At 44.1% G+C, this 71,936-nt stretch overlaps 3 protein-coding genes and 1 long non-coding RNA gene across 9 annotated transcripts in view; 2 read left to right on the forward strand and 2 right to left on the reverse strand.

The window, feature by feature from the left end:
• LOC149972849 (uncharacterized) overlaps positions 1–160 on the reverse strand; it is a 4,727-nt gene extending 4,567 nt beyond the window's left edge. The window contains exon 1 of the long non-coding RNA XR_016490718.1: positions 102–160. This is a non-coding gene — a long non-coding RNA (uncharacterized LOC149972849). The remainder of the gene's footprint in view (positions 1–101) is intronic.
• A 4,576-nt stretch (positions 161–4,736) lies between these two features.
• Positions 4,737–32,781, reverse strand: LOC149972850 (polyprenol dehydrogenase-like). 3 transcript variants are annotated; one of them, XM_090215912.1, is made up of 5 exons: positions 32,067–32,753; positions 11,083–11,149; positions 9,830–9,896; positions 9,501–9,632; positions 4,737–8,955 (listed from the first exon to the last, which is right to left on the reverse strand). In XM_090215912.1, the coding sequence occupies exons 4-5, from the start codon at positions 9,579–9,581 to the stop codon at positions 8,764–8,766; spliced, it is 273 nt and encodes a 90-aa protein (XP_090072038.1). In that variant the 5' UTR covers positions 9,582–9,632; positions 9,830–9,896; positions 11,083–11,149; positions 32,067–32,753; the 3' UTR covers positions 4,737–8,763. The 3 variants fall into 3 exon arrangements, 2 of the variants coding, with proteins under 2 accessions (XP_090072038.1, XP_090072037.1); XM_090215911.1 differs by having other exon boundaries at positions 8,614–8,955; positions 9,501–9,688; XR_016490610.1 differs by lacking the exon at positions 9,501–9,632 and having other exon boundaries at positions 32,067–32,781.
• A 2,746-nt stretch (positions 32,782–35,527) lies between these two features.
• LOC110501723 (uncharacterized) lies at positions 35,528–60,148 on the forward strand. 2 transcript variants are annotated; one of them, XM_021579470.3, is made up of 10 exons: positions 35,528–35,853; positions 44,920–45,318; positions 45,423–45,476; positions 47,678–47,710; positions 48,024–48,056; positions 51,154–51,237; positions 52,596–52,613; positions 57,479–57,595; positions 57,695–57,755; positions 57,888–60,148. In XM_021579470.3, the coding sequence occupies exons 1-10, from the start codon at positions 35,793–35,795 to the stop codon at positions 57,907–57,909; spliced, it is 882 nt and encodes a 293-aa protein (XP_021435145.2). In that variant the 5' UTR covers positions 35,528–35,792; the 3' UTR covers positions 57,910–60,148. The 2 variants fall into 2 exon arrangements, with proteins under 2 accessions (XP_021435145.2, XP_021435144.2); XM_021579469.3 differs by having other exon boundaries at positions 57,695–57,748.
• A 10,359-nt stretch (positions 60,149–70,507) lies between these two features.
• arsh (arylsulfatase H) overlaps positions 70,508–71,936 on the forward strand; it is a 4,286-nt gene continuing 2,857 nt past the window's right edge. Inside the window, exons 1-3 of one of the 3 annotated variants that reach the window (XM_021579471.3) lie at positions 70,508–70,623; positions 71,567–71,713; positions 71,818–71,936. The exon at positions 71,818–71,936 is cut by the window's right edge and continues 3 nt beyond it. In XM_021579471.3, coding sequence (XP_021435146.2) covers positions 70,619–70,623; positions 71,567–71,713; positions 71,818–71,936 — 271 coding nt within the window. In that variant the 5' untranslated portion in view covers positions 70,508–70,618. Of the gene's footprint in view, positions 71,377–71,566; positions 71,714–71,817 lie in introns of all 3 variants that reach the window. The other 2 variants (XM_036959093.2, XM_090216443.1) reach the window with 2 other exon arrangements.

The following is a 71,936-nucleotide window of genomic DNA, read 5'->3' on the forward strand; positions in this document are numbered from 1 at the left end:
AGCCAGAGTCATAGTAAACCCACTTATTTCCAGCCTGATACACACACACACACACACACACACACACACACACACACACACACACACACAGTCCTACCCACCTTTCCTTCTGTCAAGCCTCTGTTCAACCGTTCCTTCCCCAGGGTCGGTTCGTCTGTCTGTCTGCTGGATCTGACTCATTATGGCACTACAGGGGGCTGGACACACACTGCTCTCACATCCATCAAGGTGGCAGCCTGTTACCAGCAGGCTGGAAAGAGCTGAGGCCCGTGGCATAAACAGCCTGTTTTTAATCTGGACTCCTATTTGTGTGTTTTTTGTATGTGCCTGCGTACGTGTGTATGAGTGTGTGTGTGTGTATCTGTGTCAGACAGCAGCAGAAACACTGATCCATAGTGACAGCAGAGGGACAGTAGAGCCAGATATAACGCAGGACTATCATTATGACACAGATTCTGTCTGTTTAAACCATCTATAGCTTTATAGAATGACACTCATCTGCATGCATGCCTGTGTTTGATACATGTATCTGTCTTTAGTGACAGGATGCAGTCTAGAGAGAAATATGCCTGTTGGATGAGAAAGAGATGATTCACTCAGTATTACAGCACATATAGCAGACGTGTATAGTGACTTGCCAGGAAGAGCACGGAGTAATGGAGGCTTCTGTTTCTTTTAACTGTAGACTTACAACACTTGAAAGTGGGAAATAACAGTAGCAATCTGTAACCCAATCTGTTCATTGGCAGCCATATTGGACTGGCAGCCATCTTGGAAAGGCGCTAAAGTAAAGAAACTAGCTAATATCAATGGCAATCAGAGATTCAGCACCACGGACAACGGCTATCAGAGATTCAGCACCACGGACAGCGGCAATCAGAGATTCGGATCCATGGACAGCGGCAATCAGAGATTCAGCTCCATGCACAACGGTAATCAGAATCCTGTGATCTGACCTTTCAGAACCACAGGCCAGCGACCATCAGGTGCAGTCATCCCTGAATCCCTGATATAGGCTGATATAGGCTACAGGAAAACCTAGTAAGCAGCTCGGAACCTGAAGGGCAAGACTCCCCACAAACTCTGTTTGCATAGACTGTTCACAAACAAACCATTTCCGAGATAGAAACATTTGATGAATCTGGTGTGGGTGTGTATGTTGGCCTTAGCAGTGGAACATGCTGCATGAATGTGTGTGTGCCAGTGTGCGTGTCAGTGTCAGTGTCAGTGTGTGCACACGTGCATGTGTGTTAATGGAGGACTCTCATATATGACCCTCATCCCCCCCACTCCTCTACAGACCTATTACATATCTCTGACTCCACACCTCTGTCTCTCTTCCCCCCTCTCAGGAGGAGTGCCTCTCCTTTAGATCTGAAATGGAGAGTCTTGACATTGTTGTGGATGAAACAAAGGAGGCATGGGAGGTGTGTGTTGGTATTGGTGTGTGTATTTGTGCCTGTGTAGGGAGGATGGTTTTGCTCACTGATGTGCTTTAGAGGCTGTGCAGGTATTTCCCTCTGCCAGCAGTCTGAATATAGATTGCTAGATGTATAAGTCTTAACTCTGTAGACGTGAAGAGGTGGGGAGGGATCAAGTCAGACTTTCTTCTGGTCTTAACTGTGATCTCACAGAGATGGAGATTCTTAGCCTTATCTGTCATGTCAGCTCCTCCTCAGCCATTTCTCTTGTGCTTTTCTCATGGTAGCACTCTTATACAGGTGTGTGTGTTTGTGTGTGTGTGTACTCATCATTGATAGAGATTATTAAAAGCTCAGATCAGAAGGAGTCTGATTTTAAAGACGTGCTAAAGCCCAGTTGACACCTGGCACACATGAGTACACACACAGGATAGAGAGAATGTCGGGATGAATACTTGAAAGATAGTATGTAAGGAATTTAGGGAGGAGAAGGTGGAGGAGAGGATGTAGGTATGACACAGCAGGAATGAGTGGGCAGAAGGAAACCATATGTCGTGGGAGCTGTTGTCTGTGTGTGTGTGTGAGCCTTATAAATAAGACAAATGATCTGTCTTCAAATAACAAGGAATAGCGATATCATTCCTACACACACACACACACACACACGCTGTGTGACCTGAAATTACCATACAAACCTGAAATTACCATCTGAAATGTAAGCTGTGATTGTTAGTATTTCTAGGAGAGGATCCGGCTTCTGCTGGGACATAAATACATTAAGATGAATCAGCGAATGAAATGATCAGTTACTGAATGAATCATTCTAGATGTGACTTCCTGCTGTGTTGCTGTTCCTCCACACTCATATGCTTTCTTCTTTTGTTACTCTCCTCTTCCGTTTTATTCTGCCCTTGTGGAACATATTTGTTGTTGTCTAATTGGAACATTTGGAGGAGGCAGCTCAAATAGGAGAGAGATGACTCATAGCAGGAGGGAACAGGATTGTGTGTATGTGTGTGTGCATGCTCATGTCACTGATGTCCTCTACGACTTTCAGCTTCTTCCCTCCTCTGGTGCCGACACACACACCAGCAGTCTAGTGATTCTGAATTAGGCATTTGGTATTGTTGATGGCAGAGGTGAGATGGTCGTTAATTACAGAGGGGAAAGGTAATGACTGTGTGTCTGAGGGCAGGGTAATGGCTGCTGCCAATACTCTGGTATGAGAACCACACAGGACTCAGGAGACTAACTATGATGAATAGCGAACTAACATCTCTCAATATGCTAACGCCAGTGAGAGTTCTCACTGTGCAAGTGTGTGTGTACAGTGCCTTCGGAAAGTATTCAGACCCCTTGACTTTTTCCACATTTTGTTACCTTACAATCTTATTCTAAAATTGATTAAATAAAAATAAATCCTCATCAATCTACACACAATACCCCATGATGGCAAAGTGAAAACAGGTTTGTATTAATTTTTGCAAATGGATGAAACATAAAAAACAAAAATATCTTATTTATTCAGACTCTTTGCTATGAGACTCGAAATTGAGCTCAGGTGCATCCTGTTTACATTGATCATCCTTGATTTGTTTCTACAACTTGATTAGAGTCCACCTGTGGTAAATTCAATTGATTGGACATGATTTGGAAAGGCACACACTTGTCTACGTAAGGTCCCACAGTTGACAGTGTATGTCAGAGCAAAAACCAAGCCATGAGGTCGAAGGAATTGTTCGTATAGCTCCGAGACAGGATTGTGTCGAGGCACAGATCTGGGGCAGGGTACCAAGAACACATGGGTCTCCATCGTTCTTTGGAACAACTAAGACTCTTCTTAGAGCTGGCCGCAGGAGCAATCAAGGGAGAAGGGTCTTGGTCAGGGAGATGACCAAGAACCTGATGATTATTCTGACAGAGCAACACTCTACAAATCAGGCCTTCATGGTAGAGTGGCCAGACCGAAGCCACTCCTCAGTAAAAGGCACATGACAGACCACTTTGAGTTTGCCAAAAGGCACCTAAAGACTCTCAGACCATGAGAAACAAGATTCTCTGGTCTGATGAAACCAAGATTGAACTATTTTGGCCTGAATGCCAAGCGTCACATCTGGAGGAAACCTGGCACCATCCATACGGTGAAGCATGGTGGTGGCAGCATCATGTTGCGGGGATGTTTTTCAGTGGCAGGGACTGGGAGACTAGTCAGGATCGAGGCAAAGATGAATGGAGCAAAGTACAGAGAGATCCTTGATGAGAACCTGCTCCAGAGTGCTCAGGACCTCAGACTGGGGCAAAGGTTCACCTTCCAACAGGACACCAACCCAAAGCACACAGCCAAGACAACACAGGAGAGGTGTCGGGACAAGTCTCTGAATGTTCTTGAGTGGCCCAGCCAGAGCCCGGACTTGAACCTGATCTAACATCTGTTGAGAGACCTGAAAATAGCTGTGCAGCAACGCTCCCCATCCACCCTGACAGAGCTTGAGAGGATCTGCAGAGAAGAATGGGAGAAACTCCCCAAATACAGGTGTGCCAAGTTTGTAGCGTCATACTCAAGAAGACTCGATGCTGTAATCGCTTCCAAAGGTGCTTCAACAAAGTAGTAAGTAAAGGATCTGAATACTTATGTAAATGTGATATTTCAGTTTTTTATTTATTTATAAATTATTTATCAAATCTGTTTTTGCTTTGTCATTATGGGATATTGTGTGTAGATTGATGAGGGGGAAAAAACATTTAATAAATTTTAGAATAAGGCTGTAACGTAACAAAATGTGGAAATACTCTCATTAGGGTCCTAGGAGGGTGTGTGTGGTGCAGCTGAAGGATCCAGAGGTCAGACCCTGTCTGTCGCTGAAGCTTTACAGAAATGTAAAGATAATTTCCAATTGAGCCGAACTACAAATGTAGGATCTTAATTTGATCACTCTTTTGTGGAAATGCAAACTTGTTGTTTATTCAAGGTTTGAATGGCCATTAATTATAATCCACATAATCATTCACATTTCCTGGTGCTGCAGGATTCTTTTCCTGCTGTCGCAAACTGTCTCACATTAAGATCCTTCATCTGTATACAGCACCTACCATGAAGGCAGTCTCCACTAACGCGGGAACATTGACTTTAAATTTCAATCACGCTGTAACGTTGAACTTCCTCAATACGGATTGAATAGATGTCTCCCATGGTGAACATCAGACATTCTTACACACACACACACACACGCACTCACGCACGCACGCACACACGCACACACGCGCAGCCAGGTACACTCACACACACAGCAGTAAAGAGCAGGCTCAACAGTGGCGTGGCACAATGAAATGTTTATTGAGGTTTTGGGTGGTAGAAAAGGAGGAGAACATCACAACCACATAAAAATACTCTTCATATTGACAAACACTGACCTCCATATTCACACTAACCATAATCTCCATATGACACAGTCTTCATAGTGAACAGAAGTCTTTCTCCTGCAGGTATAAGGTCTTCATACTTCTCAAACAGCAGACCACTGTTTATCAAAGGCTTTTACAGAAATATGACAATAACAAGACAAGACAGTTCAGTTTTACTACAGCTAAATTACATGGAAATTCTGTCGAATTCTACATTTGAGGGAGTTCAGGCACAGCAAAGCAAGAGATACGTTTTCAACCAAAATATATTTTGCACATTTTAAATCAACATGATCAATATCTTGTCTATTCTCCTGTAGCCCCCTCTGTATGTCAACAGTCTGGAATTCAATCAAACACATCATGGTGATGTTCATACAAACTTCTGCAAACACACACTTCTTATTTTGACATCTGGAATCATCTACATGTACCTATGATGGGATTCTCACAGCTGGGAAGTTGTGTTTTCAGAAACCAGAACCATTCTGTGATTCATTTGACCATGGACTGTAGGACTACTGTGTTTGATTGAGTGGAGCCCTGTGTGTTTTCCCATCCGACTGGGACAGAACCATTTAATACAAACCCTAAGGGTGTATTATATGGGCTGTGTACAAAATGGCACCCTATTGCAAAGTACTCTGTTGTCCCAATGAGGTATGTGGACCCTATACAGCAGATAACCTTGGTTTAGTCCATACTAACCTGACCCTACCCAGAATAATCAACCCAAAGTGCATGCAGTGTGACAGCTACACACTCACACACCTCTCTGGAAGACATGAACCTTGTGTTCAGTAGGGGGATTCCGACCGAGCTAAATGCGCGTAAATGGAACCTTATTCTCTTGTTATGCACTTTTCTCTTCACATTATTCTGACCTTGAATTTAAGCATGAAATATCATGCTATTCACCCACTATTCCTTTGGGGTGGAGATCAAAGAAAGGAAAGTGGGGTGGAGGTGTGTCTACAGATACGCTGTATGCTTGACTTAATTCCCTCATAATTCCACCACCTTTACGAGTGATGAAACCACGATTAAGGTCAAGAAACAACTTTATTTTTTCCAATCTAAATAACGCCATTCTCCATGCACTGTATTTAAAAAAAAGTGAGGTAAATGAGTAAATATAAATGACAATTGTTTTAGATCTATTTTACCTTATGATTGCTGAAAACAAATGTGAAACCAGTACTACAGTATGGCAGCAAACTGAAGCATATCAACATATCACCTTTTCCACGGTGCAGTTTATGAAATGCTGTCCTTATAACTTACAAGGATGACATTTGGAGACCCAAACTATAGGCCTCTATGAACGTATAGCGCCAAACCTACCAAGTTGATTTATGATGTCTAGAGTTTGAATTATATGCTCAGACTTTTCACTGTATTTTTTTACGATTTGTTTCATGTTAAATATTAGCCACTATTGGTAGCCACCGTCAGTTATACCCATATACATGTATAACTTTTACTTGTTTTCGTTTCCTTACATTTTGCATCATCACGTTTGTTGCGGTTTTTCCTGAACAATATTTCATGAATTGAACAATTAAATATATGGCAACTTTCAGAATGAATCAACAAATGTATTTAGTGCGTAAAGGATCTCCAAATATTATTTTATTATTCATAAATACTTTCCTAACCCTAAATAATACAAGAGTATTTTTTAATTTACCAATTGGTGCTGAAAAGGAGACAAATGAATTTAGGCCTACATAGCTTTCTACTATTGATCCCTAATATACTGACCCATTCTCTCCATATATTCTAGTGAACACATTTAAAAGAATGTCTTTAGATAAATGTACTGAAAACCCTATGAAAACACCACGAGAAATTCTGTTGGCCAGCAATTGAGAGGTTTTTCAGCAGTTTAAATATATTTATTCAGCGTGTGCAAGGGAACCACGCCTGCAAAGCCTGTTACACACCTTCATAAGGTAAGTCTGAAAGGCGTGCGTAAGAAAGGAGTACACTTCCTATGTTGGAATCAGCCCCTAGGAGACTGGAAGGGTAAAGTAAAGGAAGGTTTCACACAGAGTCTGTAGTTATCCCCTGTCCTGATATACTAGTCTCTGTGGGAATGTGTGTGTCATATAAAGGAAGCTAGTTTGATATAAGCCTGTAAATCAGAGCACTGTTGGTAGATAAATCACAGTGGGTATGGTTTGGCCATGAGCAGGGGAAGACTGGCTGGTCCGTTTTTAGCACATTGGGCTAACTTTGGTTTTTTGGGCAAAATTATCATTATCTGGCTAATAATGGCGGCCTCAATTAATAAAATGGGCCATTTTGTTTGAAACTCCAGGGCCAATTTCTGGTCCCAGTCCGCGCCTGGCCATGACAGTGTGACTTGATTGTTTCGATAAGTCTGTGCTTGGTTGCACAGGTGGTTATGTGTGTGTGTGTGTGTGTGCGTCTGTTTGTCTTTGTCTTCACTTTGCATAATTTCCACTGGGAAATCTACCTCCCACATGCACTGGGAGCAAGGGAAAATGAGGTAGCAGCAGCGATAGATGAAACACCACAGAGGAAGAATCTCTCTCACTCTCTGTCTCTCTTTCCCGCTCTCACCGCCACATTCATCCGTATTGGTTTCAGTTGTACAGCCGTCTTATTGATGCATACCAGTGGCGGATTTAGGTATAGGTGACATGGGCAGCCGCCCTTGGCGGCATCTTGCCAAGGGCGGCACGGGGCACCCACACAAAAAATGTAATGGTGACATTTGCGCGATCGGTTTTCTATCGCTCATTTGCACGTCACGTTAATGATATCATGTCACCGTGTGGGACTGTGGGTCAATTATCCTTGTCAGAGTGGCCGCTCTGATTCTAGTTTGTGAGCTAGGCAGGCTACTACCTGGGAAGGGTTCCCACTCAGAGGTACGAGATGGGAAGGGGGCGGGGGTAGGTTGACCTCAGGTCTCCCCACTGGAAGTCAGAGGTAGGGGGAGTGAGGGAGGGCGTGCTGAAGGGGGGGGTTCGCCCAGTGAGCCATACAAGCTAGAACTTCCACTGATGCATACAAACTGTAAGAAACACACAAACAGTGCACACTGAAAGACACACACACACATACATACTGTGCCCAGAAACACACACAGCAACATGATGTATTGAGAGAGGTGATATGTATGTATTGATAAAACATCACTCACCTCTAACAGCAACAAAGCCGGACAAACACCATGAAACAGTGTGTGACTCACAGCCCAGCAGGTAGGACACAATCTAAAAGCATTCATTCTCTCAGATGGTGTTGGCTCCCTGGGGAAGTAACCCACAGCGTTGGGGAAAATTCCACAAAATACCTTTTGCTTGCTTTCACAAGAACTGAAAATATCAGTTTCGGGCTGTGATTTACTGATGTTATTGCCATGCCGGCTTGTTCCTTGGTCCTGGACCATCCAGTCAGGCAGGGATCAGGATATGTTTCATAGACACAGGATGCTACTGACAAAATCACTCACACACACTGATAACTGATACGAACACATACACACACTGATGACACTTGTTTATGATTAAATCAAGTTTTCCCATGGAGGGAAGGTTCTTTCTGTTCTGATCTGTGCACCAACCGGCATAAGGTTGCTATACATTTTCAAGAGGTCACTATGAACACTCATAGCAGCACTATAAACACTCATAACACAGTGTATGTGGGTTCACAGTGCCTGAGGGAGAAGGTTGGTTCATTTTCATCAGCCCATTCATCTGAAGAGTATGCAACAGGTCTTACCGCTTCACTAACCAATCACAGTCCAGCCTTGGTCATCAGTCTTTATTCAATCACAGTCTGGCGGTGAGGAGATTGTGAAAACAAAGATAATGGCAGGATGACAGATGAAGTGTTGGGTCTCATCCATACAGTGTTTGTGTCAGGGTCATGGACTAAGAGCTCAGGGGTTAGAGGTCAGGGGTCATGGTTGTTGCTGCTCCTGCAAGCTCACTAGTCTGCAGCTAAAGTCCCAGAGGCCGAGCTGGAGCCTGGGGTTGTAGGTGTTTGGTGTTGGCATCTCTGTGTGTCCGTTGCTCCAGTAGCCCCCTCTCTCCCCTTCCAGAGACGGAGACAGAGCAGTGTAGAGGACCATAGACGCTCCCTGGGACGGGCTCTGGGGACACAACAAACACTGTCAGAATGTTACACACACACCATCCCATCCTCCAGACATTAACAGTGTCTCCAAGCCAAGTAATGATGTAAAAAATGCAACACATTCTAAAATAACCCCACTAAAATAAACAACCACTGCTTAGAAAGCAAACCATCAAATGTTTTACAACTTCATTTTCAGATGAAACACGTGTGTGTGTGTGTGTGTGTGTGTGTGTGTGTGTGTGTGTGTGTGTGTGTGTGTGTGTGTGTGTGTGTGTCTGTGTTTGAGAGTCATGGGATAATGATTTATGCATTCAGAATTTTCCCTCTTAGGGTTGACAAGTTCTCTCTCTCCGCCTAGCTTTGCCTATATACTGACTTAGTCAAATGCCACAGGACACATTTTAAGATACTTATTCTGTAATTAGCATCTTGAATAAATCATTCAGATTTCTTCTGAAAACTTTGACAGTAGTGTCAGTGATGCTCAAGTTAGTTTGGGGAATTATCACTTATGTCCTCTCTTTTTTTTTTTAGATACTGGATTAGTACCGTGTGTACCCTAAAGAGCAGGCGTGTGATGGCTGTCTGTGCAAGACGACCGGGGGGGAAGAGGTGGCGGTAGAACGACCTGTCGACCATCCCAGGGTCTACTGCACACGAGCTCACTGGGAACCCTCTTCTATTCAGCCTCTGTTGCAGGTGGGACAAAAATAAGAGCAGCGCCAGCTTGGGACGAATAATAATATCTAAAGAGAGAAACATGTTGAGAAAAGTGCGAGTGGGAAGAAATAAGGAGAGGTGGAGTGTGTTTATGTGTGTGTGCGTGTGCGTGCGAGTGCGCGTGTGCGCGTGTGCATATGAGTGTCATGTGCAGCAGTAGGCCCCACCTCTTCAATATCTTGATGAATTGCCTTACTGACAGCAAAGACGTCAAATCCAACTGCTCAAACACCACTGAGTACAGAAAACACGCACAGAGCAGTCACTTAAATACACTACACACTACACACACATATTTATTTATTTATTAGAAGGATGAAATCTCTTGAGATGCACCATCTAATTTTCAACAGTATATTCAACAGTATATACATATACTATACACACAAATAGATTGTCCTTTGGGCAGATCATCTGAGCACACACATAAACACTCACGCACACACACCCTTAAAAAAAAAAACATGTCAAATAGCTGTTTTCACATGTCGAGCTTTAATTTCACGTGAAACCATATTTTCACATGTATTACATTTTGAGTTCACACGTTAACACCACCATTTCACATATAAGGAGAATAACATGTTTTCACCTCACATGTAAATTGCCGTTTCATGTGTGAGAATCGGATATGCAGTTTCACGTGAAAATCTTTCACATGGGAAAATGTCATTGCAAATCCCATGTGAAAATCAATCACGTGATAAAATCTAATTTGCAGATTCATATGTGAAAAACTTTCACGTGATTGTTTTTCACATGTGAACTTGCGAATTCCACATGTGAAAGTGAGATTAACACATGTAAGAGTTTCACATGACACTGCAAATTAGATTTTTACATGTGATTGTTTTTTACACGTGAACTTGCAATTCCACACGTGAAAGTGAAAATCACATTTGCGGTGTCATATGTAAGAAAACTCCACATTTACTCCAATGTTTGTAAACAAAGTAATGTAAAAAAACAAAACAAAACAAAAACGTTATAGCCTAAAAACATGATTAAAACTATAATTTTGATATCATGGCTTGTCAGTCCTTGCATCCATAGTGTAGTCTATGGATTTGAGAGTGGTTGCATTTCTACAGCCTCATTGTCAGGCCCTGGCCATAGAGAGGCTTTTATTCTCTATTTTGGTTAGGCCAGGGTGTGACTAGAGTGGGCATTCTATGTTCATTTTCTATGTTTTGTATTTCTTTGTTTGGCCGGGTGTGGTTCTCAATCAGAGGCAGCTTGTCTATCGTTGTCTCTGATTAAGAACCATACTTAGGTAGCTTTTTCCCACATGGGTTTTGTGGGTAGTTGTTTTCTGTTTTGTGTCTTTCTGCACCAGACAGAACTGTTTTGGTTTTTGTTCATTCTCTTTGTTATTTTGGTTAATCAGTGTTCAGTTCCAATAATAAAGATGAACACGTACCACGCTGCACCTTGGTCCTCCACTCCTTCCAACAGCCGTTACACTCATCCCTCAGCTGTTTGCAGAACTGTGGTGGGGATAACACTTTGTTAATGTTTCAATGAAAGATTGCTGCTTTAAACACCTTTAATAGAGTCATAGTGTTATTATATGGTGCAATCCTCTAGAGTGAGTTACTTTTGTGCCATTAATACCAAGCAAAACAACTGAAGTCGGGAACAACATTCTTGGTATTGCAAACAAAAAGAATGATATTAAAAGCAAAACATAAACGCAAAAGTAATGATACGAAAACATGACGAGGAAATCATTAAAAGCGAGAGCCAATTACAGTGGCAAGAAAAAGTATGTAAACCCTTTGGAAATACCTGGATATCTGCATAAATTAGTCGTAAAATTGTATCTGATTGTCATCTAGGTCACAACGATAGACAAACACAGTCTGCTTCAACTAATCACACAAACAATTATACGATTTCGTGTCTTTATTGAACACACCGTGTAAACATTCACAGTGCTGGGTGGAAAAATTATGTGAAAACTTGGATTTCATAACTGGTTGACCCTCCTTTGGCAGCAATAACCCCGCAATAATATGTTGTCTTCTCAGACTATTCAAATCCCACCATCAATAAACAGCTTATGAAGCTCTATTAGCCGATAGATCACATATTGAAAACAAATAATCTGAACTGAAAACTCACACATATTTTGGAATTTCTATGCATCCTTGACAATTGCTAATCAATATCCAAAAACAGCACACATTTTTTTCTGCAAACCTGCACATGATCTTCTTCTCTCATTTGTGGCATCAATGTGGGGGGTTATGTCAGGGGAAATGGTGTTGCAGTAGTCTAGTGTGTGGTGAGGGTATAAACTGGGGAGTTTTGTGTTCATATTGCCCTAAAAAAGGGAACCGGACCGCGGAATTCAAGCGAACCGAACTCAGACCACCTCTCGAGATGGTGTGTTTGTGTGTGTTTGTGAGTGCATGCTCAGTAGTAGAGTTGGGACAAAATAAGTAGAGTGAACCGTGAATTATTCTACAGTACATAATGATATGGTTGGGACAGTAGTTTACAACATGATTGACATGATAGTTTAGTGTGTGACAGGCCTTAACAATTCCCATTACACAGGGTGCACAATGTGCAGGCTTTAGTTTCAACCCATCTCTAGCTAAATCTTGTCCACATGAATAGGTGCTGTGCAAGTAGCGTGCAGTTTGAACCCGCTTCAATATGCTTTGTGTTGTAGTCACGATAGACAAATATATACAGTACTAATCAAACGTTTGGACACACCTACTCATTCCAAGGTTTTTCTTTATTTTTACTATTTTCTACATTGTAAAATAATAGTGAATAGATAAAAAATATGAAATAGCACATATGGAATCATATAGTAACCATAAAAGTGTTAAACAAATCAACATATATTTTATATCTGAGATTCTTCAAAGTAGCCACTATGACATATTTGCACACTCCTGGAATTCTCTCAACCAGCTTCTTGAGGTAGTCACCAGGAATGCATTTCAATTAACAAGATTGCCTTTTTAAAAGTTAATCTGTGGAATTTCTTTCCTTCTTAGTTCATTTGAGCCAATCAGTTGTGTTGTGGCAAGGTAGGGTTGGTATCCAGAAGATAGCCCTATTTGGTAAATGACCGAGTCCATATTATGGCAAGAACAGCTCAAATAAGCAAAGAGAAACAACAGTCCATTACTTTAAGACACGAAGGTCATTCAATCCGGATGATTCCAAGAACAGTCGCAAAAACCATCAAGTGCTATGATGAAACTGGCTCTCATGAGGACTGCCACGTGAAAGGAAGAGTTACCTCTGCTGCATAAGATAAGTTAATTTGAGTTACCAGCCTCAGAAATTGCAGCCCAAATAAATGCTTCACAGAGTTCAAGTAACAGACACATCTCAACATCAACATTTCAGAGGAGACTGCATGAATCAGGCCTCCATGGTCAAATTGCTGCAAAGAAACCACTACTAAAGGACACCAATAAGAAGAAGAGACTTGCTTAGGTCAAGAAACATGAGCTGGTGACACTGATTTATTTAGAATTCAAGGCACACTTAACCAGCATGGCTACCACAGCATTCTGCAGCGATACACCATCCCATCTGGTTTGCGCTTAGTGGGACTATCATTTGTTTTCAACAGAACAATGACCCAACACACCTCCAGGCTGTGTAAGGGTTATTTGATCAAGAAGGAGAGTGATGGAGTGCTGCATCAGATGACCTGGCCTCCACAATCACCCGACCTCAACCCAATTGAGATGGTTTGGGATGAGTTGGACCACAGAGTAAAGGAAACGCAGTCAACAAGTGTTCAGCATATGTGGCAACTCCTTCAAACTATTGGAAAAGCATTCCAGGTGAAGCTGGTTGAGAGAACGCCAAGAGTGTGCAAAGGCGAAGGGTGGCTACTTTGAAGAATATAAAATCAAAAATATATTTGGATTTATTTAACACTTTTTTGGTTACTACATGATTCCATATATGTTATTTCATAGTTGTGATGTCTTCACTATTATTCTACAATTTAGAAAAAATTAAGAAAAACCCTTGAATGAGTAGGTGTGTAAGGGTTTTCCTGTGGTGAATTAGAGGCGGACCAAAATGCGGCGTGGTGGTTATTCATGTTTAATGAAAAAACGATAAACACGAACACTACAAAACAATAAACGTGGAAAACCAAAAACAGCCCTATCTGGTGCAAACACAGAGACAGGAACAATCACCCACAAACACACAGTGAAACCCAGGCTACCTAAGTATGATTCTCAATCAGAGACAACTAATGACACCTGCCTTTGATTGAGAACCATACTAGGCCGAAACATAGAAATACCCAAAACCTAGAAAAACAAACATAGACTGCCCACCCAACTCACGACCTGACCATACTAAATAAATACAAAACAAAGGAAATAAAGGTCAGAACGTGACAGTACCCCCCCCCCCCCCCCCCAAAGGTGCGGACTCCGGCCGCAAAACCTTAACCTATAGGGGAGGGTCTGGGTGGGCGTCTGTCCGCGGCGGCGGCTCTGGTGCTGGACGTGGCCCCCACTTCACCATAGTCTTAGTCTGACTTATTGTCCGCTTCCGTGGCCTCCTAACCATGGCGACCCATCTCAATGGACAGAGGGGCGGCAGCTCGGGACAGAGGGGCGGCAGCTCGGGACAGAGGGGCGGCAGCTCGGGACAGAGGGGCGGCTGCTCGGGACAGAGGGGCGGCTGCTCGGGACAGAGGGGCGGCTGCTCGGGACAGAGGGGCGGCTGCTCGGGACAGAGGGGCTCTGGCGCCTCAGGGCTGAGGGGCTCTGGCGCCTCAGGGCTGACTGGCGGCACTGGCGGCCCCTGGTGGCCCCTGGCTGACTGGCGGCCCCTGGCTGACTGGCGGCACTGGCGGCCCCTGGCTGACTGGCGGCACTGGCGGCCCCTGGCGGCACTGGCGGCACTGGCGGCCCCTGGCTGACTGGCGGCACTGGCGGCCCCTGGCTGACTGGCGGCAATGGCGGCCCCTGGCAGCACTGGCGGCACTGGCGGCACTGGCGGCCCCTGGCTGACTGGCGGCACTGGCGGCCCCTGGCTGACTGGCGGCCCCTGGCTGACTGGCGGCCCCTGGCGGCCCCTGGCTGACTGGCGGCACTGGCGGCCCCTGGCTGACTGGCGGCACTGGCGGCCCCTGGCTGACTGGCGGCACTGGCGGCTCCTGGCAGGCTGGCGGCACTGGCGGCGCTGGGCAGACTGGCGGCACTGGACTGACGGGCGGCTCAGGCGGCGCTGGGCAGACGGGCGGCTCAGGCGGCGCTGGGCAGACGGGCGGCTCAGGCGGCGCTGGGCAGACGGGCGGCTCAGGCGGCGCTGGGCAGACGGGCGGCTCAGGCGGCGCTGGGCAGACGGGCGGCTCAGGCGGCGCTGGGCAGACGGGCGGCTCAGGTGGCGCTGGGCAGACGGGTGGCTCAGGCGGCGCTGGGCAGACGGGCGGCACTGGCGGCACTGGCGGCACTGGCGGCCCCTGGCTGACTGGCGGCACTGGCGGCCCCTGGCTGACTGGCGGCCCCTGGCTGACTGGCGGCACTGGCGGCCCCTGGCTGACTGGCGGCACTGGCGGCCCCTGGCTGACTGGCGGCACTGGCGGCACTGGCGGCTCCTGGCAGGCTGGCGGCACTGGCGGCGCTGGGCAGACTGGCGGCACTGGACTGACGGGCGGCTCAGGCGGCGCTGGGCAGACGGGCGGCTCAGGCGGCGCTGGGCAGACGGGCGGCTCAGGCGGCGCTGGGCAGACGGGCGGCTCAGACGGCGCTGGGCAGATGGGCGGCTCAGGCGGCGCTGGGCAGACGGGTGGCTCAGGCGGCGCTGGGCAGACGGGTGGCTCAGGCGGCACTGGGCAGACGGGTGGCTCAGGCGGCGCTGGGCAGACGGGTGGCTCAGATGGCGCTGCGCAGACGGGAAGCTCCGGCAACGCTGGAGAGGAAGGCTCTGGCAGCGCTGGACTAAGGAGCTCTGGCGCCTCTGGAATGAGGGGCTCTTGCGCCTCTGGAATGAGGGGCGGGAGCTCTGGCAGCGCCGAACAGGCGGGAGACTCCGGCAGCACTGGAGAGGAGGAAGGCTCCGGCAGCGCTGGACAGGAGGAAGGCTCCGGCAACGCTGGAGAGGAGGGAGCCCCTGTAAGGATGGTCCGGAGAGACAGCCTGGTGCGGGGGGCTGCCACCGGAGGGCTGGTGCGTGGAGGTAGTGACGGATAGACCGGGCCGTGCAGGCGCACTGGAGCTCTTGAGCACCGAGCCTGCCCAACCTTACCAGGTTGAATGCTCCCGGTCGTCCTGCGAGTGCGGCGAGGTGGAATAGCCCGCACTGGGCTATGCAGGCGAACCGGGGACACCATGCGCAAGGCTGGTGCCATGTAAGCCGGCCCAAGGAGACGCACTGGGGACCAGATGCGTAGAGCCGGCTTCATGGCACTTGGCTCAATGCTCACTCTAGCCCGGCCGATACGCGGAGCTGGTATGTACCGCACCGGGCTATGCACCCGCACTGGGGACACCATGTGCTCCACAGCATAACACGGTGCCTGCCCGGTCTCTCTCGCCCCCCGGTAAGCACAGGAAGTTGGCGCAGGTCTCCTACCTGGCTTCGCCACACTTCCTGTGTGCCTCCCCCAAGAAATGTTTGGGGCTGACTCTCGGGCTTCCATCCGCTCTGCCGTGCTAGCTCCTCATAATGCCGCCTCTCTGCTTTAGCTGCCTCCAGCTCGGCTTTGGGGCGGCAATATTCCCCTGGCTCTGCCCAGGGTCCTTTCCCGTCTAGAATGTCCTCCCAAGTCCATTTCTCCAAGTAGTGCAGCCTCTCCCACTGCTGCTGCTGCTGCTCCTGCTGCTGCTGCCTCTGTTCCTTCTCCTGCTGCTGCTTTTGCCGTTGCCCGTTACCACGCCGCTTGGTCCTGTTGTGGTGGGTGATTCTGTAAGGGTTTTCCAGTGGTGAATTAGAGGCGGACCAAAGCGCAGCGTGGTTGTTTTGATTCGTGTTTTAATCAATCACTTCACATGAACAAACTAACAAAAACAAGAAATGTGAAAACTCAAAACAGTCCTATCTGGTGCAAACACAGAGACAGGAACAATCACCCACAAACACACAGTGAAACCCAGGCTACCTAAGTATGATTCTCAATCAGAGACAACTAATGACACCTGCCTCTGATTAAGAACCATACTAGGCCGAAACATAGAAATACCCCAAAACATAGAAAAACAAACATAGACTGCCCACCCAACTCACGCCCTGACCATACCAAATAAATACAAAACAAAGGAAATAAAGGTCAGAACGTGACAAGGTGTGTCAATTTTCTTTACTGGTACTATATATATAGTGCCTTGCGAAAGTATTCGGCCCCCTTGACCTTTTGCCACATTTCAGGCTTCAAACATAAAGATATAAAACTGTATTTTTTTGTGAAGAATCAAAAACAAGTGGGGCACAATCATGAAGTGGAACGACATTTATTGGATATTTCAAACTTTTTTAACAAATCAAAAACTGAAAAATTGGGCGTGCAAAATTATTCAGCCCCCTTAAGTTAATACTTTGTAGCGCCACCTTTTGATGCGATTACAGCTGTAAGTCGCTTGGGGTATGTCTCTATCAGTTTTGCACATCGAGAGACTGAAATTTTTTCCCATTCCTCCTTGCAAAACAGCTCGAGCTCAGTGAGGTTGGATGGAGAGCATTTGTGAACAGCAGTTTTCAGTTCTTTCCACAGATTCTCGATTGGATTCAGGTCTGGACTTTGACTTGGCCATTCTAACACCCGGATATGTTTATTTTTGAACCATTCCATTGTAGATTTTGCTTTATGTTTTGGATCATTGTCTTGTTGGAAGACAAATCTCCGTCCCAGTCTCAGGTCTTTTGCAGACTCCATCAGGTTTTCTTCCAGAATGGCCCTGTATTTGGCTCCATCCATCTTCCCATCAATTTTAACCATCTTCCTTGTCCCTGCTGAAGAAAAGCAGGCCCAAACCATGATGCTGCCACCACCATGTTTGACAGTGGGGATGGTGTGTTCAGCTGTGTTGCTTTTACGCCAAACATAACGTTTTGCATTGTTGCCAAAAAGTTCAATTTTCGTTTCATCTGACCAGAGCACCTTCTTCCACATGTTTGGTGTGTCTCCCAGGTGGCTTGTGGCAAACTTTAAACAACACTTTTTATGGATATCTTTAAGAAATGGCTTTCTTCTTGCCACTCTTCCATATTGGCCAGATTTGTGCAATATACGACTGATTGTTGTCCTATGGACAGAGTCTCCCACCTCAGCTGTAGATCTCTGCAGTTCATCCAGAGTGATCATGGGCCTCTTGGCTGCATCTCTGATCAGTCTTCTCCTTGTATGAGCTGAAAGTTTAGAGGGACGGCCAGGTCTTGGTAGATTTGCAGTGGTCTGATACTCCTTCCATTTCAATGTTATCGCTTGCACAGTGCTCCTTGGGATGTTTAAAGCTTGGGAAATATTTTTGTATCCAAATCCGGCTTTAAACTTCTTCACAACAGTATCTCGGACCTGCCTGGTGTGTTCCTTGTTCTTCATGATGCTCTCTGCGCTTTTAACGGACCTCTGAGTCTATCACAGTGCAGGTGCATTTATACGGAGACTTGATTACACACAGGTGGATTGTAGGATTGTATTTATCATCATTAGTCATTTAGGTCAACATTGGATCATTCAGAGATCCTCACTGAACTTCTGGAGAGAGTTTGCTGCACTGAAAGTAAAGGGGCTGAATAATTTTGCACGCCCAATTTTTCAGTTTTTGATTTGTTAAAAAAGTTTGAAATATCCAATAAATGTCGTTCCACTTCATGATTGTGTCCCACTTGTTGTTGATTCTTCACAAAAAAAATACAGTTTTATATCTTTATGTTTGAAGCCTGAAATGTGGCAAAAGGTCGCAAAGTTCAAGGGGGCCGAATACTTTCGCAAGGCACTGTAGTTAAGCAAACTTTTCTATGCATGTTGTTAACCAGCACCTCAAGAACAAGATCCTAAGTAACAATTGATTGCAGTTCCCTGTGTAACATTAATATGAGTAACATCACTGCCTGGTATGGCAACTGCTCAGCATCTGACCGTAAGGTGCTACAGATGTTAATGCGTACGGCCCAATACATCAATGGGGCCAAGCTTCCTGCCATCCAGTCCTACATACTAGGCGGTGTCAGAGGAAGGCCCAAAGAAGTGCCAAAGACTCCAGTCACCTAAGTCATAGACTGTTGAACAACTAATCAAATGGTCACCCGGACTATTTGCATTGACACCCCTCCCATTAGTTTTTACAGTGCCGCTACTCACTGTTTATTATCTAAGCACAGTCACTTTACCCCTACCTACTGTACATGTAAAATGACCTCAACTAACCTGTACCCTGCACATTGATTCGGTACTGGTACCCCCTGTATATAGCCTCATTATTGTTATTCTATTGTGTTATTTGATTACATTGTTTAAATGTTTTCTTTTCTTTTCTTTTGTAAACATTTTCTTAACTCTATTTTATTAAAACGGCATTGTCGGTTAAGTGCTTGTAAGTAAGCAGTTCACGGTAAGATCTACCTGTTGTATTCGGCGCATGTGACAAATAAAATGTGATTTGATCAATATTGCTACATGTTCTCTTTTTTTTTTTTTTACAAGAAAGGTTTAATGTCTCTGAATGTCCATTACATTATGTTTTTATATTAGTTACGTTCACACAAGGTCTTTCAGGTGAATAGGTCTTCGGATGGCCCTACCAGGCCTTGTGTGGGGAGTGTTGATTACATCAAGAGGTGTTTGACCTGAGATGTTTGGATCTTATTGTTGAGGTGCAGCGTCCACCTCTAGGTTGTGTTCTGCACCCTGCTGGGCATCAGCTGGTGCTCTGTTTACTGGCTATGTGCCAGGCTCCTCAACAGTGAGGAAATCCTCTATTTCTCTGCTCTTCCTCAGGCGTTTCCTGTTTCTCCTGAAGACTTGTCCCTGTCCTGTCTTCACCTCGTAGGACCTTTGTGCCACAGGTCTGACTACTGTGGCTCTCTGCCACCACTGTTTCTGTCCTGTGAGTGGTTGAACTCTCACCCTGTCATCTTGTTGCAGCACTGTTAGTTCCTTAGCAGAGGTGTCGTAGTGCTTTGCCTGTCTCTGCTGTCTTTCTTTGAACTTCTCCTGCTGACAGTTTGTCATCACCGGTCTAAGTAGATTTTCACTCATTACCAGTAGTGTCTTTGTATCTCTCCCCATGAGCGCCATTACAGGCCTGCTGTATGTTCCTTGTGATGGGTATTTCTGTGATCCAACATGGGCAGGTATGGGTCAGTGCTCTCTTTCCTTTTGCCATTAGTCTTTTGGCTATTTTCACAGTCAATTCCACTTTCTCATTACTTTGCGTGTATTCTGGAGATTGTGTTTTGTGGTTAAAGTCGCAAGCCTTGCTGAAAGAGTACTGGGGGCCATTGTCTGAGTAAAGGATGTCACGTATCCCATAGCGTGCAAAGTGTGTTTTAGGTTTTGGAATGACCTTTTTCGACTGTGTTTTCTCCAAATGGTCCACTTCCCAAAAGTTTGAGAGGTATTCAACTGTGACCATGTAGTCTCTGTCGTTGAAGTGGAACAGGTCGATCCCTATCTTTTCCCCAGGGAGCTTTGGTGCTTCGTGTGGCCTCAGCATCTCTTTCTGCTGCTTCACACCCCATGCAGTGCAGGTGCTACATTGTTCCATTCATGCCTGGCCAGTAGACACACTTGCGAGCTCTTCTCAGACATCCCTCAATTCCTGTGTGAGGAATGGATTCTCTGCATTGTCTCTGACCTGAGGGCAGCAGGCACAAGGACTCGTTCACCTCTGAAGATAACAACATTTTGCACACTCGGCTCATCTCTGGGAATTTTTGGAACCTCTTCATGCCAAACACCACTGAAAACAGCTCCTTCTCTATCTGTGCATACCCTTTTTCAGTCGGTCAGGGCTCTGCTGGCATATACTATTGGTTGTCCTCCCTGCATCAAGGCTGCTCCTAACCCACTGTCTGAAGCATCACATTGTAGTACAAGCTGTTCTGTTGGGTTGTAGCATTTCAGCACAGGGGTCTGTGCAATGGTATCCCTGATTTTCTTGAAAGCCAGCTTGTGTCTCTCTGACCACTCCCACAGTGAGTCCTTATGTGTTAGCTGCAGCAGTGGCTCACAGATCTCCATGGCGTGGCTGCAGAACTTGGCTAGGTAGTGTACCATGCTCAGGAAGCGCTGCACCCCCTGCACATCTGTAGGCCTAGGCATCTGTCTGATGGCTGTCACTTTTCCTGGGTCCACTTTCAACCCCTCTGATGTTAGCAGGGGGGCAATGTAGGGCACTTCCTTCAGCCTGAGCTGCAGCTTCTCCGGATTCAGCTTGATATTGAGCTTCCTGCATCTGTCCAGGAGCATTCTCAGGTTCTTGTCATGGTCTAGAGTCGCTGCTTCATCGTTGTTTCCTTCTCCCACAATCAGGATGTCATCTGCAATGATTTTGACTCCTGGAAGACCTTACATTGCCTGGTTCAACTTCCTCTGAAACATTTCTGGGGCTAGATTGATTTCCATTGTTATGCGCAGCCAATTGTAGCGTCCCATGGGAGAAGAGAACGTGGTGAGATAGCTGGATTCATACTCCAGTTCCACATGCCAAAATCAGTTTTTCACATCACAAACAGAGAACAAAGGTGCTCTGTTCAGGTCTGGCAGCACATCTTCAATAGTGGGAAGTGGGTAATGGCTCCTCTAGAGCGCCTAGAGAGGTTTTAGATCAATATACACTCTTAGTTTTTCAGATGGTTTCTGCACTACAATCAGGCTGCTAATCCAATCTGTGCTTTTCTCAACTGATTTGATCATCCTTCTTTTCTCTAGACCAACAAGCTCCTCTTCGGGTGGTTTATATAGTGCTGCTGGCACTCTTCTCTTTGGCAGCTGGACAGGCCTCACTCGCTCATCCATTTCCAGCTTCAGTTTGCCGGGTAAGCAGCCGTCTCCCTGGAATACATCAGCATAATCCTATTTTATTTGCTCTTTATTCCAGGATCCTGTTGTTTTCTCGATGGCCAGGATGTTGTGATGCTGCACTGTAATCAACTCTATTGTATGGATAGCCTTAATGCCTAGAATGGGCATGTGCACGTTATTGTTGACTACGATGAACTCAACTCTGTAGGTTTTCTTATTACGTGGATTGATCACTGTAAGTGTACACTTCCCCAGAGTACTCTTGTTATACATCACCAATACCTGCCTGCAGGGCTATAGGGGACTGTCTTTTGTGAGGTTTGCAGGGATAACATTACAACTAGCACCACAATCTTGCTGAAATCTGACTTACTTTTGTCGACCAGCATGGTTGTTAAGAGAGCTGCATTGGGGTCTGAGGTTTTCTCCTGAACCACATTGATGCTCTCTGACTTTGGCCCTAGTGTGATGCAGAGAACATCCTCACCGCTATCTGAGTCAGCTGACACATTTTCCATTGCCAGGACTCTGTTTCTCTTGCATTTTTGTAAACTGTAGAGATTGTTTTATCACAGAATTTATGCATATGCAGGGCATTTTTCATTTTTTCTCATGTGTCTGTCCACAGTATCTGCATTGTATAATGCTCTGTCCCTCTGTAGGGTCTCCTCTCCTTCTGTCCCTCTGTAGGGTCTCCTCTCCCTCTTGGTCCCTCTGTAGAGTCTCCTCTCCCTCTCGGTCTCTCTGTAGGGTCTCCTCTCCCTCTCGGTCCCTCTGTAGGGTCTCCTCTCCCTCTCGGTCCCTCTGTAGGGTCTCCTCTCCCTCTGTCTCTCTGTAGGTTCTCCTCTCCCTCTGTCCCTCTGTAGGGTCTCCTCTCCCTCTGTCCCTCTGTAGGGTCTCCTCTCCCTCTTGGTCCGTCTGTAGGGTCTCCTCTCCCTCTCGGTCCCTCTGTAGGGTCTCCTCTCCCTCTGTCCCTCTGTAGGGTCTTCTCTCCCTCTCGGTCCCTCTGTAGGGTCTCCTCTCCCTCTGTCCCTCTGTAGGGTCTCCTCTCCCTCTCGGTCCCTCTATAGGGTCTCCTCTCCCTCTCGGTCCCTCTGTAGGGTCTCCTCTCCCTCCTGGTCCCTCTGTAGGGTCTCCTCTCCCTCTGTCCCTCTGTAGGGTCTCCTCTCCCTCTCGGTCCCTCTGTAGGGTCTCCTCTCCCTCTGTCCCTCTGTAGGGTCTCCTCTCCCTCTTGGTCCGTCTGTAGGGTCTCCTCTCCCTCTGTCCCTCTGTAGGGTCTCCTCTCCCTCTGTCCCTCTGTAGGGTCTCCTCTCCCTCTTGGTCCGTCTGTAGGGTCTCCTCTCCCTCTGTCCCTCTGTAGGGTCTCCTCTCCCTCTGTCCCTCTGTAGGGTCTCCTCTCCCTCTCGGTCCCTCTGTAGGGTCTCCTCTCCCTCTGTCCCTCTGTAGGGTCTCCTCTCCCTCTCGGCCCCTCTGTAGGGTCTCCTCTCCCTCTCGGGCTCTCTGTGTGTTACTGCATGCACTGCTACAGGGCCCTACACATTTATGACTTTAGCTCTCTGTCTGGACAGTTCTGCAGCTCTTCCAATCTGCATGCATTTCTCTAAGCTGAGATCAGTCTCTCTGAGTAAGTGCTCTCTTAAGTGTGGGTCACACGTGCCACACACAATCCTGTCCCTGATAAGAGAGTCTGTGATTACTCCAAAGTTGCAGGTGGCCACTAGAGTACTCAATTCAGTGAGATATTTGTCTAAACTCTCATCTTGGCCATGACTGCGCATGAACAAATTAGATCTCCCAATTGTTTTCATTTTTCTTGGGATCACAAAATGCATCCAGTGCTGTAATTACTCCTCAACAAAGAGAAAGTATTTTGTATAGCCCACACAGCGGGTCTCACAAATCTCTCTGCTTTTTCCCCAATGAGATAATACAGTAGCTTCACTTTGTAGTCATCAGGTTTTTCTCCCATTGTAAGAGCCATGTACAAATTTAATTCCTCTATTCATCTTTTCTAGGTAAGTGCTAAATTGCAATCATCAGTATTTTTTCCCCTGGAGGTTTCAGTGCATTTTCCATAGCAATTTATTTGTGGAATGAAATGTTAGCTACTTACGAATCTGCTTCTGTCCCATAGCCAGTTAGCTTTAGCATCACTCACTATAGCCAGCTAGCGTTGACGTTCGGCTCGATGACTAGCTTGTAAACGCGGCACTTGTCCAAACTATTATTTACTATTTTACACCTAGGATTACTATACATAACTTTAACCCATTTTATAAGAGATTCTCCAACATTAAAATATTCCAGGCATTTATATATATTCTACATTGTAGAATAATAGTGAATAACTTAAAACTAGGAAATAACACATAAGGAATCATGTAGTAACCAAAAAAGTGTTGCACAAATCAAAATATATTTTAGATGTTAGATTCTTTAGAGTAGCCACCGTTTGCCTTGATGAAAGCTTTGCACAATCTTGCAAAGTATGCCATTCCATAAGTGCAGCATTTATTTTTCAACTTGAATCAATGAGCCCAATCAGTCCTCCATGACAACAAAATCATAAACAACAGAGTAGGGCTGGCTAATAAGTCCTTAATTTTGGGGTTATGCTCAGGTAGAACAATTTGGCTAATCTATACTTTCATATTTCCAAGTCCTATTCTTGAAGATCAAGGGGTATAACATTTATTGAAATGACTGGAATTCTGATAGACTTTGGTTTTTAATATAAAGATATAATTTAATTGTATTATTATATGTAGTAGAAAGTGATGGGTTAGAAGAAGTCTATATAACCAACTCATAAATTAAAATGTAACATCCATATACGGCCACTATGTAAACTTTAACATTGATTTATCCTTCAATAGATGTCTTTCTAATCTAAAAGTAAAGGAATTGAATCAGATTACGTTACTGAGTTTGGGTAATCCAAAAGTTACGTTACTGATTACAATTTTATACAGGTAACTTGTAACTGTAATGGATTACATTTAGAAAGTAACATACCCAACCCTTCTCCACTGGTATGCCATTCAGCCCTGGAGTTTTCCCAGACTTAAAGGCTTTAATTGCACCAAGAAGTTCCTCCTATGTAAGACGTAACCTGTGTGGGTGTATTTTATTTATTAGGATCCACATTAGCGAAAATAGACATTACAGACAAAATACTTTACAATTTACATACATTGAGAAAGAGAGAGAGAGAGAGAGTGTGAGTGAGTGAGTGAGTGAGTGAATGAGTGGGCTTCTAGGTTGAGGGTCAGTGAGGTGGCCCACCCCTCTGTATTGGAAATCGCATCTCACGCATGACTGTGGGATTATTTAGGATGATGGGACAGTATTGTGACAGCTTCGCGGGCGTGTACACACACACTATTGCATACACACACTATCGCATACACACATGCACACATGAATACATACACAACCACATTCTCACATAATCACACAAATGAACACGAAACACACACATCCCTTCGGATTGTGATTGTTATTCAGCAATGTGTACTAACAAGATCATAGACAGACTTATCACAGCTCTGTGTTGTTGTGTGTGTGTGTGTGTGTGTGTGTGTGTGTGTGTGTGTGTGTGTGTGTGTGTGTGTGTGTGTGTGTGTGTGTGTGTGTGTGTGTGTGTGTGTGTGTGTGTGTGTGTGTGTGCTACATGTTGCATAACTCAAATATAAGTACAGTGGACATGGAGCATGACAGGACTCAAGGGTATGTGTGCTATCCAGCACAGAGAATAGATTCAGCTTAGCCCAGGTCTAAGAACTTCCAAAGGCTAATGGAGCCTTGAAGCCCAGGGCTAAGGGAGTTTTGAAAGTGTAACAACCCGGTGGGGGACAAAATGGCGCCGTAGAGAGAACACTGTGTTTCAGCGAGCTCCCGTGGCATTCGTAAATTTATATTTTTACATTAATCTCCTAGCTTGAAAAAGTGGTAGAATTGGCTAAATAAGTTATCCTATAATGAGTCTTGACGGCTATTTCGCAAAAATCTCCAACAACATGCCCAACAGAACTACTAAGAAGTCGACCAAAACCACCACCCCTGTGGATGTGCATGAGGAGCTAGCTAACGTTAGCGAATCTAACACCCTTGCGGATCCAGGCACAATGGACCTGGTGATTCAAAAGATGACTGATAACATTACTAAAGTGATCGATGCTAAGATAAGAACGGTCTTGGAAGCAATAGCAGTCCATTCAGCTGAACTACAGAGGGTTGTGAAACGTGTTGTTGAGGCGTACGGAAGAATTGCTGCAGTGGAAACTTCAACTACATCTATGGACGCTAAGATAAAAGCACTTGAGAAACAGGTGTGCGAAATGGCGGAGCACATTTACGACTTGGATAATCGAGGACGCAGATGCAATATTTGTGTTGTGGGACTCCCGGAAAATTCTGAAGGGACACGTTCAGTAAAATTCTTTGAGGAATGGATCCCTGGCTACCTACAAATGGACACTAAGGCTGGTCGTGTGAAGCTGGACAGAGCCCATCGCTCTCAAGCACCGATACCCGGTCCCAATCAGTGCCCACGGCCGGCCAGTGGTTATAAAGTTCCACAACTTCACCGACAAGCAGCGCGTCATGGACGCGGCTAGAAACATCGGCTCTGATGGTAGTCAACGTAAAAGTCCAAAGGTCTCATTCTTCAATGATTATTCCACTGCGGTTGTACGAAGACGCAAAGCGTTTGATGAGGCGAAGGCTCGACTCAGGAGAATGAAGATGGACTACGCACTGCTGTACCCGGCCACATTGAAAATTATGGTCAACGGATCGCCTAAAAAGCTCTACACACCTGAAGAGGCTGCTGCGTTTATTGACTCTCTCGGGTAAATAACTTTAAGCTGCACCTCAGCAGCATTGGATAACTTTGTTTATTTTTAGTTGAATCTGATCATGAAACAGTGACGTGAGTCCTCACGTACTCCGGCTCAGTAATATTCGTATCTTTATTATTTTTATTGCTAAAGTAATAGCCGCTATAGCTCAGGCTGAGATATGTGTGAATCCATATTGGTGCCCAGGCTTGGTTTTAGGTGGAAGAGCCTCAATCTTCTTCTATTGATTTTCATTTCCATATATATAAAGGATGAGGCTATTGAGCGGCAATGCGGACTTAAGAGTCTACATTGGAGAGTTGAAATCCCCTGCATGTTAGCTAGTGGGAAAACCCCCTTTTGGATCGTTACATGTTTAATTTTTGGGTTTAGTATAGTTCGAGTTCAGGGTTCATATCGTTTGTTTATGCTCGGTGAGATAGAGGAGAGTTCAACACATGGAAAAAGGTACCACCCCACTTTTACAGTAGGATCCAGTCTGGATATTGAATGGTCAAGACACAATGGCAAGTAACGGACTGCGTGTATGTACATGGAACATTAGAGGGAGCCATAACCCCATTAAAAGGAAGAAGGTATTGTCTTTTTTGAAAAAATAAAATATTGATATTGCCCTGTTGCAAGAAACTCATTTGGATGATAAGGAGCACCTGAAATTACAACAAGGGGGGTTTGGTCAAGTGTTTTTCTCATCATTTACATCCAGAAGTAGAGGTGTAGCAATTCTGGTGAAAAATAACTTACCACTTAAGGTCTTGAATTGTGTGAAAGATACATTTTTTTTGATTTTTTATTTTCACCTTTATTTAACCAGGTAGGCTAGTTGAGAACAAGTTCTCATTTGCAACTGCGACCTGGCCAAGATAAGGCATAGCAGTGTGAACAGACAACACAGAGTTACACATGGAGTAAACAATTAACAAGTCACTAACACAGTAGAAAAAATGGGAGTCTATATATACATTGTGTGCAAAAGGCATGAGAAGGTAGGCAAATAATTACAATTATGCAGATTAACACTGGAGTGATAAATGATCAGATGGTTATGTAAAGGTAGAGATATTGGTGTGCAAAAGAGCAGAAAAATAAATAAATAAAAACAGTATGGGGATGAGGTAGGTGAAAATGGGTGGGCTATTTACCAATAGACTATGTACAGCTGCAGCGATCGGTTAGCTGCTCAGATAGCAGATGTTTGAAGTTGGTGAGGGAGATAAAAGTCTCCAACTTCAGCGATTTTTGCAATTCGTTCCAGTCACAGGCAGCAGAGAACTGGAATGAAAGGCGGCCAAATGAGGTGTTGGCTTTAGGGATGATCAGTGAGATACACCTGCTGGAGCGCGTGCTACGGATGGGTGTTGCCATCGTAACCAGTGAACTGAGATAAGGCGGAGCTTTACCTAGCATGGACTTGTAGATGACCTGGAGCCAGTGGGTCTGGCGACGAATATGTAGCGAGGGCCAGCCGACTAGAGCATACAAGTCGCAGTGGTGGGTGGTATAAGGTGCTTTAGTGACAAAACGGATGGCACTGTGATAAACTGCATCCAGTTTGCTGAGTAGAGTGTTGGAAGCAATTTTGTAGATGACATCGCCGAAGTCGAGGATCGGTAGGATAGTCAGTTTTACTAGGGTAAGTTTGGCGGCGTGAGTGAAGGAGGCTTTGTTGCGGAATAGAAAGCCGACTCTTGATTTGATTTTCGATTGGAGATGTTTGATATGGGTCTGGAAGGAGAGTTTAGAGTCTAGCCAGACACCTAGGTACTTATAGATGTCCACATATTCAAGGTCGGAACCATCCAGGGTGGTGATGCTGGTCAGGCGTGCGGGTGCATTTGGTCGCTTTGTTATAATTAATGGTACTTTACAAGGGCAGAACATTTCTATAATGAATATTTACTTCCCCCCTGCTCACCCCCCTGATTTCCTCACTAAGGTATTTCTAGACTTTTCAGAATTAAACTCGGACACTGCAGTGGTTGGAGGAGATTTTAACTGCTTGTTGAACCCCCTTATTGATAGGTTTCCCAGCGGTATAGCTCCACTCTCTCCTCAAGCTAAGTCACTTAAAGCTATTTGTGATGATCTGGGGTATGCGGATGTCTGGAGAGCTTTTCATCCCTCCAACAGAAAGTGGAATAACCCCAACTTTTAGCCCAGGGCTTAGCCGGACCTGCTCCAGATTAGGGTTAGTAGTACCGACTTTTAGATTCCCCCCCCCTGGAAATCACCCAAGACAGCCAGTGTGGCCCTGGGGTTTGGTCTAGTGGTTACTGCCAACGCCTTTGTTGTATGGGACATCAATATGATCGAGTGTTGGATTGAATCCCCGTCCCACCGCTATTCCCACACACAACCTTCTCTTTCTATTACCTGGCTGCTTCTACTCTCTTCATCCTCTTCAGGGAACACGTGTGAGCCGACCTTTAACCCTGGTTTAGCGTTAATCCTTGGGTTAACAAATGCCTGTGTGCAAGGAGGGTAAACTAGCCCTGGGACAGTTTTAGCCTGGGTTAAAGAGATTGAGAAGGAGGTAGCGTCTGTAAGGAAGGAGAAAGGAGGGAGAAAGAGAGGGGAGGACAGAGGGAGAGGAAGGAATATCTAACCTCAATGACCTCTTACCCCTGCTATCGACTTGTTGCTAGTACCCAGTGTATATAGCCAAGTTATCATTACTCCTTGTGTTATTATTTTTCTATTATTTAACATCGTTTCTCTCTGCATTGTTGGGAAGGGCCCATAACTAAGCATTTTACTGTTATTCAACACCTGTTGTTTGTGAATGTGTGACAAATACAACTTGATTTGATTTGAAGGGAGTAAAGAAGGAGATGGAGTGACAGAAGGAGAGAGGGGGAGAGAAGGAGAGGATAATGACACATCACAGGGACCATGAGCTCATAGCACAGACAAAGAGGAAACCGTGGGGGCCACTTTATACTGACATCTCAAAAAATACTATGAGTCACACACAGTACAGGACTCTGGCTTTACCACTGAATGTTTGATAATAATAACTACTGAGTACGAGTATGATGACACAGACGGTTTGTGTGTGTGTTTGTGTGTGTGTGTGTCTAGACAATTTATAGTTGACCATGATAGGTTGACCGGCCTGACTCCTAGAGAACCAACTTCAATCACTCGTAGACCAGTCAGAACACTGTCTATGTGGAAGCTCATCTGTATAAAATAATGGAGCCTGCTCCATGTTGGCTTGATGAACTATGTTTTTTTGTGTAAAAATATTTCAGATTTCACAGACTGTCTCACATACCATAACCTAGTTGTAGTGTTAGTAATCTAAAGACATCTGTTCCCTATACTGTCATCTTCACACTTAGTCTCGGCCCATGAAATATCCACACACACAAGGATGGACCGCTTCACTGACCCTCAACCTAGAATTATATCTTACACACACACACACACGCGTGCACACATGCTTACGCACACACGCATCCACACACACATATGTCCTTCAGCCCCTCATGTTGCTATTCTGGATGGTTTATCTGTTTCTTCCAGGCATGATAGAAGCCGTATTCTGTTAGTCAGTTTATACAGGTTCAGCTGGATCAGAACACTGTCGGACTGCTGATCTATTTATACTTTCTTTAAGTCGGCCTATTATTTAAGTATACGGACAAATACAATGAAACATTTCAAGGGTGTGTGAGGAATTTTCTACAGACACGTTGATTTATGTTGAGCATTGAATGTGCCCAAGAACACCGTGGCCTCCATCATTCTTAAATGGAAGATGTTTGGAACCACCAAGACTCCTCCTAGAGCTGGCCGCCCAGCCAAACTGAGCAATCGGGGGAGAAGGGCCTTGGTCAGGGAGGTGACCAAGAACCTGATGGTCACTCTGACAGAGCTCCAGAGTTCCTCTGTGGAGATGAAATAAACTTCCAGAAGGACAACCATCTCTGCAGCACTCCACCAATCAGGCTTTATGGTAGTGGCCAGATGGAAGCCACTCCTCAGTAAAATGCACATGACAGCCCCCTTGGAGTTTGCCAAAAGGCACCTAAAGACTCTCAGACCATGAGAAACAAGATTCTCTAGTCTGATGAAACTGACTGGGGCAAAGGTTCACCTTCCAACAGGACAACAACCCTAAGCACACAGACAAGACAACACAGGAGTGGCTTCAGGACAAGTCTCTGAATGTCCTCGAGTGGCCCAACCAGAGCCCAGACCTGAACGCGATCAAACATTTCTGGAGAGACCTGAAAATATATGTGCAGCAAAACTCCCCATCCAACTTGACAGAGCTTGATATGATCTTCCAGAGAAGAATGGGAGAATCTCCCCAAATACAGGTGTGCCAAGCTTGTAGCGTCATACCCAAGAAGACTAGGATGCTGTAATCACTGCCAAAGGTGCTTCTCACACACATGCACACAGACACACTCACTCAGACACACACACTGCCAAGTGGTCGACATGCCTAAAGGTGTATTATGTATTGAATACAACCACGCAACATTGACTCAGCATGGCTATGATGATTAGAGGAATAAATGGCATGCTCACTGCTATTCTTGTAACAAATGTATTTGGGTGCAGGGTTGTAAATGCATATGATAGAAGAGATTAATCCCACACTGAAAGACAGTTTTTTTATTGGGCAGCAGCAGTCACAAACGAACGAGTTGGTCAGCATCAGGGTATAGAGTACCAGCGACAATCATCAAATGATTAATGCATGACACAAGAAAAGCTCCGGTAAGAAATTGGATTCAATAGGGTGAAGAACAATATTGTTTTTGTATCTTCTTGTTTGACCGTGTTAGGCGGCAGGTAGCCTAGTAGTTAAAAGCGTTGAGACAGTAACCGAAAGGTCACTGGTTCTAAACACCGAGCCGACTTTGTGAACGTTGCTCTGAATAAGAGCGTCTGCTAAATGTAACAATGTTCGATGTTAATGCCAATGTCAGATCGTATAGGACTATGCAGCTCATATGCTCAACCCACGCATGCACACGCACACACGCACACACACACACACACACACACACACACACACACAGCGATGGTATCGCCACAGCCCAAACTTGCCCACTGGGACAGCGCCGGTTCCCGCGCAGTGTCATTGCCTGTCCTCGTGCGCTCATCTGGTATTCTAGCCGCTACCTCTCCGCTCAAACTGGAGAAGGTAACAGAACATTCCTGTTGGGGGGACATTGTGTCACCTTAGGCTCTGTGGCCAGCCCACATACTGTTATTTTGGGGCATTACAGGCGAGTAAGACCCCAATAAACCAAATCGAAGACACATTTATGCTCCTCGTTTTGTATTGTGAATGGCCAAAATATATATATAATATATATAATTCCCAACTGACCTTCTTGCCAGGTTTCTAGCTCCAAAAATAGATGTTTAGCCTCAAGAGATATCTGGTAAATAAGATTATACATACATTTCATAACGGACTGGAACCTGGAGGCGCAACCTGGAACCAGGTTATGCGCGGGACTGTGTCTGTTTCACATGTTCTGACACTACGGAGCCACACACATACACACAAACACAGGAACGTGAAGCAGAGGAGACGCGTTGACTTACCAGGGTGACCCTCTTTCAGACGGGTCTCTATCCACGGTTAGGTTATTCGGTGGTGTTCCTGGTGTTAATCAGATCAGATACCGTGGTCGCAGTCCACGTCTCTACAGATGTACCAGAGGATCACATAGAGGATGAGGAGGATGGCGAAGATGAACAGAGCTACTAGAATAGCCTTGTTCACTGGAGAGAGAAACGACTGCATGACAGAGCTCATCGGCAGACAGTGTGTGACAGCACTGTGCGTGTGTTTGTGGGGGGGTTCTGTGTGTGTGTTTCCACGCTAAGTGTCTCAATAACACACTTCTCTGCTCTCTGACAGCATTAACTGTTGAGGATGGACGTGCGGAATCCTCACACAATTATTCACACAGTCACCTAAACACCCACACACCCCCACACACACACAAGCAAGCAGCTCGGGCTTCCCAATTCCTGAGAGCAGAAATCCAGAAATCCACCAGAAGTCCGCTCTGTTACATAGTCGTTATGAATCCGCTGTCTCTGTCTATTAAACAAAACGGTATCTCCATGTAGGAAATTCACAGTCAACAATACTGATGAATCCAACAATGAACATAGTGATGGATAAAGACTAAATAACACATCTAAAATCAACCAGAACACATTTGAATCGGAGGATCTCCAAGTTGCGAGCTGTTGCTGTTTTCTGCGCTCTGTTTGGAAGTCGCGTAGGAAACCAGTTGATTAGTATTCCTATCCTCTCCGTGAGGCGTGCATGTGGTGAACTCGGTTAAAAGTGCCCGAGGGCGACCAGCAGGCAGCACACGCTGTGAGGGGCTTGGTAATAATGATAATAATAACACGGTCCTGTCTTGACTCGAGGCTATAGAAATCGCTGTGGCTATATATTCGCTCTGTGAGTAGCTAGTAACATAACAGGGTTGTATGTTTATGATATTGTATTATAACAGATCGCACAGCTAGGATACTTTTTTTCATGCTAGCAACAACATTCGTTCAGTTGAACATGATTATGATTTATTTCAGAGAGCTATGTAAATCATTAGTATAGGCCTATATTTATAGATGAATTTTTCGGTCATCAGCATTACCCGGATAAGCTGATAGCCCAATGGTTAGGCTACCATCAATAATGATCTAAATAGGATATCTTATTTGGTATAAACAGATTAAAATGAAAAGCCATATAAATAAAACAATGATCAGCATGGTGCCTGTTTAGGGTTCGTGGAGCGTAGAAATGAATCAGAATGTGATTCTTCTTAATTACCTATATTATAAAAGCGGTGAGTACTTTTATGAAGCACCAGATGGCGACAACAGGCTGCTGTTTCCATATAGTAGCCTCTCAAAGTTACGCTTGTCACACTACCATTGAGGTAGTACTACACAGGGATGGTTCTAGCCTTTTGGGGGCCTTGATTTGGGCGAAGAGAAAAGGTTTCAGTTTTAAAGCACGTTTTCTGCAATTCTACTCATTTTGCCATGGGGCAGAGAGATATTTTTGCAGTTCTACAAATTTTGGCAAGGAGCGGAGAGAACATTTTGACATTTTCTAAAACATTTCATGCAATTCTACTAGTTTTGTCATGGGGCAGAGAGAAAATGTAGCCGTTTTAAAGCAAATGTCCTGCAATGCTACACATTTGACCATGACTTATGCTATGTTAATGTTATCTGGGTGGGACTAACTAATAAAATCAATGGGGGCCCCCTGGAGGTCAGGGTCCATGGGCACGTCCCCTGCGTGCCCGGTCGGCATTCGTCCATCATAACTACAAGTTTAGATAACTGGCTAGACTAATTTATCAATCTAAAAACTGTTAGCCGACATGGCTAATTGAGTGCATGAGAGCATCAGCTGTTCTGGACGACTGTGTGATCACTCTCTCCGCAGCCGATGTGAGTAAGATCTTTAAACAGGTCAACATTCACAAGGCTGCTGAGCCAGATGGATTACCAGGATGTGTACTCCGAGCATGCGCTGACCAACTGGCAAGTGTCTTCACTGACATTTTCAACCTCTCCCTGTCTGAGTCTGTAATACAAACATGTTTCAAGCAGACCACCATAGTCCCTGTGCCAAAGACCACTAAGGTAACCCACCTAAATGACTACACCTGTAGCCATGAAGGGCTTTGAAAGGCTGGTCAAGACTCACATCAACAGCATTGTCCCAGAATCCCTAAACCCACTCCAATTTGCATACCACAACAGATCCACAGATGATGCAATCTCAATTGCACTCCACACTGCCCTTTCCCACCTGGACAAAAGGAACACCTATGTGAGAATGCAATTCATTGACTACAGCTCAGTGTTCAACACCATAGTGCCCTCAAAGCTCATCACCAAGCTAAGGACTCTGGGACTAAACACCTCCCTCTGCAACTGGATCCTGGACATTAAGTTTGTCGATGACACAACAGTGGTAGGCCTGATCACCAACAACAACGAGACAGCATATAGCAAGGAGGTCAGAGACCTGGCCGTGTGGTGCCAGGACAACAACCTCTCCCACAATGTGATCAAGACTAAGGAGATGATTGTGGACTACAGGAAAAGGAGGACCGAGCACGCTCCCATTCTCATCGACGGGTCTGTAGTGGAGCAGGTTGAGAGCTTCTAGTTCCTTGGTGTCCACATCACGAGCAAACTAACATGGTCCAAGCACACCAAGACAGTTGTGAAGAGGGCACAACAAAACCTATTCCCCCTCAGGAGACTGAAAAGATTTGGCATGGGTCCTCAGATCCTCAAAAGGTTCTACAGCTGCACCATTGAGAGCACTGGTTGCATCACTGTCTGGTATGGCAACTTCTCGGCATCTGACTGCAAGGCACTGCAGAAGGTAGTGCGTACTGCACAGTACATCACTGGGGAAAATCTTCCTGCCATCCAGGACCTCTATACCAGGAGGTGTCAGAGGAAGGCCCTACATATTCTCAAAGACTCCAGCCACCCTAGTCATAGACTGTTCTCTCTGCTACCGCACAGCAAGCGGTAGCGCCAAGTCTAGGTCCAAGAGGCTTCTAAACAGCTTCTACCCTCAAGCCATAAGACGCCTGAACATCTAATCAAATGGCTACCCAGACTATTTGCATTGCCCCCCCACCCCCTCTATTTTATGCTGCTGCTAATCTCTGTTATTATCTATGCATAAGTCACTTTAATTACTCTACCTACATGTATATATTACCTCAATTACTTCAACTAATTGGTGCCCCCGCACATTGACTCTGTACAGGTACCCCCTGTATATAGCCTCGCTATTGTTATTTTACTGCTGCTCTTAATTATTTGTTACTTTTATTTCTTATTTTTGTAGGTATTTTCCTTAAAACTGCATTGTTGGTTAAGGGCTTGTAAATAAGCATTTCACTGTTGTATTCGGCTCATGTGACAAATACAATTTGATTTGATTTGATTCTATGTAATCGGTTACTCCCCGACCCTGCCACTTAACTATCAGTTACTCTGTCCCAGCCACACCCCAGACAAAGACACACCCCCTAAAGTTGGGTCCATGTACAGACAAAAGAATACATGAGAAGATTGGAGCTGCAGCAGAGGAGAAGGCAACATGAGAATATAGCCATCGCACATCATACCACATCATACACATAGCTAGTTAACATTACCAGAAACATCATCACCTTCATCATTACTACTTTTATTATTTTATTCTCCCTATTCAATAGAAAAGTTTAAAACTCCAGTTTTGTAATTCAGAACTCTGTTCCCATGATGTCATACCTGTGGATTCTCCTGCTGGGCAGTTTGGTGATTGGAGCCAAGACACAAGGTAAGCACTTTAACATCCACTAATGTACTTTGGGAAGCACTTTAACATCCACTAATGTACTTTGGTAAGCACTTTTACAACTAGTTTTATGGTGCTTTATGTTTCTGTTTCTACTTGAGATAAGTCGGTTAAAGGCCCAATGCAGCCGTTTTATCTCAATATCAAATCATTTCTGGGTAACAATTAAGTACCTTTCTGTGATAGTTTTCAATTAAAAATTTCAAAAATTGTTTCTTAGCCATGAGCAATTTCTCAAGCAAGAATTTAGCTAGGACTGTCTGAGAGTGGTCTGAGTGGGGAGGGGGAAACTGAAAACTAGCTGTTATAGGCAGAGGTTTGGAACTCTCTTTATTAGATGCGTATTAACTATTAACTGGTGATGTCACCAGGCAGGCCAAAATGCCATCCCACCAAAACAGGCCAAAATTTCAGCCAATCTTTTAAAAAAGCTCTTAGGGGAGAGTGGGGTAAGTTGAGCCACCCTTGTTTCTAGGAAAGCATACACAAAATTGATCATTTGACAAAATATTTAAGACGAGGTCCATATGGAAAAAGTGGCAAGCAATTTAGCTCCAAAAAAAGATTTTCACCAAGTCAAATTAATTTATTGTGTTGGAGGTTTCATGATGCTTGTTTCTAAAACAAAGTAGATCATTTAAAGATTGTTCTATAAATCAGTTGGGGTCTATAAGCTTCAATATCAGGTCCTAAACCTAACATGAAAATGCATCCTTGTAGCAATGTTGTCTAATATAGTCAAAATGTTTGCCTTTGGGGTAAGTTGAGCCAATGGCCATGGGGTAAAATGAGCCAATGGATGAGCCAAAGACAAGTTGAGCAAATTGAAGTGTTCTCTTCCCAGGCATAATGCAAAGCATTATCTCTAAGTATCAAAATAAAAAGTATAAATCATTTCAAATTCCATATATTTCATGTCTTTAAAATATACGGATAGCCAGGGGATCACTCCAACAATCAGATATCATTTACAAACTATGCATTTGTGTTTAGTGAGTCTGCCAGGTCAGAGGCAGTAGGGATGACCATGTGTTATCTTGCGTGAATTGGACCATTTCCCTGTCCTGCTAAGCATTCACCATGTAATGAGTACTTTTGGGTGTCAGGTCAAATGTATGGAGCAAAAAGTACATTATTTTCTTTGGGAATGTAGTGAAGTTAAAGTAAAAGTTGTCAAAAATATAAATAGTAAATTAAAGTAAAGATATCCCCAAAACACTACTTATGTAGTACTTTAAAGTATTTTTTACTTAAGTACTTTAGACCACTGAATTCTAATTATATGTTGATATCTTTGTTAGAAAGAATACTATATTTCCCTTGACGGAGTGACGCTGAATGTAAAAGAGGGCTCAACTTTTTTATTTAACCTTTAGGCAAGTCAGTTAAGAACATATTCTTATTTGCAATGACGGCCTAGGAACAGTAGGTTGACTGCCTTGTTCAGGGGCAGAACGACAGATTTTTACCTTCTCAGCTGGGAGGATTTGATCTAGCAACCTTTTGGTTACTGGCCCAACACTCTAACCACTAGGCTACCTTCCTCCTCAAAATTACCCTACTCTCCCCTACACTAAAAGGGCGTTATCATAACGTTCACAATTTCACAGTATTATTCCAACCTCATAGTGTGGAAATATACACTGAGTGTACAAAACATTAGGAACACCTGCTCATTCCATGACATAGACTGACCAGGTGAATACAGGTGAAAGCCATGATCCCTTATTGATGTCACTTGTTAAATCCACTTCAGATAGTGTAGATGAAGGGGCAGAGACACGTTAAAGAAGGACTTTTAAGCCTTGAGACAATTGAGACATGGATTGTGTATGTTTGCCAGTCAGAGGGTGAATGGGCAAGACAAAATATTTAAGTGCCTTTGAACGTGGTATGGTAGTATGTGCAAGGCGCACCGGTTTGAGTGTGTCAAGAACTGCAACGTAGATGGGCTTTTCATGCACAACAGTTTCCCGTGTGTATCAAGAATGGTCCACCACCCAAAGGACATCCAGCCAACTTGACACAACTGTGGGAAGCATTGGAGTCAACATGGGCTGGCATCCCTGTCGAACCCTTCCGACACCTTATAGAGTCCATGCCCTGAAAAATTGAGGCTGTTCTGATGGCAAAATGGGTGCAACCAAATATTAGGAAGGTGTTACTAAGGTTTTGTACACTCAGTGTATATAAAACACAGGAAAATCACGTTTTGGAATTCACTTTGTCTTTAAGTACAATCCTTTCACACCTGCTACTTCTAGGACATCCTGTCTGTCTATCTGTACCTGAGGCTGAAATGTAGAATAAAAAAAAATGTTTATAAACCCGCTCTGATTTATCATTATATTATGTCAAAGGTTATTTACCAAGAAATGATGCTGGTGTGTAGATGTGTTCTACTGTATATATAGATAGTCCTATAGGTTGTGGCCTACTGCATGTGTCTATTCATAAGCGTGTGGACACTGGTAGAAATGTGTTTAATAAAACATTTTGTGACAACTGCTGATGTAAAAAGGGCTTTATAAGATACATTTGATTGAGTCTCTTAAGGGTGTGTCCTACTGGACATGTTATGTGGGGTGTGGACCATGTGAATTTGTACTGTCTAGCTGTGTCCATGCTCTTTCTTTCTTTCTTTCTTTCTTTCTTTCTTTCTTTCTTTCTTTCTTTCTTTCTTTCTTTCTTTCTTTCTTTCTTTCTTTCTTTCTTTCTTTCTACTCCTATACTGTCTGTGTCTGTCTCCTCTCTTTCCCTCGCTTTCTCTCACTTCCCCCCGCTCTCTTTTTTTTTCTCTCTCTCTCACCAGTAGGCCGTTGTGTTTTCCTCTGAACAGCCTCAAGTCCACAACTAGCAGGGACACAGGCATCTGGCTTGAAGAATGATTAACTAATACCAGTATTGGTCACAATCTGTTGATTTACGAGTTATTAGTCTCACCTGGCTTTAGTCATGTTGGTGAATGTTGTGACATAATAGTTGTTGTTGTTAAGTGTTGTTTTCCACAGAGAGAGGCCTCAATCTCTGAGGGTTGTCAGGGAGAGTTGAGATATGCAAAAAAAAAAAAACATTTCCAATTCACACATGCTATTAACACACACATGTGTGAAATAGTACAAATATAAGCACCCATTACATGATTATTAATATTATTCTTGGCTGCCACACCCACCCCTTGGTAGACTCTGGCTGGGATCTGAAGCCAGTTCATTAAAGGTTCAGTGCAGCCATTTTATCTCGATATCAAATCATTTCTGGGTAACAATTAAGTACTTTACTGTGATTGTTTTCAATTAAAATGGAAAAAAATAGCAATTTCTCAAGCAATCATTTTGCTTGGACTGACTGGGAGTTGTCTGAGTGGGGAGAGGAAAACTGTTATTGGCAGAGAGGTTTGGAACTATCTTTCTTATCGGTCTATTAACAAATTTACTCCATGGTGATGTCACCATCGAAGGCCAAAATCCATCCCACCAAAAAAGGCAAACATTTCAGGCGGTCAAACAGCACTTACACTAAAAGGGCATTATCATAATTTTCACAATTTCACAGGCAAATTTACATTCAATGATGAGACCGCCCATTTCCAAATGACAGAGGCAAATGCAGCACATTGCAATGCTCGCAGTTCTACCTCCAGTTACTGCAGGTGCATTTGAGCCCCGCGCTCAACAATGCCTGCTGAAGCTGGTAAATAGCAAATTTACAAATACATTTAAAAATGTTAAACATTAAGACACGATCACTAAAAGTAACTCATCAACGTGAGATTAAGTAAAACTCCTATAGGCCTATGTTTATATTATTAAACCAAATTATTTTTAGGATTATTTTTATTTCCCCGGACTTACTTTAATTGTGTAAATTTGAATATAGGAAATTACATATACTCAATAATATTGTGTCTAAATGGTTGCCTTTTTAAAGTAGATTCAACACATCATTTTTTACAGTGTACTGAGAATGTGTCAGTACACATGTGTTGTTTCCCGCCATTTTGCTACATCCCATCCCCTTCTTTGATCATCAGCTGATTATCAGCTGTTGTCAAACACACATGGATCTGAAAATACTATTATCTTCCTGAATATTGTGCAGCGAATTTTACTAGATAAAAGGGTGCAATTAGTATGACATCTTGGCATTTAAAGCATACTAAATTTTTAAAATGTCACATACTATAAAACTTTCCGTTTTTACATGCCAAAAATGGCTTCTATTTAGAACGCAGGTATGGATATTCCTACATAGACATGTCCTACATTCCTACATGTCTTCATGTAAAGACAGGAGCAGCAGTAACTATTCTAGATCAGTGGTTCCGTAGAATTTTCTAGATCAGTAGTTCTGTGAACCACCTGGATTCTACTGTGAACCTCCAGATAATCTAAACAACTGGTACATATGAAACGGCACGCTATTCCCCACAGTGCATTATCCTGTTGTCCATTGTGCTCTGTCTGGCCAAAAGTAATGTGTTATTCTACAGGGAGAAACAACAACAGGGGTCTACGCCTGACAATACATTGTTTCAACTCAGGGTTTCCCAAACTTGGTCCTGGGGCACGTTTTGGTTTTTACCCAAGGACTACACAGCTGATTCAAATAACCAACTCATCATCAAGCTTTGTTTATTATAAATCAGCCGTGTAGTGCTAGGGCAACAAAAAAACCTGCATCCAGGGGGGGCCCCATGCCGGACCAAACCCCTGTTCTAACTCACCTGAACATTACCTGTCAATCACCTCACGCATTGGCAAGGTTACCCACACAATTACTCATTAACTCTCACATCTTATTGTACAGTATAGATTCCATAAAAGCTCTAACAGTCTCATGTCAGAATTAGACGTTCATCCATGTTTCTCAAATGTCCAATTTTGAAGTTGTTCCAAACAAAGTGTTTAAGGTTAAGTTTAGGCATTAACTCTGAATTCTTAAGTTTAGGCATTAACTCTGAATTCTTAAGTTTAGGCATTAACTCTGAATTCTTAAGGTTAGGCATTAACTATGAATTCTTAAGGTTAGGCATTAACTCAAAATTCTTAAGGTTAGGCATTAACTCAGAATTCTTAAGTTTAGGCATTAACTCTGAATTCTTAAGGTTAGGCATTAACTCTGAATTCTTAAGGTTAGGTATTAACTCAAAATTCTTAAGTTTAGGCATTAACTCAGAATTCTTAAGTTTAGGCATTAACTCAGAATTCTTAAGTTTAGGCATTAACTCTGAATTCTTAAGGTTAGGCATTAACTCAGAATTCTTAAGTTTAGGCATTAACTCAAAATTCTTAAGTTTAGGCATTAACTATGAATTCTTAAGTTTAGGCATTAACTATGAATTCTTAAGGTTAGGCATTAACTCTGAATGGTTAAGTGTTAAGGTTTTGGGTAAGCTTAAAACCAAAATATAAAAAATGACTTTCTCTTGCTGAATTTGAACATGCAACCCTTGGAGGCAGATGCAAAACTGAAACCTACTTGAAGGTAATAGAGCTCACTGTTGCTCCTATTGGCCGGTTTCCAAGTCATCTCCCGACGTCCTCAGACATGAATAGATGTCGAATACTGACTTGTGTCACAGGTGAACTGCCTGAGATTGCTTGAATCTGCGCTGCGTGTGTAAATGGAGCCCATGTTGTGTATTCTCTTTAGGTTCCTATGACAATGACAAGTTACAGTATATTACAGTCTGTTACAGTATATTACAGTCTGTTACTGAATGTCAGAGTCAGAACTGCCCATGTAGTTTAACTCCTTGAGTTGTAGTTTGCCCTGCTTTTATTACAGCACTGTGTAGGAGAGGGTCAACACCCTGACCTTGACTACCTGGAATTTTGACCTTTGACCCTCTGCTCTCTCTCTCATTCTCTTGACTCTGTGTGTTTGTGTGAATGTGTGTGTGTGTGTGGGGGGGGGGGGGGGGGGGGGGTAGGGTTAGGGTTAGGGGGGGGGGGGTGTAACTCTGCCAATATCAGCCAGCCTCCCATAGTTCCTATAGGTAAAGCCCTCGCTCTGTAATGTTGTGGAGCCTCCAAACACACACATTCTGTTCTCTTCTCTTCCCTAAGTTGTCTATTTAACACACACAGAATATAGGAAGGAGGCTGTCTATTTAACACACACACAGAATATAGGAAGGAGGCTGTCTATTTAACACACACATGGACTATAGGAGGGAGGCTGTCTATTTAACACACACATGGAATATAGGTGGGAGGCTGTCTACCTAACACACACATGGAATATAGGAGGGAGGCTGTCTACCTAACACACACATGGAATATAGGTGGGAGGCTGTCTACCTAACACACACATGGAATATAGGAGGGAGGCTGTCTACCTAACACACACATGGAATATAGGAGGGAGGCTGTCTACCTAACACACACATGGAATATAGGAGGGAGGCTGTCTACCTAACACACACATGGAATATAGGAGGGAGGCTGTCTACCTAACACACACATGGAATATAGGAGGGAGGCTGTCTACCTAACACACACATGGAATATAGGAGGGAGGCTGTCTACCTAACACACACATGGAATATAGGAGGGAGGCTGTCTACCTAACACACACATGGAATATAGGAGGGAGGCTGTCTATTTAACACACACATGGAATTTAATGTGTGTGTTAAATAGACAGCCTCCCTCCTATATTCCATGTGTTTTAAATAGACAGCCTCCCTCCTATATTCCATGTGTGTTAAATAGACAGCCTCCCTCCTAGTATATTGTTTTACCCTAATTCTGACTAAAACTACACACATCATTAATTATACTTTTACTCACTAAAACTTCACACATCATTAATAATAATTTTATGATTCTAATCAATTTCATACAATTATATGGTTTCAGGGTGGAATATTCTAATCATTAATTTAAACATATAAATTCCATTATCAATCCACCCTTAATGACTAAATAATACACACTGAGACATCAAACACTAGATGGAAACATAAATGGTATACAAGAATTATCCAAACCAGTACATGTACATTCAATATTCATCCGTGACTGTTATAGGCATATATCCAATTATAACTCTTCCTGTTAGGATTTTTATTACAATCTTCATAAAAAACAGTCTAAACATTAAAAATAGTCTCATCCAACATTGGCTCCTCGTAGTTAAAAGAAACGGAGTCTTCTCCTAGGCCTGGAGGCTTGTATTCGTCATCCCACTGGCCGGAGCTTGGAATCGGTCCGTATCTTACCATCTGTTGCGTCACTGACCTCTCCAGAGTCCTGGTGATCAAACCTCTCACACATGGGACCAAACAACATCCACACAGAACCAAAACACTCATACAGGTGAAAGTTGCCCACAACACAGTGATTATGACATTTTTCCATTTCCCAAACATACTGTCAAACCACTTTGTTAGAGAATTATCCAGCCCAGAGTTCTCTGCTAATTTGTGAGCTAATGTGGTTAAACCAACCAGGGCCTTGGTCACTGATCCGTCTGGAGCTGTGTTATCGAGGATGAAAGTACAACATTCTGATCCGAATATCCCACACACCCCACCCTTATCAGCCAGTAACATATCCAATGCTATTCTATTCTGCCATACCATCAAACTAGTAGCAGCTGTTTGATCTGCTAACCCTTTTATCGCATCTCTAGTATAGTTGGTGAAATGCTGTTGGTTATAGTAGATATAATTTATCCAATCTACATTTTTATTGAGGGTTGACCACCAGAAGATGCTTGATTCCAATCCAGCCCATATCTGATTCCTAGCTTTGAACTCATCAGGCACCCCCCTTGGAACCCCAATGCTATTGATGTAAACTCTATTGTCAAAGGACCCTGAAGGAGCACTCCTTCTTTCTCTTCTACTTGGCACTTGGTCTTTGTGTTGGATAAGGGTGAAGGGCATGCCTAACTGCACTAGTGCACAAATACCGGTCCAATTTGTAGGCAGGTTAGGCCACAGCTTCATACCTCCACACCCCCATCAAACATCCGCTCTAGGCCTTTTTATCTTACTAAAGTCCTCGGAACTCAACCACCCAGTCAGGTCCCTCATTGTCTTGTCGGTTGTAACGTTCTCTGTCCTATTGCATGTTCTTACTTCCCCTACATCCCACCCATGTGTGATGTATCGAGCCATACAATAGTCATTCCCTCCTGTAACTGTGAAAGGGGGAAGTCTGGATGTAATGGGCACATGGGGATACAGATAATACAGATCAATGCAACTGTCATTGTCTGGCTTCCCTGCCTTCATGAACAGCTTTACCATACAGGCCGTTCCCCTGGGTGAATCAATTCCATCAAGTGGAAACGGGATGGTTGTCAACTGAGGTTTAGCTGTGGCACAGGCTTAACATTCTTCTTTAGCTACTGATCTGGCTGTATACTGAATCCATTCCAACCATAGGTTGGAATCCCCATAACCCCAGTTTCCACCTCAATCACTTCCTTCAGATCTTTCATCTGAACTATCCGCACTGGTCCCTGTCTCTATACGACTCCACGGGTAATGTCCGTTTCGTCAGGGGTACTGCTGGTATTTTGGATGGCTGCAGAACTATCGCCAGCTCTATCCTCTGTTACCCGGAATGGTACCGTAGTGTCAACCGAAACCTGGTCAAAACCAACATACCATAACCCTAGGTCCTTTTCTTTACGTTTTTAATGGTAATTCGTACCTTTATGCAATACTTCCCTTGCTCCAGGTTACAATCAAAAACCCTCACCTTCACTATACTCCATCTTCTTCCATACTGGGTATGTGGATTTATATAACCCTCTCTCTCGGTGTGAGCTATGAACTGTTATCACTGCCCCCTATGACTGCAACGCACACACACACACACACACACACACACACACACACACACACACACACACACACACACACACACACACACACACACACACACACACACACACACACACACACTAGAGTAGTCCTGCCATCTGAAAGTCAACGTCTGTCTGAATATTTATTGATGATGTTATAAAATGTGATGTGGGACACCATACCTGTTGCCTGCTAAAGGAAAAGTATGTTCCTCTCTCCAGAAGACCCTGCTGCTGAGCCAGAAACAAAGGAAGCAGAAGAAGCAGCAGAGCCCGAGGCAGAAGCAGAGGAAGTAGCCACAGAGGAGGCCCCAGCAGCTGAGGAGGCTACGACAGGAGAAGTGGAGGAGGCTGCAGAAGAGGAGGAGGCTGCAGAAGAGGAGGAGGCTGCAGAAGAGGAGGCTGCAAGTTCTGAGGTTGCTCCGACTACAGACCAAGAGGCTGCAAGTTCTGAGGTTGATCCGACTACAGACCAAGAGGCTGCAGCTGCAGAAGAGGAGGCTCCGGCTACAAAGGATGAGGCTGCAACTGCAGAAGGAGAGGCTTCGACAGAGGACACAGAAGTAGTAGAAGAACCAGCGGTGGAAGTAGAGGTGGCTCCTGAAGCTGAGACAGAACCAGGTGAGCCACACGCACACGCACACACGCACACACACACACACACACACACACACACACACACACACACACACACAGTTGTTAATGGTTATTGTTGTGTTTCAAAGCGGAGGCTGCAGAACCAGAAGCAGAGGAGCCTGCTGTAGAAGAGGAAGCTGCAGGTCAGACACCCCTTATAACTACAGTACATTCACTCCAGACCGTGGAAGATCGACTTCATGGCTCACTTCACATTTAAAGATCATTTACGATTGAACTGGCATAATGAGCTCAGCCGCCCCCACATTCCCATGTTCACAGAGACTGCATACACGGAAGACGCTGCAATGCAGTCGAACATGGGAACATAGCCTTTAAAGGGCGGCTGAACTCACAGTTTTTGCCTGGGCTTGCTCCTAGATTTTCTGCTGCTGATTAAAAATGTGATTTGCGTAATGGGGTGTGGTTCGATGTGGGTGTGGGTGTGCTATGATCGCTATATCGTACCCTGGAAGTTATTGTTGTTTGTCCCTCTTGAATCCTCACAGCAACAACATAGCCACAACCACACCCTCAAAATAGTTTATTAAATGAAGATACACTATATATACAAAAGTATGTGGACACCCCTTAAAATGAGTAGATTCGGCTATTTCAGTCACACCCGTTGCTGACAGGTGTATCTGGAGTGGTGTAAAGCTTGTCGCTATTGAACTCTGGAGCAGTGGAAATGCATTCTCTGGAGTGATGAATCACGCTTCACCATCTGGCAGTCCGACGGATGAATCTGGGTTTGGCGGATGCCAGGAGCACGCTACCTGTCTGAATGCATAGTGACAACTGTAAAGTTTGATGGAGGAGGAATAATGGTCCATACAGAAGTGGTTTGTTGAGATCAGTGTGAAAGAACTTAACTGGCCTGCACAGAGCCCTGATCTCAATCCCATCGATCACCTTTGGGATGAATTGGAACACCGACTGCGAGACAGGCCTAATCGCCCAACATCAGTGCCCAACCTCACTAACACTCTTGTGGCTGAATGGAAGCAAGTCCCCTGCAGTAATATCCAGTGGAAAGCTTTCCCAGAAGAGTGGAGACTGTTATAGCAGCAAATGGGGACCAACTCTATATTAATGCCCATGATTTTGGAATGAGATGTTCGATGAGCAGGGTTCCATGTACTTTTGGTCATGTAGTGTAAATCAATAAATCTGTAATACATTTTGATGTTTCTGTCGGGGAGGTCTTAGTCGTGAAATTTTACGTTGTGCTAAGGTGTTTTGTGCAGTATTTCTGAAGTACATTTTTTTTTGCATGAAAACGAGTCAGCTGCTAACTCACCATTGCTTAGAAACATGCTGTTAGTACGGACTGATTTCTGAGAATAGGTCTACAACTTCATCAGCAAGCTGTTAAACTATCCTTAATAAAGGACAAGCTACACACTGTTTAACAGTGCCCAAAATCAACAGCTAGCTAAGTTCCATTTTTGTCAATGAAGCTATCTAGTAGCTAGCAGGCACATTCAGCAAGCAGGCTACGTTAGCTAAATCAGCTGTGTGCTTCGGTGCTGTTTTGTTTTACAATTGCTCACTATCTATTACTATCTAGTTGGCAGTGTTTCATAGGGAATCATGCTACAGAACAGGTTGTGATTGGAAACAAGATGCTCGCAAATAGGTTTTGAATTTTGGAATAATGACAATTGGCATTTGGGATGCAAGTGTGCACTGTCTAAATTCTCATTTTGCCCAAAACAGAGTGCAGATTCGAGTGATCACTGTCATATCAGCAAGTGGCCACTCGATAAAGGGCTTAGGGACCAAGTGTCCTTTCAACATAACAATGGCAACGTGTTTTCTTATGTAAACAAGTCTGAGGCGCAGCATAATGGACAGGTCTGTCTCGGTGTCTGTAGGTTCTGCTATTATTAGAAAGAGTTCAATCAGCGCAGCTGTTTCTCTGTGCATGACAATTCTCCCCAGGCGTTACCATCCCCGTGTTAGTGGGCATCATTGAAATCAAAACCCAACCCTCAAATATCCAATGTATCTCAGAACGTAACAGATTCCCTAAATCTCTTAAATCTCGGTTTTGGAAGATACTGACTTTATGACCAGAATTATGCTATTTACACTTTGTGTAAATATAGGATGTTTCCAACCAGTTAAGATGTTTTTCGAGTTCAGCTGCCCATTAGAAGGTGCATAGCCGAAAGGGGCGATCAGATTAAATCCCGACCTAAATCACAGTTTAGATCTGTTGTCTGTGAGTGATAAGAGTGACGGGTTAAAATAGTATTACTGTAATAAGTATCACATTTGCCAATGATGTCCTCTCAGTATAGTCATGGTATCTGATAAAGGTCTGTTTGTTTCTCAGAGTCGGAAGCGGCGCCTGCACCAGAAGACGGAGGTAAAACACTTCAACACATTCACACCCCTCCTACCTCTAAACCCCTGATCTATTAACCATCACCTCTCACCTGCACACATTTACAGTTAGACATTGACATCTGAGTGGTGTTCATTAGGCCCAAAACCCAAAACACTTGAAATGGAAAAATGTAAATATATAGCTCAGGTAGTACCTGCTCTGTTTTCAACGCGTTTTCCCCGGTATGCTGAACAAACAACTCTGCATCTCAGACAGTCATCAATCAACCTGCATGTGCTGCTTATATTTATCTGTGTTTATGGCTGTTTCTGTGTGTCTGTTTCCATTGCAGGTGAACTAGATCTGTCTGAAGCTGTTGAACCAGGTAAGGATGGTTTACTTACTGTGGTACTGTCAATACCAAAAATAGCAGTATTCCCCTCTGCATTTATAAGACTGCAGATTTCTGATGAGACAGTAAAGATGGTTTACTATAGAACTAGTAGAAAAAAACAGTTACTGTGTTTCAGAAGCTCTGTTATCAGACTTTCGTGAGGTGGCATTTATTAATGTTAGGTAATCCAGCTCACCTCCCACTGCTGCAGTTACAGCTAGGCCTACAACATTGGAGTCACAGATACCACTAGTCTGTGCAGTCTGTAGTGCTACTGTAGTCCTCTGTGTTTAGCTTGGCCATTATTGCAGCAGTCCTATCTGTACTGACATCCATTCCAGGGCAGTGCTCTATGTTCTCATCCTCAGTGGACATTCCACCTGTTCTCTTCAGTTCTGGATGTTGTTCTTTACCATAATGACTGCCACAGCCGGGTTCTGTCAACAATCAGAATAGATACACCCGCGAGGTGTGACCATGCTCCAGAGTAGGGTACTCGCCTTAATCCAATGCAATTAGCCTAGCTTTAGCGTCATCCTAAGCAAACTACTGACACGAGTTTTCAGCAGCCTCACATATCGTTATTAACATAATTGACTGTTACAACAAATTATTTGCATTATACTTATTCTGCCTTCCTAATTTGTTAACCGGCCTGCTAACACTGACAGTAAAGCTAGTAAAGCTGTCGTATTATACTTTCTTCACAGTTTGTTAGATTTTTTGCAAGTTAGCTGACGTTAGCTGGCTGGCTAGCGAGATAAGTTAATCTCAATCTAATTTGCTAGTCTTAGACACGTCACGTAACTACTTCCAGCCTTTGCCTGCCCTTGGAACGGTCTAGGTATATAGAAAAATTGATTATTTTTGGCTTGCCTAAATGTCCTTTCATCTTGCCGGAAACCAGCTGAAGAGAAAACCCTACTATTGTTCAAACAAAACGGTACTGGATAACATGAAAACAGCCTAACCAGCCAGTCAGTCATTCAGCCAGCCAGCCTCTCACTCATGCTTTGCTGACACTGGCCATATTCAACGGGTGTTGTACCCTTTAGCTTAAGACTAGCTAGGTAAACAATGAACCTAGCTAGGTAAACAATGTGTAAGATCACACACATGTAACGATAACAAGCCAGCCACCTAACTTTACTTAGTTAAACATCAATGAACATAATGCCAAATCATGTTGTTACTACTCTGCTAGGAGCTAACCAACCATGTTCAATGTTAGCTAGATAACATTAGGCTCTAACTAGCAAAGCATACGGCTCTGGGATACAAATAATAAGGTCATACACGTAACATTAGTTAGGAAGCCAGCCAGCTAAAGTTAGCTAGTTAACAGTACACGTTAGCCCAAAATGAAAACCCCTTTAAAAAAAATTGAAACGTGTAATATCTGAAAATGTAGCTAGCCAGACTCTTACCCATATACATCATGCATGATGGAGGTGTCTCCCTGTCACAGATGCCATGCCACGGTTGCCCTTAGTTTGAAGATGTAATCCTGAGACAGGTGTTTTCACCATCTTTAGCTATCATATTCTAATTCCACTAATTTTAAAACTCAATCCTCCAGAAAGTGGAAAGCAACACTTATGCAGCTCCACTACACGATACGTTTTTTTTTTTAACCAACTCAACTGACCAGCTCAAATAGACAGAAGCCCTCTATATGGCAGACCAATCCAAACTCCGAACTCGGCAGGTCCAGCCCACTCATTATCTCAGCCAATCATGGCTAGTGGGAAGGCTTGTAAATTTAACAATTTTATTCGTATTTACAGATGGCATGAGTCACGAACTGGCTCGAAGCCCGTAACAAAAAGGGAGACAACGTGGAGATAAAGAACAAAATAAATGTATTAACTGAAGTAAAGTAAATACAATTAACAATGGTGTGTGTTTAGTCAGTAGTGTAAGTGAGTGGTCGCATGTATACATGTGATAATTATGGGGGTTTGAAAGGTGCCAACGCAATGAAACCAAATAACCACAAAAATGCCACAACCAAAATCTGTCTGTCTGCATGGAGATTGTCTCCTCAATGAACGGGGAAAGGTGCATTTATCCTGGGACACACCCGAGCCCAGGTGTGTCCCATTTCACTGACGACCCTCCCGGCTCCGCCCACCGACATCCTATTAAGGAAAACAAGAGCAAAGAGAAAGAATTCGGCAGACAGAGTGGGAGGGTCATCACACATGCAAGTTTGTTATTAAGGCACATGAAAGTTCACATGATCCAGAAGGCGTTTCTGACAAAAAAGCACTTTGATAAAAAATAAAACAATTCAAAAAGCTCTGAAACGGGTCACATATTTATTTTTTATTTAACTAGGCAAGTCAGTTAAGAACAAATTCTTATTTACAATGACGGCCTGGGAACAGTGGGTCTACTGCCTGTTCAGGGGCAGAACGACAGATTTTTACCTTGTCAGCCCGGGGATTCGATCTAACAACCTTTCACGATGGGTTGGCTGATGCTCTTTTTGTCAATTGTCTTGAAAAAACATATACTAAAAAGTGGAAATCAACCAATTCTCCCTCATTAAGACAATCGAACAATCATATGCTTCATTATCTGAATATTGAAAGAGCGTGAGAGACAGAGAGGAACAAAATGGTGGAATTTGAGGACGAGGCGGAGAGTAGTGCAGCCCCTGGAGATGGGGGTGAGAACAGGTGGGTCTGGGCAGGGGTGATGTTGTTGATGTTTGTGTTTGTCTGTGTGTTGTTTTTTGTATGTGTATGTTTTGGTTTCTATTGTTTGAAAAAAAATTTCAATAGAATCAACACATTTTTTAAAAGACTAACCAAGCATATCCAAAATGTTTAATTAGAATTATAAAAAAAATGAATATTGCCGTTGACGGATTATGAGTAAAGGAAGAACATTTCACATAATAGTAACGGAAGTGCCCTACGGCTGTACCCTACAGCACGTTAAGCCATGCCTCGCCGTGAGAGAGAGAGAGAGAGAGAGAAAGAGAGAGTGAGAGAGAGAGAGAGAGAGAGTTAAAACAACTGAAGGACAAGAGTCTCTGTTCTTCTTCCTGTCTCACCTCTCCTCCCCCCTTCCTTTACAGAAGCTGAGCCTGAAGCACAAGAGGAGAGCGAGCCCACAAAGGAGACACCCATGGGAGGGAAGAGCCGCCGAGGGGGCTCAGTTGGTTAGTATCTTATACTGGTGGTGGTGGCTACAACACATACAATATGCAACCAGCCAGGCTAGAATAGTTAGCTATGACACATACAATATGCAAATAGCCAGGCTAAAAGAGCTAGCTAAAGCACAGTATGGAACCAGGCAGGCAAGAAGAGTTAGCTACAACACATACAGTATGCAACCAGCCAGGCTAAAAGAGCTAGTTAATGCACAATATAGAACCAGGCAGGCTAGAAGAGATGGCTAAAGCACAATATAGAACCAGGCAAGCTAGAAGAGATGGCTAAAGCACAATATAGAACCAGGCAGGCTAGAAGAGCTGGCTAAAGCACAGTATGGAACCAGGCAAGCTAGAAGAGCTGGCTAAAGCACAATATAGAACCAGGCAGGCTCGAAGAGCTGGCTAAAGCACAATATAGAACCAGGCAGGCTAGAAGAGCTGGCTAAAGCACAATATAGAACCAGGCAGGCTAGAAGAGCTGGCTAAAGCACAATATAGAACCAGGCAGGCTAGAAGAGCTGGCTAAAGCACAGTATGGAACCAGACACATGTCTGTTAATTGAAACTTGAACTTGATCTACTCAATGTGAACATTCCTACATCATTATGCTGTGTCCTGTTGAATACACTCTGATGTGCAGCTACATATGGAGTCTATTAAAATATATTAAAAGCTCAGGACTCAGGACTCATATGACCAATAAAGTGACTAATATACAGTAATGAATGAGTCACTTGCTCCAGTCATTAATGGCTCATAGTCACTACTATCCATATGCAAATATAAATGTTAGTTAAGTTTGTGTGTTTGCTGTAGATCTGGTCCTCTCCGAACCGGTTAGAGCAGAAACTCTATACTAGCCTCAGAGCATCAACTACATTACAGACACTCCTTCCAGACCATACCACAGAAGCAGAACGCAAGAGCCTTGCTTCCCTTAATGATATATATATATATATATATATATATATATATATATATTAACCTTTACTAGGCAAGTCAGTTAAAAGGTAAGGCACGAGGGGGTGTGGTATGTGGCCAATATACCACGGTTATGGGCTGTTCTTATGCACAACGCAACGCGGAGTGCCTGGATACAGACCTTAGCTGTGGTATATTGGCCATATACCACACCCCCTTGTGCCTTATTGCTATTATAAACTAATTACCAACATAATTAGAGCAGAAAAAATTTACGTTTTGTAATTTATACCACAGCTGTCAGCCAATCAGCATTCAGGGCTCAAACCACCCAGTTCATAATATGTGAATTATTGTGGATGTGTTAGTGTGTGTGTGTTTTATTTGTGTGTGCGTTATGTTAATAATTGTGTGTTTCTTTCTATTCTCTTCTGAACAGGCACAGTGGAAGCTCAAGGTAAGTCCTTCTCCCTCCCTCTCTGTCTTTTTTCTCTGTGTCCATACTGTGGAATGGTTTTTAGTTTCCATACTGTGGAATGGTTTTTAGTTTCCATACTGTGGAATGGTTTTTAGTTTCCATACTGTGGAATGGTTTTTAGTTTCCATACTGTGGAATGGTTTTTAGTTTCCATACTGTGGAATGGTTTTTAGTTTCCATACTGTGGAATGGTTTTTAGTTTCCATACTGTGGAATGGTTTTTAGTTTCCATACTGTGGAATGGTTTTTAGTTTCCATACTGTGGAATGGTTTTTAGTTTCCATACAGTGGAATGGTTTTTAGTTTCCATACTGTGGAATGGTTTTTAGTTTCCATACTGTGGAATGGTTTTTAGTTTCCATACTGTGGAATGGTTTTTAGTTTCCATACTGTGGAATGGTTTTTAGTTTCCATACTGTGGAATGGTTTTTAGTTTCCATACAGTGGAATGGTTTTTAGTTTCCATACTGTGGAATGGTTTTTAGTTTCCATACTGTGGAATGGTTTTTAGTTTCCATACTGTGGAATGGTTTTTAGTTTCCATACAGTGGAATGGTTTTTAGTTTCCATACTGTGGAATATCTTTTAGTTTCCATACTGTGATAGCGGGGATCAGTGATGGGGGCTAAGTGTTTTACCTGTCCCTTCTTGTCTCAGAGGGTTCTCTCAGACACTACTGAGCACGTGCAGACAGTGTGCATGGGGGGATGTGTAGTTTCTATAGTACCTGCCTAAACCGCCCACCTGCGAACGTTCCTCTCAAACATAACTGTCACCGTGCAGTTTATTACTGTGTAATGAAATTCCGAAAATCTGGAAATCAGCATTTGTCCTACCACTTTTAAAAGGGGGAGATCCAACTCTTTTAAATAATTATAGGCCAATCTCAAAGCTGTCACCCCTGGTGAAAATACTTGAAACCCTTGTGAGTGAACAGCTAAAAGAGTCTATTTTATCAAAGTACCAATCGGGCTTCAGGAAGAAGCATAACACAATTACAGCAGCCATGAAGGTTTTAAATTATATCACTGAAGCCCTTGACAAAAAACAGCACTGTGTCTCACTTTTTATTGATCTCTCTAAGGCTTTTGATACAGGACGATCATGCTATACTAAGGCAGAGATTGTCGAGTGTAGGCCTTTCAGAGCATGCAGTTGCATGGTTTGCTAACTATCTGTCTAATAGAACTCAGTGCACTCAATTTGATGGGCTTATGTCTGTTAAATTGTCTGTCTTTAATGGTGTGCCCCAAGGCTCTGTACTTGGTCCTCTCTTATTCACTATTTTGTCCAGAAAATTGTCCAGAATGCGCAACTTCATTTTTATGCTGACGAAACTGTTATTTACTGTTGTAACTCGTCTCTTACAAAAGCTTTCCAGAACTAGCAAACTGCTTTTTATACTGTTCAACATACCTTGTGTCAATTGAAGCTTATTTCTCAATACTGACAAAACTAAACTAATGGTGTTTTCTAAAGCAAGAAATAGACCTCTGAACCTTTTACCTATTACTACCTGTCAGGGCAAGGAGATTGAGGTTGTAACCTCATATAAATATCTTGGAATTTTAATTGATGACGGCCTCTCTTTAGAATTGCATATTCAACAACTTACAAAAAAATTGAAGCTGAAATTGGGATTTTAATTTTAGGAATAAGGCCTGTTTTTCTTTTGAAGCCAGAAGGAGGCTAGTATCAGCTACATTTATGCCTTTACTAGACAATGGGGATATTTTATATATGAATGCTTCCGCTCAGTGTTTGAGATCAATTGACACTCTTTACCATGGCACTTTGAGATTTATTTTAAACTGCAAAACCCTTACGCACCACTGCACTTTGTATACCAGGGTTGGCTGGCCTTCTCTAGTCACTTGTAGGCTCAGGCACTGGTATACTTTTATTTACAAAACCATTTTGGGTTTACTACCTTTTTATTTGGGCATTTTATTGTTCAGAAATGTGGTGGGTACTCTCTTCGTTCGCTGGATTTTATCCTGCTAACTGTTCCAAATGTCCCAACTGAATTTGGTACAAGGGCTTTTATGTGTTCTGCGCCATCGTCTTGGAACACCTTAGAAAATACTTTTGAACTGGAAGAACTTGTCCCGATTGGTGTTTTTAAATCACTGATGAATGATCTTGAGACTGATTCCCTGACCTGTCAATGTTTTTAATTTGCTGTTTTTGATTTTGTTATACTCTTGTGAATTCTATGGTTTTTACTAGATTATGTACTTGTAGGTTTTCATGTTGTTTGTCTGTAATAATTTTTGTAACGACTTGGTGCTGCCTATCTTGGCCAGGACGCTCTTGAAAAATAGATTTTGAATCTCAATGAGCGCTTCCTGGTTAAATAAAGGTTTCAACTTCTTGGTGACAGGGGGCAGTATTTTCAAGTCCGGATGAAATGCTTGCCCAAATTCAACTGCCTGCTACTCATCCCCAGAAGATAAGACATGCATATCATTAATACTGTTTGATAATAACTGTTTGAATAACTGTTTGAATCATGTCTGTGAGTATAACAGAACATATTTAGCAGGCGAAACCCAGAGGACAAACCATTCAGATTTTTTTTTGAGGTCACTCTCTTTTCAATGGTTTTTCATTGGGAATCCAGATTTCTAAGGGACCTTCTTCCAGTTCCTACCGCTTCCACTGGATGTCACCAGTCTTTAGAAATTGGTTGAGGTTTTTCCTTTGTGTAATGAAGAAATAAGGCCATCTTGAACTAGGGTCACTTGAAGTGTAGAGGCGCGTGACCAGAAAGCTAGCTACGGTTTGTTTTCCTCCTGTATTGAAGACAGATCATCCCGTCTTCAATTGTATCAATTATTTACCTTGAAAATACCTAAAGTTATATTACAAAAGTAGTTTGAAATGTTTTGGCAAAGTTTACAGGTAACTTAGTCACGTTTCGCAAATTGGAACCGGTGTTTTTCTGGATCAAACGCGCCAAATAAATGGACATTTTGGATATATATTGACGGAATTAAATGAACATTTGTGATGTTGATGGGACATATTGGAGTGCCAACAAAAGAAGCTCGTCAAAGGTAAGGCATGAATTATATTTTTATTTCTGCGTTTTGTGTCGCCTGCAGGGTTGAAATATGCTTTTCTCTTTTTGTTTACGGAGGTGCGATCCTCAGATAATAGCATCGTTTGCTTTCACTGAAAAGCCTTTTTGAAATCTGACATATTGGCTGGATTCACAACAAATGTAGTTTTAATTTACTATCTTGCATGTGTGATTTAATGAAAGTTTGATTTTTATAGTAATTTATTTGAATTTGGCGCTTAAGTGATAGTTAGCAAGTGAAGTGTGCGGGGGGTTCCATTCATTTACAGTTTTTCTCAATTGCTAAAACACTATTTCTGAACTCTTGCTCCATTTCCTGAAAACATTAAACACAAAACCTCATCTTCAAGCACTATTTACATAACCTCTGACTCCTCTTGCAAAATGAAACATTCGCCTCAAAACAGTTTTACCTGTGTTCAAAATCAAACACTGCTCTCAAATCATAAACAAAGTAATCAAAATGATATACACTCTCAACCAGTCAGTAAACAATACACCGAAAAATAGAAAACACATTGTTCAGAACATACAATTCTCAGGGAGAAGTACATTTTTAATTTAAAAAAATATTAATATTTTTCCGTCATTGTCTTTTGATGAACGAAAACATGTTCTATCATAGTAGCTCAAAATTGATCAGAAATTACTTCTCTGCTTTGCTCTGTGCAATTTTGTTCTTCCTCCTCCTTGTACCCCTATTTTTATAGTACTGTACCCTGCATCTCACAAACTTGTCCTTTGTCTCTGTGATACTGTAATTCTTGTTCTTTGTTGATATGAACCTGCAACCAGTCAAAATCTATTGAGCAGTCAGTACTGTTAATAAATGGAAAGCACAATGTTCAGGGCCATACAATTCATCCATTGTACAGTATACAGCCTACAATGCACTGTACTACAGTATCCATTCTCAGACTTTTTCCTTCCCACCTTCAACAACCTGTTTGCTCGCTCTTATATTGGTTGTGTCGCATCATTTGAAACAGGTTAAATCAATTTTGAGTGGTTGTGTTCAATCAATGACATATGTTCTCTATTTGTATTTGATTGTTGCCACTTGTGTTTACCAGTATGGATGACATATGCATTAGAGTGCAGAATGTGTTTTGAGAATGAGAATGTGTTTAGAGTTTTGCTGAAAAGTCTAACTGAGATCTGCAAATTGTGTTTTATCATGTGAAATGGTTTAAGGTATTGACAACAGAATGCATAATTAGCTAAATGAGTCCAGGCAACTGAGAACTTTGTTCAGCCAATGGGTTTTAGTGTTTTAGCAATTGATAAAAACTGTAAACTATGGTTGTTATTTCTTGTGTGTAGTGACTCTGTTGTGATGGCATTCCGCTCCGTCGTATTGTCTTACTGTATGTGGGAAGAGTTCGATTGACGCAGTGACAGCGTTAAGAACTGGATGTGTTGACAGAGTTAGTAGTTGTACCTGCTGACAGTTGTGTGGAGGGTAGTGTACTGACTGTAATTATTGGATTAATACTCTCTGGCGTTTTAGACACGCATTATAATGCACACACATACAACCTCGCCACATTTCACAAGGAACGCCACTGCTCTGGACACAAGCAGAGCCCTACAGTGTCTGGATGCAACATACTGTTTGTCTGAATGTAACAGCATCACACTGCACTACCTGATATGAAATAAATCTGCTGTGAAAATACTGTACAGAAGCACCTAATAGAACCACGCAACAAGCTGCATTAAAGGCACCGTTATAACCAGTGTACTGTTGTCTCTATAGGGGCTAGCTCTGGCTCGGTTGTGAGCATTCTGTGTGCTATCGGCGTGGCGATCGTTGGAGCTGCCACCGGATACTTTGCCTATCAGAAGAAGAAGCTCTGTTTCAAGAACAGTGGAGGTGAGATACCATTAACTACATAATGTACAGTCTATTAATGTAGCTACATTTACCACTAGAGAGAGAGAGAGATAAATTAATTCCCTGTCTCTCCATCAGGGGATGTAGTGAGTGGCCCTAAGGAGAAGGCTGAGACCCGGTCCGATCCCCAGGGTACGTAGTACGTAATGTCTTAATAAATCAAACTAATAAAACACTATTCTGCGGTGTGGTGTTGTGTTTGTCTGGTGTTGTGTTTGTCCGGTGTTGTGATTGTCCGGTGTTAATCCAGCATGTCCTTTTCTGGTTGCAGTTCTCAGCAATTTGCTGACTAATTCATCCTAGATCATCTGAGATTCCACTGGAAAAGAACCAGGACCAGCAGCAGAGTTTCCCACAACGCACACACACACACACACACGCATACACTCAAACACAGATTTGTCTCAATCTTTAGGCCTTGAACTGATATAGCTGTACAACTGTGAGATAGTTGTGTGGGGTTATGAACCTTCAGTACCACGTTAGAGTGTGAGACCAATCAGTAGTATCTCTGTGTCTTCTAATGATCACATTTGTAATCTGTTTAAAGGGGTGACATTTTCTGTCCACTAAACCGCACCTGAAACAATGTAGGCCTATTTCTTCTAATACTAGTACTGGGATGTACTGTATTGTAGCTCAGAACCTCATTCTATGTTGTCTATGAGAAGGCAGCGCAATTTATATGGATCTATCGTAAACAATGTGTATAGGCACAGCTCATGATTATTATTTCCTAGGTTATTTTGGACAAAATGGCTCCTCTATTTGAAATGGTACCTTTGTTTGTTGTTGGTTTCTTGATTTAGCCTGGTCCCATGTTGATTGTGCTGTAGCCAACTCTTTTAGCCTGGTTCCATAATGAATGTAGCCAACTCTTCTATCATTGTCAAGCCATACACATTTGGGGTAACAATTAAGGAACTCCGAGATGAGTTGGCTAAAGCAGCAACAGACCGGACCACCTGGCTAGTAGTGTTGTTCAGGAAGCTGAATGAGAGCTGGCAAGTGGAAGCTGTATGAGAGCTGGCAAAGAGGACAGAAGATGTCGCCCCTGTTGTGTGTTTGCTTGGTATTTTTGGGGGCTTGGAGACCTTTACCGGCGGGTTGTCTAAAATGTAACAATGAATGTGAACATTTATCAAATCAAATCAGAGTTTATTTGTTGCATGCAAAGGGTCGCAGATATAATTGCAGGGTACTGCTCTGTAGATGGTTCACCTGGCAGGCCTGATCACGATTCTATCTCACTACTAGTGCCAGTCTGAAATGGCTCCCTGTTCCCTCTATAGTGGAATTCTTTTGGAGCCCTGCTATGAAAGGAATAGGGTGCCATTTTGGACATAGCTGGGGGGGGGGGGGTAAAGTAGTGACCCGCCGGACACTTCAATCCAGCCCGTGAGACATACCCCCTTTTCTCCCCAATTTCATGGTATCCAATTGGTAGTTACAGTCCTGTCCCATTGCTGCAACTCCCGTACGGACTCGGGAGAGGTGAAGGTCGAGAGCCATGCGTCATCCGAAACACGACCCAGCCAAGCCGCACTGCTTCTTGACACAATGCCCGCTTAACCCGGAAGCCAGCTGCACCAATGTGTCAGAGGAAACACCATACACCTGGCGACTGTGTCATGCGCCCGGCCCGCCACAGGAGTTGTTAGAGCACAATGGGACAAGGAAATCTCGGCCTGCCAAACCCTCTCCTAACCCGGACAACGCTGGGTCAATTGTACACCGCCTCATGGGTCTCCCAGTCACGGCCAGCTGTGACACAGCCTGGGATCAAACCCGGGTCTGTAGTGATGCCTCAAGCACTGCAATGCAGGAGGCCCCCAAATTGATTTTAACAAACAATTGGTCCCCCAATTGTTGAATTTCAAAATCCCGATGTGGCCCTCGAGCAATTAAGGTTTGCCCACCCCTGCTCTAGACTTAGGCAGGACTGTCACACACTTCACCATGGAGACTGTCAGGGGTCTCCAACGCCCGTCCTGGAGAGCTACTGGGTGAACTGTGCTGTTAATGCAGGTCTGGAACAAAAGCCTGCACACCCAGCAGCTCTCCAAGATCACAATTGGAGAACCCAGTACCTGCGTCACACTATAGGGCCGACCCGAACAGTACTGTGCTGGCCATCATATTTTCTTTTCATATTGTCCTTTCCAACAAGGCTCCAGCAACTATGGTGGATGCGTAACCAGGCCAGCCCAGTACAGCTTCACAGTCGAAGACTTAAACTTCAGAGAAGCACTTTCTGATTAGCTTGGTCCCATGATCTGTGTGTCCTTTAGCCAACTAACTGCTCTGAATATCATTGTCTTGACAAGGCCTCTTTTGGAGAAGCACTTTACCAATCTGATCATGTTTTGAGTAATGATGATACAAGTTGGTATACAGAATACTACGGTCTTCTATTTAAGGAATCTGTCTTTATCTTGTGTTTGAGAATTGTGTGATTTTAATCTTTTAGCACTTATTTGTTTTGCTTTGAATAATGTTGGAGACCTGAATAAAGGAGCTGTTAAGGGGGAACTATGTGTCATGTGCCTGTTGTGTGTGAAGGGTGTGGCAAAGTCTGGTTCAAACCCAGTCAGTAACATATGGATCTGTGCTATTTGAGACACAGCTGCCTGTATGAATCAGACATGACCAGAACAGCTTGATATGTCAGGTATTCATCATCAGAGGGCGGACACACACACACACACCACACACACACACACACACACACACACACACACACACACACACACACACACACACACACACACACACACACACACACACACACACACACACACACACACACACACACACACACACACGGTTGTAGTGATTGATAGTGACAGATACATAAAGCAAGGCCTGGAGCATCAGGTGCATTACTACAGGTATATGTGGGAACCTGCGCTGAATAACTTCTCACCTTACGGGTGCATATCATCATCATATCATCCATAAGCATTCACCAGCTAATTAGATCAGGAAGTGCACACTGGCATAATTGGTGTTTTGTAATATTTGATTGTAAGTCAAACAGACAACAAACTTGTGATCATGGAATGCAGAAACAAATATATTTATTGGTGTCACGACAGACTAATAAACTTTAGTAGTTCAAGGCAAGACAGGTGTTGGTAATAAATATTGAATATCGAGGATATTGTATTAAATTGGGCCATTTCATGAATGAATTAGAGCTGAAATGTCAGAATGTGTTGTTGGCTAGACTCACAGCCATCTTAATATATATTATTCAAATGTATTTATGTGTATTGTATGTATGAATATTTGTAGTCAACTATCCTAACTGTAATCCTTCCTTTGCACATGGCATTGACCTTGGTGCTGGAGGAATTTTCTGCAGCAGAACTGACAAGATTCCCTATTCCACATGATAAATAAGTGTGTCTGTCTGTGAAGGAGTGCCAAACAGTTCACTGGTCTTGACGATAATGATTCACTTGGTATTATCAATCGAGGAGGGGGATAATTTGGTTTTAAAAGCATTTGCCTTGTTCACACTGCAGGCCTTAACGATCAATTTATTTTTTATGTGTTTTGGAATACTGACGGTCCAAACAGCAATCATTTGCTGATATTGCTATGCTAGTTGTCATAGTAATGATGGGTGGTGGTGCTCGTGCTTTCTATCACTCAGAAGCCATGTAAAAAGATAAGGTTGGTAACAGCAATGCCTGCCATGGATGTTTTTCAGTTGCTTTGAGTGTTCGGCTGAACCCTTTTTGGTTCCAGGGAGAACCCTTTTGGGTTTCATGTAGAAAGGGTTCTACATGGAAAGGGAAAGGGTTCTACATGGAACCCAAAAAGGTTCTACCTAGAACCAAAAAGGGTTCTTCAAAGGGTTCTCCTATAGGGACAGCAAAATAACCATTTTAGGTTCTAGATACACGACATGACCAAAAGTATGTGGACACCTGTTCATTGAACATCTCATTCCAAAATCATGGGCATTAATATGGAGTTGGTCCCCCCTTTGCGATAACAGCCTCCACTCTTCTGGGGAGGCTTTCCACTAAATGTTGGAAACATTGCTGCAGGGACTTGCTTCCATTCAGCCACAAGAGCATTAGTGAGGTCGGGCACTGATGTTGGGTGATTAGGCCTGGCTCGCAGTCAGCTTTCCAATTTATCCCAAAGGTGTTCGCTGGGGTTGAGATCAGAGCTCTGTGCATGCCAGTCAAGTTTTTCCACACCGATCTCGACAAACCATTTCTGTAGAACCCTTTTTTTGTGTTCAGGGGCATTGTCATGCTGAAACAGGAAAGGGCCTTCCCCAAACTGTTGCCACAAAGTTGAAAGCACATAATCTTCTAGAATGCTGTAGCATTAAGATTTCCTTTCACCCAGTGATTAATTTGAGTCACCTCTCAGTTTTGGAGTGTTTCGTTCCTGAACCTATCTGCCAGGATCTGGTACCTCTCGAGGCATGAAACATAATTTTCACTGTTTGCAATGTAAACATTTGAATAAAAGCGATCAGAGTTAATTCGAGTTGCCTCTTCTTTATGTGAAGAGGTAGATTTTCAGCCCGCGCCCGATATTCTAAGAACTGATTTGGGTTGGGCCAGCACAGGTTTATGATTTGCGCAACATTGTAGCCTAGAGCCGAACTCTAGCCTAGTCACAAGCCATTGCATTCAGTCGGGAACAAGTGGCAAATCTGTCAGTGAACAGCATGCACCCAAAACAGGCCTTTCACAATATTTCAAATACAATCATGGGATAGCACAAGTTGGAAAGCAAATGGCTCCTGCTGAAACAACAATGCTTCTCTATGTAGGCTATGAAAATATTTGATCATCTTCCAAATAGGCCTATGAGTGAACAGAATTTTTTTAACAAACTTAACTGAGAGAGATTATGGAATGCCGTTTGGGTCTTTGCGTGTCAAAAACAATACACATAAGATAACACTGTTTGACCGTCAGATAACACTGTCAGTATCAGTAGCACTGTCAAAGCTGTACAACAAATTCTGCAAACAAGCAAACACCGGCCACGAACGGTGTGTTTACAATACAGCATTGGTAATAAAGCATTATTTGTTCGACCGAACTTCTGGGGTACCTCGCCAGCGCAAATACAACCAGCCTGAAAACAATGACCAGTAAAAACTGCAGTCATTTTCATTATTCTTAGCAATGATTAAGGAATCCTTGTAAGTAAGTATTAGCTAGGTAGCCACTTGTTGTTCGCCTATTGAAATTGAACTTCAGTTCATTAAAATAAATAGCTAGCCAGCTCCTTAATCGTGAAGGGTCATTCGCAAATGAGTCGGCTCTAATATTTAAATAAATAGAATTAACTAATTCAAAGAACGAAAAAAAGAAGTAAAATAATATAGGCCTAAATGCTCAAGTGCACACACATTCGTTCTGACTGTCTGCTCAGACAAACAGCCTCACCTGTTGTTCCTGTCAGACATGCATTGTCAACCAATGAACCAAAGATGCGTGAGGGAGGGCCGAGCCAACTCACTCACAGTCACACTATCACGACTTCCGCCGAAGTTGGTCCCTCTCCTTGTTCGGGCAGCGTTGGTGGTCAACGTCACCAGCTTTCTAGCCACCGTGATCCACTTTTAATTTTCCATTTGTTCTGTCTTTGTCATTTCACACCTGGCTTCACTTTATCAATTACTTGTTAATTATTTAACCCCCTGGTCTACATGTTGTATTTGTGAGTGATTGTTGTATTGTATTGTGGTCCGTATTGTGTGGCCGTGTATATTACGTATTATGTTTGAAATTTTGAGTAAAGTATTTTATTACTCATATCTGCTGTCCTGCGCCTGACTCACCTCAAGAATGGAGTCAGCAGGAGCAGACGCCCTCCCAGTTGCAGTGGAGGAGCGCATTCAGCAGCACGCAACCATTTTGCAACGTCTGGGCACAGCTATGGATTGCGTGCTGCAAACGATGGATCGTTGTGAGAGAGGTTATCCAGCGCCTCCACCAGTTCCACGACAACAGGTCCCACTGTCCACCCCTCTTCCACCTGGTCCCAGCGGGATTCTACTCGCGCTCCCGAGGGAGTATGATGGGACGGCTGCCGGATGCCAGGGGTTTCTACTACAGCTGGAGCTCTACCTGACGACCATCCACCTGGCTCCTTCGGGGCGTGAGAGTGTGTCCGCCTTCGTCTCCTGCTTCTCAGGCAAAGCACTGGAGTGGGCCAACGCCGTATGGAGTGAGGGAGACGCGCCGTTGGACTATTACGCAGAGTTCACCCGCCACTTTCGGGCAGTGTTCGACCACCCGCCTGAGGGTCGAGAGGCGGGTGAACGTCTGTTCCACCTGAGGCAGTGGACGAGGAGCTCGCAAGATTTTGCCTTGGACTTCCGGACCCTGGCCGCCAGCGCGGGATGGAACGACAGGGCCCTGATCGATCACTACAGGTGCAGTCTGCGCGAGGACGTCCGTCCCTCACCTTGGACCAGCTGATGGACATGTCCATCCGGCTGGACAACCTGCTGACTGCCCACAAACGTCCGGATCAGGACCTGTCGGTTCCATCCCCCAGCACCTCCGCCCTGACGCCCATGGAGCTGGGAGGTGCTGCACTTAATGCGACCGGAGGAGGGGCCATTCCTTGCACCATCTGTGGTCGCAGACGGCACACTGCTGGTCGGTGCTGGTGGGGTTCCTCAGGGAGTCGAGGCAGCAGGCCTCTATCGTGTCACCCCAGGTGAGTCGGCACCAGGCTCACCCAGAGCCCTCTGTTGCTCACATGTATGTGTTTATTTAATTTCCTGAGTTTTCCCCGCATTCCCAGCATAAGGCGCTAAAAGCATACCACCCTGCATACCACTGCTGGCTTGCTTCTGAAGCTAAGCAGGGTTGGTCCTGGTCAGTTCCTGGATGGGAGACCAGATGCTGCTGGAAGTGGTGTTGGAGGGCCAGTAGGAGATACTCTTTCCTCTGGTCTAAAAAAATGTCCCAATACCCCATGGCAGTGATTGGGGACACTGCCCTGTGTAGGGTGCTGTCTTTCGGATGGGACGTTAAACAGGTGTCCTGACTCTGCGGTCATTAAAGATCCCATGACACTTATCGTAAGAGTAGGGGTGTTAACCCCGGTGTCCTGGCTAAACTCCCAATCTGGCCCTCAAACCATCACGGTCACTAATAATCCCCAGTTTACAATTGGCTCATTCATCCCCCTCCTCTCCCCTGTAACTATTCCCCAGGTCGTTGCTGCAAATGAGAATGTGTTCTCAGTCAACTTACCTGGTAAAATAACGGATAATAAATAAAATAAAATAAGGCGCTAGTAGATTCAGGCGCAGCTGGGAATTTTATTGACCGTTCATTTGCTCTTAGTTTAGGGATTCCCATTGTTCCTGTGGATATGCCCTTCCCTGTGCACACCCTAGATAGTCAACCATTAGGGTCAGGGCTGATTAGGGAGGCCACCGCTCCACTTGACATGGTTACGCAGGAGGGTCATAAGGAGAGAATCAGTCTCTTCCTTATTGATTATCCTGCGTTTCCTGTGGTGCAGGGCTTACCCTGGTTGGCCCGTCATGACCCCACTATTTTGTGGCAACAGAGGGTTCTCAAGGGGTGGTCACGAGACTGCTCAGGGAAGTGTGTGGGGTTTTCCATCGGTGCGACTACGGTGGAAAGTCCAGTATGCCGATTTGGCACTCACTTTCTGTAAGAAGGGGGCGACTAAATTACCACCTCATTGATTGGGGGATTGTGCGATAAATCTCCTGGGAGACGCAGCACTTCCCAGGAGTCAAGTGTATCCTCTGTCACAGGAGGAGACAGTGGTTATGGAGACATGCACTTCCCAGGAGTCAAGTGTATCCTCTGTCACAGGAGGAGACGGTGGTTATGGAAACATATGTCTCCGAATGCCTGTGGCAGGGATAAATTCGGCCCTCCACTTCACCTGCCTCCTTAAGTTTATTTTTTGTGAAGAAGAAGGGTGGGGATCTGCGCCCGTGTATTGACTATGGAGGGATCAATCAGATCACTGTAAGGTACAGCTACCCGCTGCCTCTCATCGCCAGTGCGATCAAGTCAATGCACGGGGCGCGCTTCTTCACAAAATTGGATCTCAGTAGCGCTTACAACCTGGTGCGTATCCGGGAAGGGGACGAGTGGAAGATGGCATTTAGTACAACCTCAGGGCACTATGAGTACCTCGTCATGCCGTACGGGTTGACGAATGCTCCATCAGTTTTCCAGGCCTTTGTTGACAAGATTTTCCGGGACCTGCATTGGCAGGGTGTAGAGGTGTATAATCGATGACATTCTGATATACTCCGCTACACACGCCGAGCATGTGTCTCTGGTGCGCAGGGTGCTTGGTCGACTGTTGGAGCATGACCTGTACATCACAAGGCTGAGAAATGTCTGTTCTTCCAACAGTCCGTCTCCTTGTCAGGGGTGGAGATGGAGAGTGACCGCATTTCAGCCGTCTGTAATTGGTCGACTCCCACCATGGTAAAGGAAGTGCAGCGGTTTCTAGGGTTTTCCAACTACTACCGGAGGTTTATCCGGGGTTTTGGTCAGGTAACAGCACCCATTACCTCACTGCTGAAGGGGGGACCGGTGCGGCTGCAGTGGTCGGCTGAGGCGGACTGGGCTTTTGGTCACCTGAAGGCTCTGTTTACCTCGGCTCCTGTGCTGGCTCATCCGGATCCCTCTTTAGCGTTCATAGTGGAGGTGGACGCGTCTGAAGCTGGGATAGGAGCTGTGCTCTCTCAACGCTCGGGCACGCCACCAAAGCTCCGCCCTTGTGCTTTCTTTTCGAAGAAGCTCAGCCCGGCGGAGCGAAACTATGATGTGGGGGACCGGGAGCTGTTGGCTGTTGTCAAGGCTCTGAAAGCGTGGAGACATTGGCTTCTCATCTGGACTGACCACCTCAATCTGGAGTACATCTGGGCGGCGAGGAGACTGAACCCTCGCCAGGCAAGGTGGGCTATGTTCTTTACCCGTTTTGTTTTCACTCTATCCTACAGACCAGGTTCCCAGAACACTAAGGCAGATGCACTGTCCCGGATGTATGACACAGAGGAGCGGTACATGGATCACACTCCCATACTTCCGGCCTCTTGCCTGGTGGCACCGGTGGTGTGGGAGATGGACGCGGACATCGAGCGGGCGTTACGCACAGAGCCCACTCCCCCCAGTGTCCAGCTGGGCTCCTGTACGTTCCGTCTGCTGTCCGCGACTGTTTGATCTATTGGGCCCATGCGTCACCCTCCTCTGGTCATCCTGGCATCGGTCGGACGGTGCGTTGCCTTAGTGGGAAGTACTGGTGGCCCACCTTGGCCAAGGACGTGAGGGTTTATGTTTCCTCCTGCTCGTTGTGCGCCCAGTGCAAGACTCCCAGGCACCTGCCCGGAGGGAAATTACAACCCCTACCCGTTCCACAACGGCCGTGGTCGCACCTGTCGGTGGACTTCCTGACGGATCTTCCTCCCTCACAGGGCAACACCACGATCCTGGTCGTTGTGGATCGGTTTTCTAAGTCCTGCCGTCTCCTCCCTTTGCCCAGTCTCCCTACAGCCCTACAGACTGCGGAGTCCCTGTTCACTCACGTCTTCTGGCACTACGGGGTGCCTGAGGACATAGTCTCTGATCAAGGTCCCCAGTTCACGTCCAGGGTCTGGATAGCGTTCATGGAATGTCTGGGGGTCTCGGTCAGCCTTACCTCAGGTTTTCACCCCGAGAGTAATGGGCAGGTGGAGAGAGTAAATCAGGATGTGGGTGGGTTTCTGCGGTCATATTGCCAGGACCTGCTGATATCTCAAAGTGCTGTACCCAGCCTAAAACCCCAAACAGCAAGCAATGCAGGTGTAGAAGCACGGTGGCTAGGAAAAACTCCCTAGAAAGGCCAAAACCTAGGAAGAAACCTAGAGAGGAACCAGGCTATGTGGGGTGGCCAGTCCTCTTCTGGTTGTGCCGGGTGGAGATTATAACAGAACATGGCCAAGATGTTCAAATGTTCATAAATTACCAGCATGGTTGAATAAATATAAGGCAGAACAGTTGAAACTGGAGCAGCAGCACGGCCAGGTGGACTGGGAACAGCAAGGAGTCATCATGTCAGGTAGTCCTGAGGCATGGTCCTAGGGCTCAGGTCCTCCGAGAGAGAGAAAGAGAGAAAGAGAGAATTAGAGAGAGCACACTTAAATCACACAGGACACCGAATAGGACAGGAGAAGTACTCCAGATATAACAGACTGACCCTAGCCCCCCGACACATAAACTATTGCAGCATAAATACTGGAGGCTGAGACAGGAGGGGTTAGGAGACACTGTGGCCCCATCTGAGGACACCCCCGGACAGGGTCAAACAGGAAGGATATAACCCCACCCACTTTGCCAAAGCACAGCCCCCACACCACTAGAGGGATATCTTCAACCACCATCTTACCATCCTGAGACAAGGCCGAGTATAGCCCACAAAGATCTGCGCCACGGCACAACCCAAGGGGTTACATGGTCCAAGCACACCAAGACAGTCGTGAAGAGGGCATGACAAAACCTATTCCCCCTCAGGAGACTGAAAAGATTTGGCATGGGTCCTCAGATCCTCAAAAGGTTCTACAGCTGCACCATTGAGAGCATCCTGACTGATTGCATCACTGCCTGGTATGGCAACTGCTCGTCCTCCCACCGCAAGGCACTACAGAGGGTAGTGCGTACAACCCAGTACATCACTGGGGCCAAGCTCCCTGCCATCCAGGACCTCTATACCAGGTGGTATCAGAGGGAGGCCCTAAAAATTGTCAAAGACTCCAGCCACAATAGTCATAGACTGTTCTCTCTACTACCGCACAGCAAGCGGTACCGGAGCGCCAAGCCTAGGTCCAAGAGGCTTCTAAACAGCTTCTACCCCCAAGTCATAAGACTCCTGAACATCTAATCAAATGGCTACCCAGATTATTTGCATTGCCCCACCCCCCTTTAACAGCGCTGATACTCTCTGTTATCATCTATGCGTAGTCACTTTAATAACTCTACCTACATATACATATTATCTCAACTAACCGGTGCCCCCACACATTGACTCTGTACAGGTACCCCCTGTATATAGTTTCGCTATTGTTATTTTACTGCTGCTTTTTAATTACTTGTTACTTTTATTTCTTATCAGTATTTTTTAAACGTCATTGTTGTTTAGGGGCTCGTAAGTAATTATTTCACCTGTTGTATTCGGCGCATGTGACTAATACAATTTGATTTGATCATTGGGTGAGTCATTGAAACTGGAAAACTTTTTTAGGACTATAATTTCCTCCTCATATTGTACAATATTTGTGTCTCCTCCACACTCCTAGACCTAGGCTATTGATGGATTCAAGACGAGGTCATGTTTAACGATCTCACATTCTCAGTTTGTCGGTATCAAAACAGCAAGACATTTAAATCATTGGTGCAGTATTAAAAAATATTAGGCTAAAGTCTCCAGTCATGTAAATTTACATAGAATTGCATGAAATGCATTAATAAAAGGATCAATTTTTTCCGGGCCCTTGGCTACAAAACAAATTCTGCAAGCACATCTACTCTACTGCTCTATTCTCGACCACTATGCTAATGCAATGATATGATGATAGTGTTGTTGGCCAGACCCAGTACCTCAGAGCTCCTCAGGTCACACCCCTCTAGCGTTCACTTTTTGTTCCGACACCTCCAGACTTACAAATTAAGCACTGCCTTCACTGGAACTAAGGGGCCTGGCCCGAACCATGAAAAACAGCCCCAGACCATTGTTCCTCCACCAAATGTTAGTTGGCACTGTGCATTCGGGCAGGTAGCGTTCTCCTGGCATCTGCCAAACTCAGATTCATCCATCGAACTGCCAGATGGTGAAGCGTATTTCATCACTGCAGAGAAAACATTTCCACTGCTCCAGAGTCCAATGGTGGCGAACTTGGCACCACTCCAGCCGATGCTTGGCATTGCGCATTATGATCTTAGACTTGTGTGCGGCTGCTCGGCCATGGAAACCCATTTCATGAAGCTCCCTATGAACAATTGTGCTGATATTGCTTCCAAGGTCAGTTTGGAACTCGGTAGTGAGTATTGCAACCGAGGACAGACGATTTTTATGCTCAACGCGCTTCAGCACTCTGCGGTCCTGTTCTGTGAGCTTGTGTGGCCTACCACTTCACGGCTGAGTCATTGTTGCTCCTAGACGTTTCCACTTCACAATAACAGCACTTACAGTTGACCGGGGCATCTCTATCAGGGCAGAAATTTGATGAACTGACTTGTTGGAAAGGTGGCATCCATGAAGGTGCCACGTTGAACGTCACTGAGCTTTTCAGTAAGGTCATTCTATTGCCAATGCTTGTCTATGGAGATTGCATTTGTGTGTGCTCGATGTTATACACCTGTCAGCAAAGGGTGTGGCTGAAATAGCCGAATCCACTAATTTAAAGGCGGTCTCCACATACTTTTGTATATAGTATCACTCTTTTTTTGTAAGAGCGTAGTTTAAGAACACTTTAAAAGCCTCAACAGATAAGATGATCCAACTTTCAAAACTAGTCCTTTTCAGCTAACCACAGCAGTCAACTACTATCTAGGTACAGTAGTTATTTTTATGTCTATCACATTCACTAATTAACAATTTAGCTATTCAGATATCAGTCTAAAAATCACTTATAATACATCTGATTTGACCATGGCATGGCCAGGAATCAGATTTTGGCTTGAAATATCTAATTCCATGTTCAGGCTGCAAGAAAAAGAACAGGTTCGAAAAGTATATGCAAAGAAATGGGATTTGTGTCACTTCAAACTGCCAGTGTGAACAAGGCTTTAGATTCTGTAGTTCTGCAAGCAACTGAGCGGCTGCCCCCCTCAGACTCACAACTGCGCATTTAATACCAACATGTCGGTAAAACGAAATATCGCACATGCTCCTGTAACTACGGTAAATGGGGGACAGTTGTACAGTGGTGTTACGTCTTCGCAACTTGAATCAATCGCGTTATTGTGTTTCAGAATGAGGTAAGAGATGGTGATGTGGCAGACGGTATGGATTGAGCGCAACATTTCGAAAAGCATAATTTGTGTGTTGCATTGATTATAACCTTTAGCGATCTATAAGTGTATAGATGCAACTCGATTAACCGTATGGCTTGGTTTTGTTTCGAACGTTCAACCGGTGTTTCTATCAGGTTATTTTACTGAATGGTTTGACCTTCTGAACTGGCATAAACTAAGACGTTCTCCCATAAACTCTAAAGGAAGTTCTAGCGCTGTTACACAACACTGAAGTTAATGCGTGACTGTTTCCTTACGCAAAGAAAGTGCACGTTTAGCTGAAATAACTAATTGTTCAGACTATATTGGGCTATGCAGGCCATAGTCTACTTTGTGCCTTTATCTGCGTGGAGCTATCAGTCAGTCGATCGGCTACCAGTGTAAATCAGAGGAAGATAAGAGAACAATGGTATATGTTGTTGACAAAACTAACGTTCTATAACGTTTCACCCTCCTGAACATACCTCATGCTATGGATCACTGAGTTAAGTTAGTGTGACCACACACACACACCCCCGACAGATAGGTGATCATTTTGTATTTATTTAACCTTTAGTTAACCAGGCAAGTCAGTTAAGAACACTTTCTTATTTACAATGATGGCTTATACCGGGCAAACTTGGATGACGCTGGGCCAATTGTGCGCTGCCCTATGGGACTCCCAATCACAGCCGGTTGTGATACAGTAGGAAGGTTAGAGCACCATTTGTCTCTAAGGTATGATCTATATCTCTCCATCGGGCTGTCCCTCTGTTGTTCCATGAGGTGAAATGTTTAGAACCATTACAGATAGAAACAGTTAATTTAGCTGACTAACATGATCACACCTGTTCTACAATATACATACTACATATCGGTGAACATTCTGTAAAACTGCTTCTTCCTGACCTTTACACCTGACCCCCAGGCTCTGCTTGCTGGCCCTGTTGCTGCTCCTGGACACAGGAAGTGATGTCACAGCATCAGAGGAGGACAGGAAGCCCAACTTCGTCCTGATGATGGTGGACGACCTTGGCATTGGGGACATCGGTTGTTACGGCAATGACACCATCAGGTAACAGAGGCAACCAGGCAATCTGCAGCCTTCCCAAAAACAACTACAGTTTTGAGTTTATAACACTTGCTTTCTCTCGCTCGCTCTCTCGCTCTCTCTCTCAGGACTCCTAATATCGACCGTTTAGCAGCAGAGGGAGTGAAGTTGACTCAGCATATAGCTGCCGCTCCACTCTGTACACCCAGTAGAGCTGCCTTCCACACAGGACGCTACGCACTGCGCT

Source organism: Oncorhynchus mykiss, chromosome 22, assembly GCF_057628025.1.
Source record: "Oncorhynchus mykiss isolate SJ-2025 chromosome 22, ASM5762802v1, whole genome shotgun sequence".
Classification (NCBI taxonomy): domain Eukaryota; kingdom Metazoa; phylum Chordata; class Actinopteri; order Salmoniformes; family Salmonidae; genus Oncorhynchus; species Oncorhynchus mykiss.

Bases quoted from the DNA above. Each gene is read 5' to 3' on its own strand.
- LOC110501723 (XM_021579469.3), top strand. From the start codon at position 35,793: ATGATGTCATACCTGTGGATTCTCCTGCTGGGCAGTTTGGTGATTGGA. The intron at 45,477-47,677 runs GTCAGACACCCC...TTTGTTTCTCAG, and splicing joins TGTAGAAGAGGAAGCTGCAG to AGTCGGAAGCGGCGCCTGCA. The intron at 47,711-48,023 runs GTAAAACACTTC...TTTCCATTGCAG, and splicing joins GCCTGCACCAGAAGACGGAG to GTGAACTAGATCTGTCTGAA.
- LOC149972850 (XM_090215912.1), bottom strand. From the start codon at position 9,581: ATGGTCGACAGGTCGTTCTACCGCCACCTCTTCCCCCCCGGTCGTCTT. The intron at 8,956-9,500 runs GTACACACGGTA...TTGTGTCCCCAG, and splicing joins TCACACGCCTGCTCTTTAGG to AGCCCGTCCCAGGGAGCGTC.